At 39.8% G+C, this 63,150-nt stretch overlaps 3 protein-coding genes across 3 annotated transcripts; 2 read left to right on the top strand and 1 right to left on the bottom strand.

Moving 5' to 3' along the window:
* Positions 1-13,843: 13,843 nt before the first annotated feature.
* Positions 13,844-18,105, top strand: LOC117791452. The gene is made up of 5 exons (XM_034631214.1): positions 13,844-14,322; positions 15,229-16,708; positions 16,773-17,467; positions 17,534-17,730; positions 17,793-18,105. Exons 1-5 carry the CDS (start codon positions 14,177-14,179, stop codon positions 17,942-17,944), a joined length of 2,670 nt encoding a protein of 889 aa, XP_034487105.1. The 5' UTR covers positions 13,844-14,176; the 3' UTR covers positions 17,945-18,105.
* A 39-nt stretch (positions 18,106-18,144) lies between these two features.
* On the bottom strand, positions 18,145-19,486 carry LOC117791454 (inositol polyphosphate 1-phosphatase). The gene is made up of 2 exons (XM_034631215.1): positions 18,928-19,486; positions 18,145-18,869 (listed from the first exon to the last, which is right to left on the bottom strand). Exons 1-2 carry the CDS (start codon positions 19,409-19,411, stop codon positions 18,220-18,222), a joined length of 1,134 nt encoding a protein of 377 aa, XP_034487106.1. The 5' UTR covers positions 19,412-19,486; the 3' UTR covers positions 18,145-18,219.
* Positions 19,487-26,880: 7,394 nt separating this feature from the next.
* LOC117792355 (hepatoma-derived growth factor) lies at positions 26,881-27,339 on the top strand. The gene has a single exon (XM_034632442.1). The coding sequence runs from the start codon at positions 26,881-26,883 to the stop codon at positions 27,337-27,339; it is 459 nt and encodes a 152-aa protein (XP_034488333.1).
* Positions 27,340-63,150: the final 35,811 nt, after the last annotated feature.

Below are 63,150 nucleotides of genomic sequence, written 5' to 3'. Positions count from 1 at the left end.
CTGGCTTTTTAATGTGAATGTAAAAGAGACGGGGGCAGAAACAGAAACAGAGACAGAGACTGGAAAAGAGACAGTGAAAGGCGAGTGCGGTGAGCATTTTGTTTTAAATGCCAAGCTAACAATAGAAAAGAAGCATCCTTATCAAGGACACAAACAATTGCATGGTGGCTTGTGGTATAGTGAGTTGCACGTTGCAAACAAGAGAACCATAGTTGCCAATGTTGTTTCTATTATGTGGGCGTGTGGGCGTGGCTCTGGCAATGGCATTCTAGTGAAAACAGCTCGCAGCACAGGAAAGTACTTTGCCTCAATTGTTGTTACTTTTGTGCTGATTGTTTGGGTGTGTGTGTGAGTGTGAGTGTGAGTGTGCGTGATTGTGTGTACTGAGAGAGGTAAAGGAAGCTGCTCTTAGTACGAGTGGTTAGTTTTGTTACAGACTGCCAGACTGACTGCCAACTGACTGTGCAACCTGTGCCACATGGCCCTTGGACTGTGGCGCCTATCAGCCGCATGCACCTTTTAGCTTTGACCTTGAGTGGCGGCGCTGCTTAGACGGTCTGCTGCTGATTGCACTGCACTATGGTCCGGATGAAGATTTTTTAGGAATAAATTAATAACTCGAGAACGAATAAAGTTTTTTTGGTCTAGTCTTTTGAATTGGGCCTATGATATAAATACGCAAATGGCCTAGAAAAGTGGGCGTGGTCCCGCCGTTTTTTCGGATTCTGCGATACGTAAATTTTTTGTTTTTCAAGCTATCAGGACTAAACTTACAGGTTAGGCGTGTTACTATGCCCGTAAGGTGTTGACAAAATTTCATTCAAATCGGACAACTATATCATATGGAAATAATAGAAATTATCAGTCGAAAAGTCTTTTTTTTTATAAAAACGCTATTTTTTTCCAAAACATCTGACCAACCTGATCGTATATGAGTGATATTATGCTCCTCACATTCGGGCTAACATATATCAAGATCGGAATACTATCATTTATAATGTCATATTGTTCAAATTATTAAAATCGGTCGTGAACTGACTTTTTGTATGAAACAAGAAATTTTATTTTTGTCGATTGTAAAGATTTAACATTTATTCAATACGTAACACAAGTTTTTGTAATTTTAGCCAATGCGCCCATTAAAATAAGCCAAAAAATCATAATTTTGGTCATTTTGTCTCATGTGTTGGCGGCACACTTTAAACGAATACGCATTTTATAGCGTGAGGTTAGCTGAAATAAAGTGAAATTGTGAAAAATGCGCAAAAATGCGCAACTTGAGCTTAATAGTACAATTTTCAAATTGACCAATCTTCAAAATGCATATAGTCACATTGCTGACAAGTGCTGACAAAATTAGTTATATCTTATTAAAGATAAAATTTTATTGAAAAATTTTTTTTTCGAGGCTAGTTTTTAAATTACAGATGGCAACATATAGCATTTTGATTTTTAGCAACACAGATTTATAAACACAAAATACAAGCCACAATGAATATAATCCATGATAAATTTTGTTAAAAAAAGCTTTTAAGTACGTGCTGTAAGACAATTCAAATTAACCTTAAAAATACGCATATGCGTTTCATGTGCTCTTTGTTCAAATCAACTCTGTTCAACGGCTGATTGCTGAACAGTGTTGAGAAATGTTAAGATTTTAGTTATGCAACATTTGAGCTTGATGTGTTTTGAATACATCGCCATAAAAATATCGGTACTTTGAACATGTTTATAAAATGACTTAATTCCTAAAAAATCTTCATCCGGACCATAGTGCACTGGCCCCAACATAATACAAATAAGAATATGAAAAAAACAAGTGGGAAAGGCTAAGTTCAAGATCCCGACCATAGGACACCCGATACTTATTTGAAAGCACTTTAAAGAAATTACTGCATAATTTTAGGGGATTGTATTGAAATAATAACTTTATTCATAACTTTGGTTAGCTATTACTACCGTTTTATTTGTCCGATCTTACTGCGGTTAAGGGATATTATAGATAATATTAATAGATAACGTTAACTACCTTAAGAGCTGTGGGTGTGGTGGGCGTTGGGGGCGTGTCCAAAATTAAAAAAACAAACTTGACCTGCGTAGGGTTTATAGAAATCTGTGTGGTATCTCTATCTCTTATAGTCTTTGAGATCTAATTGCTCACCCGGACAGACAGACGGACAGACGGACATGGCTATATCGACATGGCTGTTAATGCTGATCAAGAATATGATACTTTATGGGGTCGGAGATGCCTCCTTCTTCCTGCTACATACATTCCAATGAACACAATATGCCCTTTTACTTGTTGTTTAAGTAACGGGTATAGAAACAGACACACACTCAGTAGTCAGCCAGTGAGAGACAAACAGAGTGTGCAGCTTCATTAGTGTTAATTGATTATATGCCCCAAAGAAGTAAAAAGCTACGACAAAGTTACACAGACGACATTGACAAACGAAGCGCAAAATTGTAGACAGCCTTCAGGGAGAGAAAAGGGAGATGGAAGGTGGCAGGTGGCAAGCGGTGTGGCATGTGCGCTGACAAAAACTTTGCACGAGTTGCTGATGCAGTTCAGCCACCACCACCACCAGCACCAGCACCAGCACCACCGCAATATCGCAGCTCAATCATTACTATGAAATCACGTATACGGCACGGCTTGGATTCCGTTCAAGTCAATCACCTAAGTCGGATGACTTTGGCCTTTTCATGCCGTGCAACCTTCGTTTGCTTGCGATGGAAATTGAAATGACATTGTTCCTTGGTCGGTCAAAAGGAATGTCAATTGGCATTTGCATTGTACGTACACACTCACACACACAGCTACATATCGATTTACATACACACATACATACCTACATACGAGTGTGTGTACGTTGCCCAAATAAGTTTGCTATGCTCCGTGACTTGACTCAACTTGGGAGACTTGTCCTTGTTGTTGTTTTCCGCACTGGATTTTTATGGCATCTGCGTATCGCACACAAGTACACTCGAGTGTATGAACGCCGGCACATTTTATGGCATTTTGATGCCTAATATGACTGCAATTTTGTACTTATTTTATTTACTCGTACCAAGTGAGTGCGTATGAATGTCTGATTGCGAACTGCCTGCCCTCAATAAGCTTATTTTTGCTCCATTTCCTTGTACACTTTTTTTGTTTCTTCCATTCCCCGCCATTAGCAGCAATTACGTATTTTTCACAGAATAGAATTTGATTATGCAATTTAAAGCATGAATAAATATTTAATTTTCAATTCAAGCTCACAGGCAACTTAAGTAAGTGACTTTATACACAGCAACTTTAATAAACCGCTTATTAAAGATTCCCGTGCTATTTTTATACACTCACACATCAAGCTCACACACACACAAAAACACACATTATCGACTTATGTACTTACGTTCGGCAAAATGCATATTGTATATGCTCATGTTTTTATTGAACGGACTGTTTCCTTTTTATGGTCAGTCCCACGCACTACGGCCGTAAATAACAAATTTAATAAGCCTAAAATGTTGACTGATTCAAACTGAGAATAGACAGTTCTAAATGTGGGTATATTAAATATGTAAATGCAGATAAAATTTAAAGGGGAATGGTGAATAGTACAAAAGGCATCATCAAATTTAAGCTGTTACTTTTTTAATCTTTTTATATAAAACTCTTTGTACTGACCCCCTCACTCAATGACTGATCATTACACAGTCCAAGTCATAAGACCTAGGAGGCTGAAATTTGCACACGTCTTCGAAATTCAAATATAACAGATAATAAATAAAGGACAAGACCGAAATATAACTTTTTACCATACAAGTGGTTTCGGAACCGGTATTTATTTTATTTTAATTCCACGTTTCTAAAACTAATTAATTATATATTCCTAATGTTTGTACTCCAAAGATGTGTATGTGAAAGTAAAGTAAATATTTACAAAATTTGGTTAGTCATTTGTATTTACAAGATGTTCGCTATACGGTAGTTTAAGTAGATTCAATAGGTATACGTAATGCTCTTTCAATGAATTTGATAGATAGACACACAAGAACAAAATCAAATATAAAATGTATTACTCAAGTTTCGATAAATCGCATTGACCTAGTCCGTTTCCCGTTTACCCTCTTCCATCATTCTGGCTACCCTTTTCATGGCTCAGATGAAATATTAAGACAAATATGAAATCCCATATTGAATGCTCGGTATATGGCGCACGATTTAACTTTTATTGGTGCTGCGTATATATATATATATATATATAATGTGATTTGGTCTCCGATTGTCAGCAAAGGTCATACACAACTTAGATTCCCCCTTACCCAACGCCATGTGCCTCGCCCACTTTAAAGACCTTGCAAGGTCTGAGAAAATATTGAATAGAGAGACTGAGCTGCGCTTTGTGCAAAATGCTCGACAGAAAATACATATTTGTTATTTGGCTGACAGGCAATGGCAAAAGCAAAAGAAAAGCGATGGCAACGGCAACGGCAACGAGCAAAAGAAAAATCACGAAATTCAAGCTGACAAGAAACAATACACGAACACAGAAAGCAACAACAATCACAAAAACAACAGGAGAACAACAGCAACAACAGCAACAACAACAATGAGAAATATGCGCAAACCCGCTGGGCTGATGGCTTTTGTGTGATATTCGATTTGCGGTCTATATTTCCTGTTGCCAAACAGACAAAGCAAACCAAGAAATTGAGCTGTAGCAAGTGCAGAATCTTTCTGGCAAAGCCGTGTACAACAAGGACGAAAACTTTGATGAGTACTTGTGGCAGGGCTCATAAAATGGCATCTGCAACTAAAGTGATTAAATTAATATTGGAAAACTGTGAAGTAGACATCGAACTCTCCACCAAAAGCGACACTCACTCAATGAGCATGAGCGCCCCTTAAGAAGCAACGCACGCAGCGCTTATAAAATTGCTGCTGCACACGCGCCACACAATCACTGTGTTACTGTATGTGTGTGTGTGTTTATTTGGGTGTGTGTGTGTGAATGCCTTTTAGGGGCTTGCGTGTGTGAGCGCCCGCTGCTTTTGGCCACGCATCATAACATGTCAATATACTTTAACTCCCAACGCCATTAAAGTCAAAAGCTCCACGGGGAATTTTCAAGGCAATGGCTGCTGAGGTGGTCACACCATCTAAGGACCAAGGACCAATTCTCCTTCCTACCAGTCACTACTTTAAATACCCTAAAATGTATATACAAATGGTACACGTTTGTTTGTATACATTTAATGTGTACCTATTTCAAATTACATTCTTTTTCCGCTTTTTATACTTTTTCGACAAATAAAGTAGACGGTGGGAAAAATTTATTATTATTGGATAAAAAGCATATATATTTAAAACAAGGCTGCAAATATTTTTTTTTTTAAGAAATAGGTTCGGTTCATGATCCGGTTCAGATTGCTTAAAATCGCGAACCGAATCGGCTCAGCGAGGTTTGCAGCCTTAATTTAAAACAAATAAAAGAAAGAATAGAAAGGATATATAAAATATATATATAAACAAATAAAAAAGAAAAAATGACAAAAAAAAATAATACAAAAATACAAGATACAGAGAAGGGATTAAATCAAACGTTTTTAAAGATGGGAAAGACAAATAGATATAAAGCAACAAAGACCGAGTCATAAGATTTATTTTTTTATTTATTTATTTACTAAAGATTCATTTTGATGAAATAGTCTTAGTTATGGGATAAAAAAATGACTTAGACAGATAGAAAATAAGTACAATGTATTTTACAGCTGCAGGGTATCTGAATAACACAGTTTTTAACGTGCTCTGATTTTCGGGTGAGGAGTTCATCGAAAACATACAATGGCGTCGGCAAGAGGGAAAACAATGTGAGAAAAGTGTGAAAAGAAGACGTGCAAATGTTGAAAATCGAATTTTCCAGCGCCGCTCGCATGCTGAGCTTAGAATCTTGATGGCAAATGAGAGCAGCTGGCAGACATGCCATCATTCGATGGCATATTAAAGCATTTGTTTGTATTTACATGCAGGTGGGCGACATTTGTTTATTTGTATTTGTATTTGTATTAAATCAGCGTCAAGCGCGGCGCCAAAACAAAAAAAAAAAGAAATGGACAAACGATTTAACAACAAAAGCCAAAAGCTGAGCTGGGCAGAAGCGAATGTGAAATGTGTGGATAAATCGAATCAAATAAAATAAAATAATGGCACTGGGTCGTGGCGATATTAAGTGACTGTGTGTGTGTGTGTGTGTGTGTGTGTGTGTGTGAATGTGTGAGTGTGATGTATGCTGTCAGTCAACATTTGAGTTGCCATTTGCCAATGTTGCCAGGCAAGTGCCACCTTTCAATTTGACGGTGTTGATCGCCTGCTGCAAATACGACAACGAAATTTCAATAGTCCCTACATCCCCCTTCTTGACCAAGCTAATGAACTCGATATCTGTTAGCTGAGAGTCAACTATATGTAAGAGCTTATTACCTAATGACTGTTATTTGGACCATTGACATGCAGCTCGGTCTGATTACAATATTATTACATTGTCCACAGCATATCAACACGAGAGAGGATGCCGTTAAGCTATCTAACTGTAATATTGCCAGCAATAATGATGAAAATAAATAACTGTCTGGGCCAAGGCTTGCCTGCACATGTCCTAGACCTACTCAACAGCAGCCTGCCTCGAATGCTCTGGCCTTCAGAGGCTAAAGCGCTGTTACACCTACTACAAGCGCTCCATTTGCTCGTTAAGTTCATCGCAGTGGTCGTAATGAAGCTATAATTAGATAAGCGCAGCAGTAGTCAGTCAGTCAGACAGTCTGTCAGTCAGTCAGTCAATCAGTCAGTCAGGCAGTTCTTAACCAACTAACCAGCTGCTGCCTACAACAACATCTCTGACAGCCATCTATCTATACAGTTGCAGGCAACACTCTTCGCCAGGTTGGCGACAATGATGATGATGATGATAACGGTGTGTATCTCTTAGATACACAAAACGAGCTGTCGCTGGCTTTGTATTTTTAGCTGACAACGAGCGAACAAGCGAACACTGGCAACAAAAACGTGCGACAAATGTAGCAAACGTTTGACTAACCAAATTCCATCTGACAGGCATCGGGTGCACAACCATTAGCAGCCATAGGACACAGACACAGACACAGACATGGACATGGACACCCGCGGAGCCCATGGACAATGGACTTGTATACAGTTCGACTGTCTCACTTTTTGTGTCTGCTCGGTTGTTTGACATTAAGAACACTGTCTGTGTGTCTTTTTGAGTGCCTGTTATAGCTGGAGTACAACGAGAAATGTGACAACTGAACAACACTGCGTATGAGTTATGTTAAATACGTTTGAAATCATTCAAGTACCAGAGTTTCAATGCATATTATGCAAATCGATAAGGTTAATTAGTGCAACTAATCGTAATAATTTGCCATTAGCCTAGAAGGAAAACAATGTTTAACTTGACAATTGATTGGCATTGTGTAATTCCAAAACAATCTCAAAGCTAATTTCACACAGAAAACCAATAACTCATGTGCTGACCTTAGACAAGCCATGTTATCCAAGCCATATTTTATGACCTGCTCGACTATCAATCAAACCAGTAGCTGAACTTGAAACAGTCTCATCCTGTTTTGCTTTATCCTGCTTCATTGCAAGCCATTGCAGGACAAGGTTAATTCTGTTATGGTATGGTAGTTGCAGTCGGGATCGACAGCTTTAAGTTGTTATTGCTTTTATGTTGTTAAAAGCTTTGTTAGGTTCTTCCCTTGGCTTGTTGTTGGCAATTAAAACCCGGCCAATGGAAGCTTCACTCGAGAAGGGAGACAAAGCTAAATGCTCTATACAATAAAAATCAAAATACAGACATTATTTTCTGCTCAGTTCAGCTCAGCTCAGATTGCCCATCAATCAGACAATCACTTAATTAACTACTTCAAAGGGCATTGAAAGCAACAACTTAAATAGAAGCTGCCAAACTTGACAACTTTTTCCCTTCCTTCTCTTCCATTTATGTATTTTGTTTTTTAATTGCTTGCGCTGTTTTTGTGGCATCGATTGAAAAAGTTCCTGAACAATTGAACCTCGTTGGTGCCGCACAAAAGTATTTCGGCAATCGGCTCGTTCGCACATAGCGTTTAATTAAGTGCCATTGAGGCGCCCCTTTGTATGCAACACGAAACGATAACGTTCACTAAAATCCCTCAAACTGTGGCATGTGCGTGTAAATTCATTCGAAAGTTTGTATTGAAAACATGAGCGATTTAGGTCAAATGATGCGATGCCTCAGGTTGTTTCAACCAAATTGATTCGGAATTTCAGTTTACCTGTTCGAGAAATTTTGTGTGGGAGCACAAAAGTTAGGTAATATTCAAATTGTTGCCACAGTTTCAAAATAAAGTTAACAGCACTTACACTAATGCGTGCATGTGTTTGTGTGTGAGTGTGAAGGCGTGTCTAAGTTGTGCTAAGCGGAAGTAACTCACCAAAAGCTGAGTACTTTTCTTATACAACTTTCTTTTCACAGGTGGTCTGGACCAAGAAGGTAAATTACAATTAACTATAGCTTCGATCGAACAGTGAGAGGGAGAGAGGGAGAGAGTAAAGGGGAGAAGAAGGCAGCTCTCTTAATGCACAATAAATCGAACTTGAGTACGTGACACTTAGCAGCTTAATTACAATGAAATGCGCCATGTTAAACTCTCTGATAAGCACACACATCGAAACAGTTTGGCAGACAGGTGTCTAACCACACTCCGGCCCATAAGTATATAAACGGTAAAGTAAATAAGTTCTTTCGGTTCTTAAAATAAGCAGCTTACAATAGCAGCTTGTACAGAAATTTGTACAAAATATTTTCATGTTGGATTATATTATTCAAATTCAAAGCAAACAATTAATATTTTTTATACTTTGGATTAAATATTCCGAAAGAATCTAATTATATTCACACACATTGATTTCATAAATTCTGTTTATACTGCAAAAAATTTAATCTTCTAAATTAAAAATGGAAAAACCATGATGTGTAAATATACAATGTGCCTCCCCATAGGCTGACCCCATTATATTTTCCATTACAAGTGCACATACAAAGCTATTTTGGTACGTGAAATAATAATTTTCTATATTAAAAATCACTCTCAAGGATACGCAACGTGTGCCGTACGCTATTTTTAGCTTACTTTACACAAAATAAATATTGGAGAGGCCTTAAACTGGCGACCCAGAAAAGCAGATAGCCAGACAAACTGAAGCATTGCTCGGGGGGTCATTTAAAACATAGGAACTACGAACTATTAAAATTTATGCGTGAATACTCGAAAAGGGCAGAATGAGAACAATTCCGAAAACATAAAGACAAACTGTCGCGCCAACTCACACGCAAAGAACACTAGTGCTTAGGCGAAAGGACATGTTAATGCTGTCGACGCAAGGAGTGACAAGGAATTGGGCAGGTGTCAGGAGGTGACGTCGGTATACCTGCTGACATGCCTCAGGGCACAGGAAGATCGAAGTCTGAATTTCACAAATCCTAACCACGTACTTATGGATAGCACTGAAATAGAGATGAAGATTAGGACATGCTTTGAGACATGGCAGCACACCGCAATGACTTATGAAAGCCACAAGGCAGAGAGAAAATTCATTTAAATACTTAGGTAAATGCGAACAAAACCCTAATACTTTATGTATAATATGATACAGATTTTTTAAAGCAAAGCCACTCGTAACAATTAAAAGGCTTTGGGCCACAACAAAGAAGCCAAAATGCTTACCAGAGATTTTTACCGACGCTCTTGTGGAGCAACCGAGCGAGCAACTTAATGCTTTCCACTTGTAAAACACTTAGCGGTTATTTTGTTTTTCTTGTACTCTTATTATTTATTCTTCACTTTCAGCTCACAGGGACACAAACACCAGAGTAGCAGCTGAGCGTAAACAACACACAAACTCACACACTCTCAAACTTCGGAGTGTAAACTACGCGCGTGCCAAAAATTCGGGCAGATAATTTAAAGCAATTTAGGTGCAAATTTGCTACGTTTCTTTTTTCCTCTTTTGATGGAGTAGCTGGCTAAGGAAGCGAGCGCCTATTGGCGCACACAGGTGTGCAATGAACGTGTCTCGCGACTAAGTTGGCAAATTGGCGAACAGAATGCGGATCAGGCAACAGCACAACCGACAGGAGCAAAGGACAACGCACGACTGTGGCAAACGAACGCCAGGCGCCGATGGTGACGAACTAGAAAAAGCCGAACACAAACACCAACGGCAGCAGTTGCTTTATAGCCCACTGGCACAGCGTCGTCGGCATTTGTTGAAAGTAAGTTAAAATATGAAAAAGAAGTAACAAAAATAGCAGCAGCAGCAGCACCGACGCGTCGGCAGCGACTCCGACTGCGACTGCGACTTCGACTGCGACTGCGGCGACAGCAACAAATAAATCGCTAGTAGATTATTCGTGCTGGCACTCAGTTCTCTTCTGATCCGTTCCCGTTCCCACTACCCCCGTCCCGTTGCCTTTCCGTGCTGGCACCAAGAGCAGCAGCGTCGCGTCGCTTCGCCCACTCCTTTTTTGAAGCACGCCTGTGTGTATGCTACGAAAAATTGACAGCCACAGCAAAGGGGACACATTTGTTGTTGGAGCCTCTTTTGGGTAAGTAATTTTCGCTGTTTCTATTTAATTTATGACTCGTGTTTTTCTTGTCTTTTCTTCTGTTTTTGTTGTGTTCTTTTATTTGCCTTTTATTAATTTGTTTATTTGTGCGAAGCGATGCTCATTTCCCGTTCGCCAGTCAGCTTGGTTTTTAAACGTTACTTTTTATGTGCTTCGTAATAAAAAGTCATAGACCCAAACACACATACACACACACGGATTTAGTCTTATATAGACAGCTTTATGCACTGTGGCAAGCCAAGTATTACCTATCCATCGCAACATGTGTGTGCCATGCGTACGGATTCCTGTTGCTTGAGTCCAATGTCATTATAAAATCTCTAAGCGTGCTGCGACCTCACAGTACACAGTAAAAAAGTTTAACTTTCAAAAAGAAAACAAAGCTCAGATACGGAAACCAAAAAATATATATACTAATTTATTAAGTATTTTAATTGTTTCTATTTTAAACCACGATTTATATCAAGTTCGTATTAAAACATTTAAATAATTTTAAGAATTTAAATAATAAATCAATAAAATTTAATATCAAAGCAATACCACTGTTAATATTAAGTGCGTATAAAAACATTTTAAAAATTTTAAGACTTTAAATCATTAGATTAAAAATTAAAATTATATCAAATTCTCGAGTTTGATGCATAAAAAATTAGCCATATTTTTAATAAATCATTTTTTTGGCCTAAAAATTTAAGAAAAAGTTCAAATAATTGAAAAAAGTTAAATTATTTTAATATTAAAGTAAAACTCGCTTACGATTTTTGAAATCGATCCGAAATCTAGTGAGCTTGGATCATGCCTTCTTCCAATATTTTAAACGTTTTCAGTCTTGCTTATATTACAGTTTAATTTAAAAAAATATATTTTAAAGTTTTATTCACATTCTCTGAGTGCAGTGTACGGTGGTCGTTGTCATCGTTCTCTATCTAGCCAGTTTGTCTAGTCTTGGTCTTGCCGTTCGTTGGCAATGAAATTGTTGATGCTGCCCCCTGTTGCATGCAGCAAAGTCAACTGCATTGGCTGCTTTAAGACTTTGCACTTTTGCTTTTACTTCTAATGAACTTCAGCTAAAATGTCGATGTTCATTACACAATGTCATTCTGTCATTCTCTCATTGCAGGTCCTTAATACTGTTTTGTTAGCACTTTGTGTCATTTTTACGGGATGCTGTGTGCGTTAACTAAAATTGTTATGTTGCCGCTTGTTGCTCACTTGTGGCAAGTGTTATGCCTCAAATAACCCATACGCCATGTTGAAACAAGTCGCATAAAGATAATGCAGTACGTCTTTTGATTTACTGTTTCGAGCCACTTAATAGACCACAAAAGCTGTGTAACGCCATAAAGCAAACGAAGAAAATGCCACACCAACCAGCAAATGGCCACAAATGACACGTTTGGTGTTAAATGGAGGTCGCCAATGTATCTGTGTGTGTGTGTGTGTGTGTGTGTGTGTGTGTATATACGAATGTGTGTAAGTGTCACAGTTACAGCTAAATTGTTTGTACAACATTCATGTACAGCAAACATAAATCCCATCCAGGCAACAGCGGCTACGGTAACTAAACGTGCAACACAAGCCAGCCGAAGTAAACAGTGTTGCCCCATTCCTGTCTGCCCAGCAGCATGGCAATTAAAGCCACAACGCGTACGTGTATGGGTATGAGCATTGTGTATGTGGGTGTGCGTGCGTGACGCTTGCGCCCAACTTACGTTTATGTTAGCCGAGGCCTTTATCAGCCTATGCGACTCAACAGCTCCTGCAGCTCATTAGCGAACTGTAACCAAAGTCAAATCAACTTAACAACAACAATGTGTACATTTACAGTAAATTGAATTCAGCTGCATACAAACACACATATATACACACATACCTCCTTCACACACATGTTGCTCCAAGTATACACACGCATACATACAACCATCACACTATAGACACATACATACACACATACATTTGTACATTAGGGTGTTTCTTCGTTGTATGGACAAACAAAAATTTTTTAATTTCTTTGGTCTTCCAAAAAGTTTATTTTTGATAAAGGAAAACTGAAAATTTTACACAAGGTAGCTGGATTTCTAGATTTCTGGAAAATTCGACCTGTACTCAACTTCGGGGTTGAAGTTAACACTTTGAAAAACTTTGTTGTTTTCTCAGCTATCCCAGCCAAATTTATCAATCGGTCATAGGATTAATCGGAAACTTGAAATTTATTTTAATATTGAATGTACATTTTTTGGTGGGCGACAAATTAAACATTTAGAAATCGAAAAATATTAGGGACACCCTAATGCTATGGAGCTGAAATAATCAGCTGTTCAACCAAACAAACAGATGAACTTACTTATGTACATGTGCATTTGTATGTACGCTTGCCACCGCGACAATTTGTCTCGACTTGAAAGCATACGGAGATGCAGCTTAATTGCACGGAATCGTCGCCCGTTGCACGCTGCAAGACAATAAAGCCAATAAGGAAAAAGCTAATTTACTAATTTATCTTGGCTTCCACGTGTTCGCTTAACATAGAGCAGGCGAGACAAAATACGACCAAAGAGAGAAAATATAGTTAAGCTTTCTTCATGTGCACCGTTACAATTAAATAGCATACAAATGGGTGCATTTAATATGAAATATTTATTGTATTTTTTACAGTTCTATTTAACATGCATAGGACAAGTAGCAAGATATCCAGCAACTAAATTTTTTATTTGTCAAAAACCAATCTAAAAAAAAGCCAACATAATAAACAAATAGTCGATTTGTTAACATTGCATTTTATTTTTGTCTGGATTCGAAACACGAAAGCGCCACCTATGGTTTGGTTTCAAAATTAAGTTGGGACATCAAAAAAACGAACAAAACGAACGAGCACGTTGGCAAATAGTTCATTCGAACTAATTCTTAACGATTTTATCAACGTCGGTTCCGGATAAAAAATGGCTGGGAGTAAAGTTCTAATTTGAATTTATATTTTGTTCATTTCTCAATTATTTTGGAATTAATTTTTTATTCAAAATTTAATAAAGTAAATGTGAATTATTTTATAAAGGTTTGTCGCCCCTTGGGGACAAAAAAAATTATTCGAAAATTTGAACAATAATTTTGCAAAAATGTAAATAGAGCCAGATCTGAAATTTTTACTGGGTGGCAACCTTCGCATTTATTTAGCAGCGAGTCGAAGTTGAGTTGAATTTATCGACACTTTGCGAACGCGCTTCAAGCTTTTCAGACGTATTTAAAAAAGTGCTACATTCAAAATGAGCATCTTCGTTTAAGAAAATTAAAGCATTACAGGAAATTAATTCACGCATATTGTTGTTGTGGAAGTTTCATAAATATTAATTATTGCACTGTTGTTTCTCGTCAGCCGCTTTGCAGAAAAACAACCGTTAGGTCGGCCATATTAGTTTGCGTTTGCTCTTTGCGCTGCGTGTTCTGTGTATTGAAAATAAACTTTACTCGGAAAAAATCAAACTTGTGGTTTATCTATGAATTCGGAAACTAGTGAAATGGCGTGTGTAGTTTGTGGCAATGCATCTGCCTTGATGTGCCAGCGCTGTGGAGAATCTTACTGCAATGATGTCTGTCAACGGAAGGATTGGCAGCGTCACAAATATTTTTGCATTATAATGCCGTAAGTACTTAATTTGCATATCTATCTATGTACACTCATCAATCCATATACACAAATTCATTCATTGTGCAAAAGTCTAAGAATGTGATTAGTTAAAGGCAAGAGACGCGCAATTGGTGCCGTTATTTTTACGTGCGCCGCTTTTAAATGCATATACGTACACACATGTGTAGGTATGTACGTATGTATGTATTTTTCTGCCATCTTGTCTATGCACAAAAATTCATATTTGTAATTATAATTGAGTAAATTAAAAAGTAATGAAGTATAAACAAATTATCATTAAATTTTGGGAAATGGCCTGTGCTTGCATCTCGAAAAAATAATCAAATAGAGGTCGATTTATCAGAATGAAGCCATAAAAAATTAGTTTGGAGACTCAACTAGTTTATTTTTAATTGAATTTTAAGTTTCCATATAAAATGAACTTTTTCACTGTTGCTTTTGCAACTTGTCCTTATAATAGACCGTTAACCAGCACTGATTTTGTCCCAATGTGTTCAATTTGTATTCATATAATGCGACGTCTTCGTTGACAGCTGGTTTGCTAAATAATCATTTTAAACTGTTCTGTCATTATATAATTCTACAAGGTATCGCGAGCAATAGAAGTGTAACATTGAGGGGAAATACGATAATAAGTATTTGTATGCGTGAGAGCGAGATAAAATGTTTCATATCCTGCTAGTCGGCTTACATGCTGAATTTATAAGCGCTCTCTAAGATTTCGCAACCCTGTATCAAGATGTGTTTAATAATTTCATTGTAAATACATCTTGATCTGCATTATCTACTTTCGAGGTGGTGGGAAATGTTATTAGTATTTTAAAGAACAAATTACATATGTACATATAAATTTCTCAATAGCAATACTAGACTAACTTTATCTCAACAAACTCTTCTTAGGCCATTGGTTAGCTCGAAGCCCTTGAAGCCGGCAGCAACTGCCAAGCATGATTCTGGTGGAATTGTAACACCAAGACCGCTGGAAACCGAAAGTTCTAAATGCAGCTTGGAAGACTTGTCGGGCGACGTGGAGGGCGGCAACAACAATTGTTCAACTAAAGAATTGCCCGTGGCACAAAAGCAAGCTATCAAATTGAGTACTGAATGGCGCAATCATGTCAATCCGCCCGAAAATGGATTCTTCGACTGTCGGGTCACATATGTAGATAAGGATGATTCCTTTTGGGTCGTTGAAGAGTCCAATTCCGAGCGTCTGGAGCGTCTTGCCGATAACATGGCTCGCAGCATGCAGAACAAGAAGCCATGTTACTTTCAGGAGATCGCTATTGGCGACTTGGTGTGCGTCGTCTTTGATCAGAAAATGTATCGTGCCGAGGTGATGTCCATGAAAACCAATGCGGAGTGCGAAGTGCGTCTCATTGACTACGGCGCAGTTGCTTCATTCGAGGCAAAGAACGTTTATTTGGCCGTGCCGCGCATGGCTGAGATCAAGGCGTATGCGTTCAGGGTGAAAACGTCTTCCAAGGAGGAAATGGAAATCAACAAAGTTCTATCATTGCGTCTTTCGGGTAGCAAGACTGCCGACGGTATTTATCAGGTTCAGCTGAATGTCAACAAAACAATACCACTCGACTTGCCGATACAAGTGCTGTCCAGCAATCCGGATATAATCCTGGTCAAGACCTTTAAGCACAACGTTTCGCTTAAGGAGCCGCAAGTGGCTCTCTTGCAAGTTAAAGGGCCGAGCAATCTCAACGAAGAACTAAACTCTACTCTGTCTAATAAGACCGATATGAAACTGATCGAACCCATTCCGGAACAGCTGCGCACCTTCTTTATAGCCGCCCTCACAGAAAAGGGCTATCGTCGTGCCTTTTTGATAGACTTTATCGAGCAACCATCGAAGTTTTTGGTTTATGAAATGGATGAGGGCCGCATTTCGATAGCTGATGAGGTCCGTCGCATTCCCGAAGAGCTCCTCGATCATCCACAACGCGTATTTGCAGTCACGCTCACGAATGACACCACTAGCTCCCTACAGCAGCTACTATCTAAATGTGGTCGTGAATTGTCCATTAAGTTTCAAGAAGAGAATACCAAAAGGCTCCGCACGGCTCAAGCGACATTGTTGGCCCAGAACCAGCAAGTGTGCGCCGTTCGCGCTGACACTTTTATGGGGCGGGTCGCTGACCTGGGCTTAAAGTTATGGCAAGAACCAATCGAGAACGGTTCCTTGGTCTACATCACGCATATTGTCAATTATAACACGATCTGTATCAGCTCTGTGCAGAGCAAGCTATATCCGAGTGTATTCAAAAGTCTGGTTTCAAAATGCCAGCCGTTTGACCCGTCTAGCGAGATACCAATTGGAACCATTGTCCTGGTTGTCTGTCCCAATGGAAAGTGTTATCGCGCCAAGGCAAGTAACATATTTACACAAATCTTATTTAATTAGGTCCTTATATACTTAATACTTCTCACAGGTGGTCGCCGACATGGAAAGCTCGCGATACGGCGTACGCAACATCGATACCGGCACTGCGCATCGAGTGCCACCATCTTATTTGCACAAATCCTGTGCTTTTCTCGAAAACTTGCCGGTCAGCCAATGCCGCGTTAATATTAGTACCATATGTAGCGTTTCGACGAAAGTATTGCCTTCTAATATCTCAGCTCGGATATTGCAGGAGCTATATGACGCGGAGTCCGAATTGGAGGTTAAGTTCACTGACTCCGACTGTAGCTCTCTTGATTTACTAGGTATCAAAGCCGAGAACTCTTCGCTCGTATTTCGTATGCTAGACATTATTTTTGATGATAAACCTGCTGAGGAACTACCCAAAGGACCTCAGCATGTACCAGAAGAAATCAAGGCGACACAGCCTGGAACTTTGAGTATTAGTGGATTACCACCGTCTCCACCTAAAACACCGATTGTCGAGGAGAAAAGCAAGAAGCAAATTAATCGACATTATTTCGATGACATTAAACGTGAGCTGCTTCCGCTCGGCAATAATGTGCAAATTTTGACCCTGAATGCCATTGGTCTGCACAAAACTGGTTACATTACTGCTTGCTTCTTTTCCAGCGAGAAGGTCGCTGAGAATTTTCAGAATTTGCTAACTAGCGTGGCCGAAATTGGCAACGACGATCAGATATTGCCGGGATATCTGCCCGAGTAAGAAAGGAATGCGAGTCTCTTGAGAATTAATTAAGCTAATTAATTGAACTATCTGTTTCACAGTGTTGGTGAAATGTGTTTGACGCTCTTTTCCGAGGACAATACCTGGTACCGGGGTGTTTGCCTTAAGGTGAGAGGTCAGGATGTCGAAATTTTGTACTGCGATTTTGGAAATTCCGAGGTGGTTCCCTTAAAGAACATAAAGCCCATTCCGACCGAACTGCTTAAGTCAGTTTATGCCACAAAGTGTTTCATAGATGGTAAGTCCTTAGATATGCTCATTTTGATTTATCTAATTTGAAATTTTATTATATAAATTCAGGCTTCGACAAGTCCAAGAACTTTCTGAATCTGGAGGAATATCTGAAAGCTGAAAATAATATCGCTTGCACTGTACTGGAAGGATCAGAACCCAACACTCGTCTGGTTAAAATTCCAAAATTGGACAAAATATTGTCCAAAGAATTAAAATAGAAATCTCTTCACTATAAAAATAATTCGATTACTGACGACATGGAAAGCGTCCATATTTTTTGTTTTAAATATTCAATGTACACCAACGTGTATTTCATTATTGATTCGGAGTAACGAAACTCTTAATAAATTTGACTTTTTCGTTTATGATTTTCCTTCAATTAATGTGAATAGCGTTCTTCAAGTGGGATAGTTATTGATTCAAATGAGTTGGTGAGATCTTTTTTATTTGATACAAACATCAATAAGGTACAACAGCAATAACATAACAACATTTAGTCCGCCTTCAGCTTGGGGAGAAGTTCCTTTAACGTTTCAAAATCTCGCACGGCTATTAAGCCATTCGCATTGCGTTTCCAGTCGGAGTCCGACACCATTTGATTTGCGTCGGGTGCGAGATACTTTATTGGCACAGCACGCTGCTCTGCGACGCTAGTAGCGTAATCAAGGACATCGCCACCTAAAGCACGTAGAATTGCTTGCGGTGCGCAGGTGTCCCATCTGAATGTTGATCCTTTGCTTAGCATGTAAACGTTCGCGTCGTTGGAGATAACCTTAAGCGCTTTGTGACCAGCGCCCGCGGAGAAGGCCAACTCGTATTTAAGATCGAGGAAGCGTTGCAGTATTTTTGAATCCTCCGAGCTAGAGAAAATGCCAATTTGGCCACGCCTTTGGTCCTCGCGTGGCCCAAAGTTGCAGTTGTGAGCCTGCACTGTAGGCAAGCAGATACCCCAATACAACGAAGAACTGTAAACAAGCTCCTCCAGCTTGTTGCCAAAAGGCTGTGCGACTACACCCATAACTGGTATTCCGGAGTCACGTTCGTAGACACCAATTAGCACTGTAACACAGTCTAAGCCCGTGGACGTAATGCCAGGAAAGTTTGTGAATATAGTGTCTCCAGAAATGTACTCAGCAGTGGCATCTAAAATATATATGTATATGGTTTATTACAATACATATATTTTTCTCAAATCACATACCAATGGGATCAATCCAAATGCCTAAATTACTATAGTCAATATCAGCTGGTAATTCGGGGATGTCGCCTAGTTTGTCGTTGTGGTAGACGACCTTCTGATGCACCCCAGCAGCGAGCGCGTTGGCAGCTGCTTTGTGGTCACCGAGTACAGCGCCCAGACAGGCTGAAGTTTCATCTTCAGTGTCTCCCACAACAATGGTTACTTTGTCACCCAGCTTGTTGGTGAAATTCGGCGATTCTTCACCTTGAATGGCATCACGCATGGCTGGAAACAGCTCGCCCACCTCATGCTTGATAGTTTCCTGTATAAGCACATCTGCCAGCGTCTTGAAATCATGCTCAAAACGTTCATTTGCCTCAGCTCCAGTTTTCTCCTGAACCAGGAGCGCCAGAAGTTCTTCGTTGGAGCGACACAGTCGTGCGATGTTTGCCGCCTTCTCTGCACAGTTGATAAGAGCACGGACCAAATTTATGTTCTCGCCCATTCTGAGTGTCTTAATGCAAACTTTTTTTTACATTTTTTTTTTAAATTTCGCTTGTAAGGTTTCACTTATTCCATACTGTTCGATAGAAAAATATTGATAAGTAATTATTATCGTTTACCACCACACTTATAGAAATATCGATATGCCTAACGATATTTATGGTGCTGCCAACTCTGCCAAAAGATTTGTGTGCTTTACGCGAAAATTCAAATTTTGAATCTCTTAACCTAAATATACAAATGAAAATTAGTCTTGTTTTATCATTAATTTTTATATTTCTCATTATAAAAAATACACTTCATTTCTTAATAAAATGCGTTGTTATGTGTTAAGATTCGTCGTGAACCAAATCATTGTAGATGTTATTAACCGATGAGCATGGCACGTAATTTACATAAAAGATTAAATTCTTAAACAGTTTGCAACGGGTAAGTGATCCGATGTGGGTTGAAATTCTATTATTTAATTTTTTTAAGCAAAAAAGTTGTAATAAAAATGAATTAAAAATTTTAAGGTTCCATCTTTAAGTTAAGAGAAAATGTCAATACAGAAATAGCGTAAGAGAAAAACATATTTAATAAATGTAAACAAATTATGTATATATGTATGTACGTATTATGTAGCAAGAATAATTCAACTTTCATTTATTAAATATTTTAAGGACTTTTTCGCACTTTTCGTAAATAAAATTAAATGCATTTTACAGCTTTCACATCTTAATTGAACCAGTTTTAATTGACAATTAAAAATTACGCACTCACCGCCCATGTATGTATGTAGAAAAATCATGAATTATTTCCGAATGAGGCATCAAGTATATTGATGCTGCTGGTACTGATGCTTCTGGTCAAGGGCGCAGGCAGCTTTAAGCAAAGGGAGGGTCAAAATCTTTTTTTTTTTTTAAGTAAGTATATCAGTCTTAAAGAACTACTTCTGAAAACAGCCATTGAAAAATTTCTTGGTGTATTTTTCGAAAACCTATATAAGTTAAGATTTTTTGTGCGCAATTAAATTCATTTTCAAATTGAATAACTAGAAAGGCATAAAATGTCAACAAAATTAAAGCTCTGAGATATTTGTATCTTTTATATACTTCCATTTATATTCAGGATTAAAAATGAACACCTTTAATTCAATGAAAGATAAAAAGTAATAATTTTTATTTTGCTATTCAATGTGATGTGATAGGTGGAACTAGGAGTTTAAAAGTTTTTAGCTTAGAGTTTAGGGGGGTTGGGGGCTATGGTGTCTCCCCTGCCTACGCTCTTTCTTCTGGATGCTGCATAATTTGCACCCGATCTTATCGACGAGCATTGCTAATGATTCGCATTAATGATGCTGAATACTCCGCTCGATCTCGCTCTCTCTCTCTCTCTTTCTTTCTGCCATTGGAGCAGGTCCTGCAACATCTTATGAAATGAGACCATCAATCAGCTTGAACCGCATCCACTCTCCAGTTGCATCCCAAGAGCTTGAGAGACGCATTTGCATATAAATTGCTGCTAATGTCGCGCTATCAAAGTGACTGCATCAATGTGGCAACGATAACGACGACGACGACGGACGCATTCCTGTAATACCATGCCCTGCACAGAATTGTCTGCCCTACGGGGCCAGCGTTCATCCAAGTTATTCGTGTATTGCTTGGCTTATGCTAATTTTCCCAGGCAATACACATCACAGCCCAGACTCAGTCCGAGCAATTGATGTTTGGATAACGTTGACTTGATGACTTTGCATAATTTACGCCACGCTGCAGAAGCACCACTAACATGTTGGTTTCGTTTGGGTTAATTTTTCACTCAAACGCACGCGTTGCTTATAATGTGTTAATATTCATGCGGGAAGTAGCAGGCAGTAACAAGAACAGCGACAGCGACAACGATAACGACAACACACAAACCGTTTCTCGTTTTTCTTTTAGCCAATTTCGACTCTTGACGTTTCAATTCCATTGCCTGATCTTTTGGCAAACGATTTTTCAACCACTTGGCCTAAAGCATTTGTCATATCCATGGGCTCTCTTTCGGTAAGTTCTTCGAGTAAGTCGAACCAAAACAAATGTATCCACAACAAACAAAAATTTTGCTTACAACCTTGTTTGTAATATCTCAAATTAGTTTGAGATAAAACCAAAGTTTCTAAGGCTAAAAATTAATTTCGATCTTTAATAAAACTCTTCCTAAGTATATACATTTTATTCATTTCATTTATTACCAAATAATAAATTTATGCGAATTAATAAAAATAATACGATCGATCATTATGACTTTTCCTTGTCGTTACCTTGACAAGTTTGTCGCCTAAGTCTTTTGTTGTACTTTGGGCAAGATAGAAAATAAAATACATATATTCATTTTCGCTGCGGATACACATGTTCTGTGTTGTTTCAATTTGCATTGTTGTTCGCTTGTTTGTTTACCCTTTGCACGTCTAACAGCCTTTTAATTAATCGCTTGAGTTAAACAAATTCTTAATGAGTCTTTAATTAATCGGCAAAGCAAAATGTAAGCCAGTCGTCGCTTCTCTTCCCTTAATGTTTAAATGTTTAAGTGTATAAATATTTAAATTTGTTGTGACTTGATTTCTGTTATGGCCACAATGTTGTTGCTCTTTCTGTTGTGGCCGTTGTTGGCTACTTGCGACGGACGGCTCCTCCCCTGAGGTGTTTTAAACGAGTTTCAACGCTTCTACAAATTTGTTTGCTTTTATCATTTTGATGTTTGTTTGGTTTTGCCTTGCTGTTAACTTGATTATTAAGATGCCACAACAAAGCTAACAATGTTGATAACTGTTTTAAATTATGAGCTTCAGTCGATTACCTAGCGGGGCATCAATCTCGTTCTATTGACCAAGGGGGTGAGTCCAAGACCAAAAAGTTTCTTCAAGTTGATTAGCAAGTAGATTGAGGCCATCAAAGGTATTGGCGACGGGGCGTATGCGCAATAGAAAAACAGCGCGATTAACCAGCCACTAGTTGCAGTCAACTCTAAAATGTCTACCCATTCAACAGAGAACTTGTATCTACTAGTTTCGGATTGGTGCAATTGCCAACAGACGACAGTCGATAGAGAATGTTGCAGCACCCACTCGCCAAAGTTGCTTCCAATTGCAATTGCTTCTGCAACAGCCATGATCCATTTTGCAGCAACCAATGCTGAAATATTTGGAATGTATAATGCATAATTTGTATTTTATTTTACAAACTTATTTGAGTAAAGTATATTCATGTTTAGTTTAGCTTTAAGCCGTTAATATAACTATATTTTCTTAAATAATAATGATATATTAACGTGTAAAAATTAACGAGTTTTCATGATGATTGGTTCAATACATCAGAGATACACTTTAATGGGCATTCTTTTTACCGTAATTGACAGCTGTAGAATTGAAATTAGTTTTCTCTGTCTGCAGCTAGTGGGCATTGAAATCGTCGAGCGGAAACACAAACATATAGTAAAACAAATCTGTTGCCTGGGCGATTGCATATAAATTTTATGCATTTTACGAATAGTTTGCCATTTTGCCACTTTAACATTATTGTTATGATGATAAGCGAGCGATCGTGGCAGCAACCATGTCGAACGTGCTGTGCTTACTCTGGATGTGGCTGCCTGCAGAGCGAGAGCAAGTCCAGGTTTCACCTCTGGCCAGTTGGACACTGTGAATGGCACTGGAACTGAGGCTGGGACTGGGGTCTGTGTGTCTGCCAATGCAGAGTCATGTTTAATGGTCCATGGAAGAGTTCCCGCCAGAACGCATCCTGCCTCCTTCTTTTCTTTTCTTTTCTTGTTATTTTTTACTTTATTTTTTGGTCATTGACGTTGTTGTTCTGTTTGCTGATCTCGACGCGATCAGCTCAGATTCGTGTGGTTGTTGGGTTGTTTGGCTTTCGTTCGCATTTAAAACCATTTCATTTTCTGGAGGCCAGAGTGTGAATATAATTTAATGTGTGTGAGAGTGTGTGTGTTTGTTTGTGTGTGCCATTTTCAATATTGCTGGGTACAACCTGTGCCCCTCGTGCCACTCGCTGATATTATTTATTATGCTTGATTGGTTTTCAAGTGATCATAAAGTAAGTGATCGTCGTTTTGGGTCGCGGACCTGGCCCCATCCAGTCTGTGCCAATTGTGGCGCTGTCTGTGGATTCTGTCTTTGGCCTGGCTTGGCCTGGCGTGGCGTTAATATGTAGATTTTCGAGTTGGAGGCGTTAGCTGAAGATTTATGCGATGGCCAATGAATTGTGGCAGCTTTTCAAGGGTCGTCGTATCTGACCCGATGTGTCTTGCTTTCCCATAGAGAGCTTGGGATAGCTTCATTTGCCGCAGTCACCTTGCATTCCAATGGCCATACTCGTATCCTGGTCAACTCCCACACGCAGTGCTCATCTCAACAATTTGGCATTAACATTTAATTGACATTGATGATTGCGGCACTGGACAAGTCTGAGAACGGTTGCTGTCTGCGTAGCGTGCTCGGAATAGGAATGGGAATGCCAATGCCAATGCCAAGAAATTATTAAAAAATCATATCGGGCCAGTTGAGCTGACAGTTGAGCTGCGTATTTCAACTGTACTCCCGACTCCGAGTCCGACTGCGACTCCAACTCCTACTCCTACCAGCTGAAGCTGAAGTCGTCGTAAGTAGTTGCCAGCCAACTGACATGAAGAAGACATACAAATAAATTTGTGGCACTTGTAGACAGCAAGCAGACAGCGCAAGTGGAGACCCAGAAACGTGAGGCGGGAAAAAAGGTAGACGAGGGGGTAGCAGCCACTGAAAGATGGACAGGTATTGCGTTTCTAGCGCCAATCTCTCAAAGTTTCTCAAAGTAAATGCTCAAAATCAACGCCAAGTGTTTGGCGCTACTTTCAACTCACACATACACACGTTTGCATCTACTAGTATGTGTGCGTGTGTGTGTATCTCTTTCTTCTCTTGGCTTGTTTATTAGCCGGACTGTGTTTTGTTTTCGCTGCTTTAAATGAACGTTATTAAGAGATGCTTATCTCTGAGTGATTTATTCATTAAAAAGGCATTTATTAGCCAGAAACAAGCCATTGCCAATGACTCTATGTTTGTGTGTGTGCGTGTGTGCGTGATAGCCACACTCACTTGCACATTCGCACACTGACACCTCCTCATGCCCCGACACACATTCGGTTTTGACCGCTGCGGCTCGTTTACTGTCCGGCTTCTGGCCACGTCGTCTGGTCGCCTCATTTGCGCGGCATTAAAATGCAAAAGCGTGTTTATTCCTGGAAAAGCTGCAGATACACGTACACCACTCTTTCCTTGCCCTTCTCCCCGCTCTTTAGCACAATTGCGTGCGCGGGAGTGTGTGTGGGGTTGCCAGCTGTGGGTTGCATGCCTCTTGTTTTATTGACTTGCATATTTCCACAATTTGATGTCTGTGTGCGTTTTTAATCACTTAATTAGAGACTTTTTTAATTGTCTTGGCCAGAAGTTATTGCAAATTATGCAAAAGGTGTGCAGTGTGCGCTTTTGTGCCACCCCAGGAAATTGTGACTTGCGGGGCCAAGTTCGTGTCTTAAGTCTTTTGTTTAAAGTGCTGCCTCAAAGTGCGTGAGGTGACCAGTTTCCAAGTGAGAGATCGGTCTGAGCTGATCTCCAGGTGTTATGGTATGCCATAACTTACCACACACCTCAATTTGTTCCCTTCCCCTTCCCATCCCCCTCGCAGAACGTGCATTGATTGGAACTGCGATTGTCACATATTTCGAAATGGAAATGAAAATGGACTTGAATTCTTAGATGCATTGAAAGTTAACAGTTAAGACAAACATTGATGATTTTGATGTTGGCCATTCCCAGGCAATAGGGCTAATAAAATGTCACAAAGTAAGGCGCAAAATCAAGGCACGAGGCCATCGCATAAATACTAGTTAGTTTTCCCCTCACTCTGGGCAAACAGATTTGCAATCGAGTCCAAAGTAAAGGAGACGTGGAGAGTCGATTGTCAGAGTCATCGCAGTCGTCTGTTAATCACCTCCTCGCCTGGTTGGCCATGTATCATGAGGCCAAGTCGGCCCTGAGCATGGCTGGCCACGTTAGACTGTGGTCTGCTGTTGGTGGTGGTAGTGGTGGTGGCTTCTTCGTTTTGGTGTCATAAGGAAGCGTCTAAATGATTCATAATTTATGCCTAACTCTTTGCCTGTCGCTGGCCATGGCCATTCCCATTGCCATACCCGTTCCCAGAGTCATTCAGTTGGCCATTCAATGCTTTCGTTACTTAATTTTTTCAACTTAACGTGCTGGCTTGTGCCTGCTGATCATACTTTTACCTTCTCGCTCCTTTTCTCTCCCCTTCACGCACTTGTAATGCGTTTTGGCTGGCAAAGTGCGTGGCCGTCATCGTCGTCGTTGTCGTCGTTTGTCTGGTACGTTGATAGTTGAAAAAATTACTTACAAATTACATGCGTAGCTTATGCCCCCGTGCCGCCTTTGGCTTGTTTGCTTAATGTGCTTTGTGGCGGGTTACGAGCCCATGTTCTGTGTCCACTGTCCACAGTGTAGTGTCCATGTGGTCAGGCAGCTATCGTCGCTGCTGCTCCCTGCCCTTGCTCCTCGTGCTGCTGGTATTAGTATTATGTCTCGTGGCCGGATCGTAAATTGCTTTTCCTAATTGAATTCTGAGCACTGTCAAGTCCAGTGACAGTCAAGTGGGTGTGGGCCACTATTAACCAACCAAGTATGGGTTTTTAATACTCTGGCTTTATCTATCTACATATGATAATACTTATTTCCTGATTTCACATAGAGGTTGATCCTTAACATTGTCATCTATCATGGTTTAAAAAAGTCTAAATTCTCACCCTAACACTAATTTATACTGCAAAAAAAAGAAGGTGCAACCAAAGACATTTTGCGTATAAAATATAGTTGTAATTATGCATGTTAAATAATGCAATTTTACAATTACAATAATTATAATTGAGTTAACAAGGTTAGCCAGTGTGATAGAGAGAAAGGGAGTGTGAGAAGGGAACGAAAAGGTAGGGGGAGTGTGAATTTAGTTTGCGGAATTTCGCATGGTTTAAAATGCAGCACGAAACATGGCCATAAAGTGTAGCTGCGTTTAGTTTAACCAAGTCGACAATTTAAAAAGCCAATTTGCGCATAATACGGCGAACGTGAGCAAAAATCTTAAACAGAATTACACACACACACACATGTATACATTCAAAGCACTAACACAGAGACAATCAAAAGAATGTTAGCAAATGGGCACTAATGCAAATATCGCCACTTTGGGCTGATCAGCTTATTAAGAAAACATTAGCACAGCTTGACCCAATTTCTGTTGGCATGCTAATTTGAGTTTGCGCACGTTGCTCAACACTGTCGCATGCTTGCACACGATCTGGCAACACCGGCAAAAGCGTAGCCAGCGAATTTATACAAAGCTTATGTACATATCGAAACAATTAAATTTAATTTACAAAAAAATGGGTCGCAAAGGCAAGAAGTATGTGAAACAGTTCAATGTGGGCGACTTTGTGTTCGCCAAGGTGCGTGGTTTTCGCGCCTGGCCAGCACGCATCCTACGGAAGGAAGTGAGGAAAATGTATCATGTTTACTTCTACGGCACCTGCAACATTGCCAAAGTTGGAATACCCCAGCTCTTTGAGTACGAGAAGAATAAAGTGCGCTTAGGCGATGTGCAGAAAAGAGCAAACAGTTCATTTAGGAGCGCCATGGATCATGTACAGAAGTCCGTGAGCAATCCTGGCCAAGACCAAGGCTACTTTCAGGCCAAGGCCGAATTGACTAGTGAAGATCAGGAGCTGGAAAGCGATACAAAATCGTCTACTGATTCATCAACATCATCGTCACTTGAACTGGATGGTAAAAAACTTACAAAGTTCAATTTGCCTTTTATACACATAACCGGGGATTCGGATTAAGACCAAGTGGTATTATCATTAAGCTAGCAAAGTTCCTTTCTAATAAAGTTTTGTATTTGTTTTCAGTAGCATTCGTTTATTCTCTGATTTCCAAATGTGGCAAGATTCCATTTGCAATTTTGTGGCACTCACGCGTCACGCGGCAATTAAGGATTTTGGCTGTGTTTATCGCGTGGGCGTGTCTTTGGGCGTAATGGCGACTGCGTGACGCTGACTATTTGTTGCACAGTTAATCGAAAACGAGCTCGATACACTTTGCGGCACGTTTCGATTGCCTCACAAATGGCAACGCATTAAAAGCTGCGGCATCAGCAAATCGAAAGACACCCTAACAATCCTGTGGAACGGGCATAGTTTAGCTTAATGGTATCGTAAACTGTAATGCCCATGAAACTGGTGTATCCAAAGACCGAACTAAACATCGAAATGTGCTGCTTTCCCACCCTACTTTAAAGGATGCTTCACTTTAATCGAACAACAGCAGTGCACTGGGATCCCGACTGGGATTGACAACGGGAGCTGATCTGGCAAGCTGCGATTAACATTAACAAATTATCGGAACCACAGCAAATTAATCGCCGCAGTTGCTGTGGCATCTGCGGTGGAAACCTCATTCTTACACATATTTACAGTGGCTCACAGCTTATTTCAGCCAGCGCTTGGTAAAATTTTTAATCAGTTATAACAACTAAACTAAAAAGCTTATTAGCCTCTTAGCCTTATGCATTACCTTGTAAAATACACTTTCATTTATTTATAAAATAATTATTTTTAATTGAAATCTAAATAATCAAACAAAAATTATATCACAGCCTTTTTCAATCAAAAATTAAGTTAACATGCACTTAAAATAATATTTAGTATTTGGTACTTTAATCCTTCTCGCTTTTCATTTCGGATCACCTCTGGTGTAGTTTTGATAACTCTGTGAGTTTAGTTGTCAAAGCTGACTAAAGCTTTTTGCTTAGGTGCTGTTGGAAATAATCTGTGAGCCACTGTATGCATTTAGGTTAACAAGGCCAATATTAGTGTTGTTGTTGCTGATGCTGCAGTTGACCACAAATCAGATTCACTAGGCCTGCAACAAGATGTGCGTTGATCACGAGATACTCTGTGCAAGTTTTGAGCACTCCAACAGATTGCAGCAGCTGCATGCTACATGTTGCAGCATCCTCCTCGACAGCTGTCTGTGTAAATGTTGTCCTGTGTCGTTGCGGTTTGATTCCTGGACAGATTTTTAAGGACTCCAGTCAATTCATCATGCATAATTCGTATACTTTTATTCTTTCCTTTTGGGGTCTACCCACCATCCCCCTTGGCCTAAGTCTAGTGCAGTAAAAGTCAAATTAATGTTACGGCATGTCCAACAACTTTTGATGGCATTTGACAATGTGGACTTGGAAATTCCTGCAGGTGACGTAGTGCCCCTGTAATTTGCTTGGCCGCACGTACACTGGACATGATGGAGCATTGTCAGCTTGTGCCTGCCCAGCATAAACAAAAACAAAGCGCGCCGAGGGACCTGCAACTGTAGCAAACCGTACACAAACTGTAATGGCCAGGAGTACACCAGTGACAGGGGGCAGGGAGTCGGGGGCACCAGCCAAAAGGTGTCAATGTGTGGGCATGTCGGACACGTGTGTGTATGTTTGCGACCCTGCGGCCATAAATTCACATAGTTTATTTGCTGCAACCACGAAAGACGAACAGCAGACAGACACACTTCTCTTTGCTCGATTCGCCGGAAATTTGTTAAGGAAATCAAATTAAAATTTGGTAATTTATCAGTCACACTAAAATCGTGCCAACTGCCAACGATTGCGAGCCACTTGGGGGCGCTAATTGGCAACAAATACATTGGGGCAAACTAGTGGTATGTACAGTTAGTCAAGTAATTGTTTTGACAAAACAAAAAGAATAATTATTTATTTGTTTGTTATTTTATTATGATTTCTTAAGGTTTTTAGAACGTGTTATTTTGTGAAGTTTTTATTTTGCCAACAAAATGGCTTGACTAACTGTATATAGTTAATGGTGTTAACAAGTGTCTTTATCGAATCGAAACAAAGGCATTCTAATTAAAATTCCCAAGTGTCAAAAGATATATTTATTTTTTGGCAATATACATAATTGCACCAATCAAATTCTTGCAAAACCACAACTTAAATTTGAACAAAATCAGAAGAGCGGAAATGTAAAAGGGAGCGAAAATAACATTGGGAATTGCAATGAATTCAGTTGTAATCGATGACTGTCTAACAAAATCTACACTACACTACAAATATTTAAGACTGTTCATTCCAATTCAAAACAGACTCAAAGCATTTAAAGGTGATCATAGAGTTGAGCAATATCAGTTTAGAAATCAAATAAGCTGAATTTAAAAAACCAATGCAAACAAAGGTTCTTAGAAATATCACTGTCACTGTTGAAAAATTGTAAAATCACTTCTATTGAAAATTATCGATATTTTCGTATCGATTGGCATAATGAAAAGCTTTGTGGTCGGGTAATTCGCAAAACAAAAATGTATGTTAACAGTGTAAATAATTAGTAAGGGTAAATAAATCGCACGTATTTGATAAACAGATTCAGATTTGATTTTGATTAAATTTAAGCTTATTTGAATCACATGCGGCCAAAATATGTAAATAGTGGGTCCAATGGAATCAGGCCACAAAATGTAATCATATCTGAATCCGTTTATGGAATATTCAAAGTATTTTATTATTTCTAAATTTAATAAAATCTTAATTTTGTAGCACACTATAATGCATGGTAATGGTCGCACGTTGCAATAATGGATAATGAATTTGATAGATCGATCAACCACTTCTGCCTGTGATTATCATTGGACGCCCATTGTCAGAGATTCATTGTGGCACATGTTATTATTAGTTCATCATAAAGTGGTTAACTGGTGAGTGAAGCAACCCCTAGTTGAACCCTCGTCTACTCATTTGTTACACTTTATAACTGTCATGTAACGAGTCATGTACATATCCATTTGTACTATACAAGTAAGTGTGTATGCAATCAGTTCCAAGTGAGGCAACTTTGCCAACATAATGCATAATTAAGACATAAATTTAAGAGGTTTACGAGTGTGCTGTATGGGTCAGCAGGTGAAAACGGCACGATTCAGTGTCATCTCTATTCATAATTGGATGTTTAACATTTGGAAATACATGGATGACCAAACACTTGGCCCCAAGTATGTCAGAGAAGAGACAACAACGACTCGATATGCAAAGCGTCACCAAATTTTATTTGCACTCGTGCGCACAGTGGGTGGCATTATCAATGGCACACTATCCACGTCTCGGTAACCGTCTCCGTCCCAGTCTTTTGGATACTTCACTGGCTGTAAACATTAATAGATTTGTGCCAAGCGGGGCACGATTCGATGGGCTAATTAAGGAACGCCAGAAATGGCAAATTAGCATAAAACTTTGCAACATTAAAATTATACATACTTTATTATGCTCATATACTGACATATGTGGTGCTCTTTTTTATTGTTACTTTGTGACAAAATTGATTAATGAAGTCATTCATTTGTTTCGATTACTTTTGGAGAATTTTTATGACACGCTTAAATTATGACAAATTATTTTTGTTGTTTTCCTCTTATTTATGTTTATGCACTCGACTTTTCGGTATAGCTTGCACAATTTGCTTGTCTTTTTATTTACCTTTGGACTGGTAGTGAAAGTGGTTTATAGAGTCATTAAATTTTAACCATAAAATATTTTTGGGGCCGGCAGATTATGAGGAGAGTTATTGTTCGACATCGAGGCGTTGGCGGCATATAATTCTTTTGGGATTGGAAATTGACTTTATTATGAAATTAGAAATACACATCAAATTAACCTGATTACCAAACAAAACTCGTAAGAGGTAATTTTAATAGAGGATTTGTATTTAACTGGTCCAGTGATCACCTTGAAATTATAATCTTTGCCAAATTTGGGATTTTCAAATATCGTCTCTTGATTAGTTATTTTTCTTGTAATTATTTTTAACGTTGAGGGAATTAAGTTACAAATTCCCATAAAATTCTTCTATACTTTTGGAGCGCAATGAATGAATTTTTTAATCGGATTTAGAAGACATGTTGCATGTTGAAGATGTTGCAAATCGCTAGATGATTACTCAGTAGCTAGAAATAAATATTTGTTTTTTTTTTTTTTAAATTTTTTTTTTCATAGCAGCTATAAAACGCGATGAAAAATATAATAACTATCATAAAATGGGCCGTTAAATGCAGGCCAAATTGCGGCCCTAGGCAATCAAAAGTTGTCTTAGAAAGCAGACATTTGTGAATGTTAACGACATTCTTAACAAATTTATTTCGGCACGCATTCAGCATTGTCAAGTCTGAGTTTGAGTTAAAGTTAAACCTATGATATCTGTGTATAGCTCAATCCAACGTAAGCCGCACCGCCGTAAATCGTTTAGAAATGTGAAAATTTGGAAGGTGCCCGTCAGGGTCGTCTCTTTTAATTAATTGATAGCCCCATATAAATTTGTGAAAGCCGTCGCCTTAGTGTCCACAATGAGCGGCTGTTATGTGTTTATAACTCTATTTACAATTTTGGGTATTCCGTCTGGCATTGTCTCCGGACTCTGGCCAGATTTCTCGAGGTGCGGTGTCAATTCTTATTGTGTTTGTGCACGGTATGTCTCTCTCTCGCTTGTTAATGGCCGTTTTTAAAATGCCATAAAATTGCTTTATAAGTTCATGTTATTAATATGCACACCAATATTGGACATGATTATAATATATTGAGTATCTAGCGCACACAAAAGCCCACAACTGACCAACAGTCTCAGTCGAGGCAATCTTCGATTTTGGTAAACACCAACCACGCGAACCCCGCGGCGCACATTAACAAAATTCTAAACAATAGTATAAGCAAGTTCAAGCCATGATCAATGGCAAGAGGGAAGGTGCAACAAACATTTCAATTTGTATAATGAAACCGAGTTGCGTCTTTCCGCGTGTCTTCTTGATCTTCTCCACGTTATTGTTGCTGTTGTTGTTGGGTATCAAATTGCAGACATTTGTCAACGGCGCACACTCTGCGAGTATTCCATAAATTAAGGGCTCTTTGGATAGCTTAACCATGTACACATGTCTAAGCAACAAGTCCTGCTGATAAAACTTGTTATCAAAGCACTTCATTGACTCATAACTAATTGCGTGCATTTCCCAAAGGACAGTTGAATGATAAGCTCATTTCAACGATATCAGTGGCCACATTTAACAAATACTTTCTTATTTATGACTACAAATTGTTTGGGTTCATTAAAGAACTGTGATAATGGTAAGTTTGATTTTTGGTCACACCATCTGTCATGTTTCACATTAACGTTTAAAAGAATTAAAGTTTTTTTTTTTTGTCGAATTTCACATCAAATAAGGCATCCTAAAATCTCAAAGAGTGAGAGATGTGCTTGATTGATATATTTGTATATACAGGGTCAATCTGAGCACTCCATAGGCAAATACCTGCCTTAAGGATGGTAGAAGATTATGTGGTCACATTGCTTTTGACTAGTAATGTAAATCCAAAATTTAGATCGAGTTTTATATCGAACTAGAAAATCGCTAATAATTAGTATCGAGTTTTCGATATATCGAAAAACAGTTGATCAAGTTGTAATAAATATCGAGTTTTAAAAAAATTTTTTTTTATTTTAAAACGCAATTGTAATCATAAAATACACGCGAACTTTTATTAGAAATCCTATTTTTCTTGCATCGTTTTCATACCCAATTAAAACTTTGACAGTTTAGTAGTTTACTACGTACTTTCATCAAAAATTTAACGACTAAACTTAATTCTGCAAATTAACTACGATAAACAAGCCCCAGTAAGCTATCGATATTTCATGTACATCGATTAAATCAACTCGATAAATTGTCAAAAAAATCATCGAGTTAAAGTACTCGATAATCGCTTTCGCGAAAATCGAGTTGTCGATATTTCGATATATTTTTACATGACTACTTTTGACGAATATATTTCATCTAAAGACCATAAGCCTGATCAATATGTTGCCGTCGACATTACTTAAGCCAATGATATGGACAAGCTATAAATTTTCTTTTTCATTTACAGATAAAAGTCCAAATGCTAAAATTCCTAGGTGTTTTTTAGATAAGCATACCTTAATGGTTGCCAACCAGGAGCAATTGGGTGGAAACTTTAGCTTGGCACTCACCTCGTGACATGGAATTTTTGTTGTGCATGTGGAGGATCAGTTGGAACAATGTATTTAATAAACGAAGATTCTGCTCAAACTGATGCGGATGTCTGATGGCTGATGTATTCATGGCAATATTTAGGCGTTCCTTTGGCAGTTCACCTTAAACTTAAAGGCCAACACGTCGCTCCTCAACGTTCGATCGTTGCAAGATCAAAATTTATGGCCGTACTGCATCAATTAGGGCGGCAGACCGACGACTGCTACCCAAAGACAATGGGTTTTTGGCGTTTTTTGCTTCTTGCTTTTGGCTTTTTGCTGACCTGTGATCGGTGTTTAGCTTTGACGTTGCTACAACGATTTAAAATGATGTCGCGCATAATTCACTGATCGAGTACGAGATCGTTCACGTTTTGCCAGACTTTGCGTCGTGCTGGGGTCTCTCTCGCTCTCTCGATCTCTCTCTCTCTTTCTCTCTTTCTCTCAGCCCTGTCTTGATCTCTGTTCATTCGTTTACAGTTAAGTTCTTTTGTTCAGATCTCATAACTGATCGCTGATCGGCCGCTTACTGCTCACAGCTCGCACTTGGTTTACGCTCCATACAAGGAAGCAAGAGTACAATGGAATGATTTCTCGTCCTCGTCCTCGTCCTGCATTCGCTGCTCACACAAATGATATCTGTCTGGGTCTGTGTCTGAGTCCGGGAATCGATCCACTGACCGATCTCGTTCGCATGCTTAAGTGACATTTTGCGGGACGTGGGTCTGTGATGGATTAGCATCATTTTGCTGTGAGGATAATGTGTCGTCTGCAATGATTTTCGTTGACATGTTTTTCGCTTTTCGCTCTGTCGGGCTGCCGCTCGGCTCTGGCTGGTTCACTTCTCGGAAATAATTATGCTTCTTTTGCACAAAAGTAACAGCATTTTTGTACAAATTGCATAAAAATTTAAATTGGCCAGCGAACTTTTGGGCTTTTTTATGCTGCGGCAAACGCAGAAAATTGCTTAATAATGAAATGCCAATGGATTAAGCGCAATTTGTGCGGCATGCGGCTGACAGTGGGCAACGAACAGTGGGCTCCACTCACTGAATTCCTCTTGAAATCTGTCTTTATTTTTTTGCAACTCAAACAATTGCCCAGTTGAACGGATTGGATTTAGTTTACACCTACCCGGACAACACTAGGACTGTCTCTTTCTACTCGCACTCTCTGTCCTTTTCTCGTTTCGCACGCTCGCCTTGCAGCGTTTTCATTAAATTCGCTTAATAGCGCAATATAATTTAAACAAGTAGTAACATAAAATAAAACTCACAGCCCCGCATTGAAAGGCATAAAATGAAGCAAATGATGCCAGACCAGAGACCAGGGACCAGAGCTGGGCAGACTCAGCCTCAGTCTCAGTCCGGTTCCAAGTTATGGCGCATGGGCGAGTCTCCTTTCCCGGCGCAGCCTGGCCAAGACTTGGAGCCCCCAAGTGCAATAAGTTCGCTTAACGAGGGTTTAATTTATGATTTGTTATGTTTCCGGTTCGTGTTCTTCTGGCCGATGCTAAAAATTATTGGCAATAAAGCTAAGGTGTGGATTATAGTTGGCTGGTAGCTTACGAGCAAGCCAAGTTAACCAGCCAGCCAGTCGACCAGTCAAGAGCCACTGGGATTTCAGTTGGAGGTGGATAGAGTGTAAGGGATTTCAACGATTAACGATATCAGGGCAAAATGAATTTACAAGTAGATCAATAAAAATAAAATAGAGCTCATGTAGATCAGACATTTAGCACAAATAAATCTCACAGATAATTGGTTAATTTTTGCTGTGGTTTAATAATGTTCCTTATTAGGAACAAGAGCTTTGTAGCATTGCATTGCAATTTAAATCATTAATTAATAAACAAAGGTTTTATCGTATGCTGATCTTGTTGTAGAATCCTTCAGTGAAGACAGAAAGAGCTCATAGATATTGAAGAGTTTTGTCTTAGCCACTAATAAGGCTTAATCCCTTCACGCTTACTGTGCATTTTGCAGCAAGCAAACCAAGTAAAGCCAATAAAGGAGCCAAGCAAAAAGGAAAGGAGGAAGGGATGGTAAGGGGATAGGGAAAGGGAAAGGGAACGAGTAACGACGTACGTCGCATTGCGTTGAAAATCGATTTGTTTGGGTTGCGCCTGCGCAAACAACGCGGCCCATGGATAAGAACGGATAAGAGAATAAGCAAAGACACCAAAGGGACAGGCAAAGGGGCAGAGAGGGGGCAAGAAGGCGAAATGGTTCAAGCCAACGCCAACGAGTATCTGGTGGAACATAAATTACGCGACTAACAAGCAGCGCAGCCAACCAATGCCAACTTGGCCGAGAGCTAAAAAAGATACAAAGCCTCGACTTGCACTTGGATGGGCACTTGGAACTTGGGAACAGGCTGCGATCTGTGGACACTGAGCAGAGAGCCTGGCCAAAGTGAGTTGCACAAAATTATAAATGAAAGCGGGTGTTGGACGCCGTTCACAGCACAGGATCTCAGTTGAGTTGAGTTGAGCATCGCAGCAGCAACCACATTCACATCCACATCCACATTCACATCCATATCCACATCCACGTCCACGATTAGGTGTAGCAATTTGGACGGGCTGCCTGTGATTGAGACTGAGGCAGTGCTCGAAACGAAGTTAAAAATCAAATTAGCGAATGTGTTGAAAATTAAAAACAAATTCACGGATAAATTGCATCTGCCAGATACGCAATTATTATGAGGGTAGACAGGCAGAGGGAAAGATACAGAGACAGCCCGAGAGTCAGAGAGTCAGAGCTAGAGAGGAGGGAATTGCGACTCTGACTTATGGACTGTCCAGCAGTTTCTTTTAGCTGCTTTTTGCTGAGAGGTTTGCTGGGGCTGCTGTTCTGGTTCTTGACTTTGCAGTGTGTGTGTGTGTGTGTGTGCCCTCGAGGTGTTGCAATTTGACGTTTTTTACGCGCGTTTTTATTCCATGAAATCCACATAAGCTTCAAAAGGTTGCAACAACAGCAGCAACAGCAGTCGCAACAGTCGCAGCAGCCGCACGCAGTGCAAATACTTGGCCCTAAATGGTTTTTGGCGAAAAACATGTCGAATTAACACGCTCAAGTTGGCTGTAAATGTGGATGTGCAAGTGGAATGTCTGTTTGGGGCAGCTGCGAGAGGATCAGCGAATGGATGTGGATCAACAGCAGCCGCAGCATCAACCTTATGGGGCATGCAACACCTAAGCGTTGTGTGTGTGTGTGTGTGTATTTAAATGTTTGGCAAATTAGCTGAAATTTCTTTTTGGCCACAACACAATTTGCATTTTGTGTGTATTTGTGTTTTTGTTTGTGAATGGGCAAAACATATAATTAGTGTTAAGTTTTTGTGGCAACCATGAGTCCCTACCGAACCGAATGGAGCCTCAGCTGGCGCCGTCTGTGGCTGGCAAATAAATCGCGCTGCTGTTGAACTTTCAGTGCCTCCGGTGGAGTGGAGGATGGTCTCTATGGCAATGCCAGAGCGAATGGCACTGCCAAGTCCGAGTTGAAGTCAAAGTCGAAGTCCGAGTCGCAGTCGCAGTCGCAGTCAGTCACGCCCCTTGGTGTCCTGTATATTGCTGGCAACTGGCAGCTAGCAACTTCTCAAGGCAAACCCACAACCGCAGAGTCGGAGTCAGAGATCGAGTCGAGGCCGTCTCTCTCTCCTTCCATTTTTTTGGAATACAGCGCCGTGAAAAGGGCGCAAATTTTATGAGCGCATCGTTTAACAAATGAATTTACAACCGTGCAACGCCCAAATGTCTGGCGTTCAAATTCAAATTCCTTTTTTGCAAGTTGCTACGAAGAAGATATGGCCCAAAACGAAACTTGGCATTGCCTGACTGAGAGTTACGTGGCACACGGAGGCGTATGCGCTATATTCGAGCATGAAATATGTCTGGCATTTGGCCAAATGATTTAAAACAAATAGCAGCCACTCATCCACATTCCCATTCTTATCCTTATCCTACTCTTTATCCGTATATACCGTACTCCACCTCTGTCTTTATCTACATCTTGCTGTGTTATTCGTTTGAGCAACTTCTGCTTTTTAGCCAGGTTTGAGCTACGTTACATTAACGCTTTCATTAGCCCAGTTTGCGCTTCGTTGGCCGCCCTTTTATTGTGCTGCATTTTAACGCTCATAAATCGAAGTCAACTGGCAATTGCCAACGCGTCTCTTCACTCGTTAAATACAGTTTAATGGTTTAATGAGATACCAGAAACTGAATTTAGGGCTCAGCCTTTCGGTGCGTGCTCGCCAACGGGGCCGATCAGTATTTTGGGTAATTGTAATTGCAACTGCCTGTCAATAAGTTTTCATGGGCTTCATCAATAAGGGAAAGCTCTGTCCAGACTTAATACGGCATTCCTTATTATTCCTTTTTGGACCTAATTTGTGAACTGCAATTACCGACACGATTCCAAATAACCGCCACATTAAACCAGCAATTTGGTAACTCGTGAGCAATATGCAAATACCTCTAGAAGCTTCATTAAAGCCAATATTTTCTTTCTGGCCAAGGTAGATTTAGCTTAATTTGTATGGAGCATCCAACTGCAGATTGATTAAATATGTATGGGTTATGAATCTAAATATTTTTATTTATTTTTATTTTTGGAGTGAAAATATTATGAAATTATTTTGAAGAGCTGGAATTAAAATTAAAATAATATTATCTAAACATTTTTATAAATATAATATTTCCTTACTTTATTTAGAACAGAAGCTACATATGTTTGTCAGACTTGGTTACAGGGTATACATAAGTCTATAAACAGTCTAATATTTATCAACAAATATAAGAATCATGGTCGGGAAAATGTTAAATTATTCGAATACAAAACAATTCTGACTACCTTTAAGATTATGAATTTGACATGAGTGGTATCTTTTTATGTAGATCACTTGACTGGAAACTGATCGAATTTTGTGCAACTGTTTTAAGCCTGATCTTGTTATTTACCTAAAAATAAATTTTCCTCTTTGTATGCTTTGAACAAGAACGAATAGTGTGTATTGTCGCAAAATTTCACACTTTCCAAGTAAACCATATTTAAATAGCTCGGGGCACATGGCGATCCTGCTGATCGTGTTCCAGCTCAGCTGCTGGAATAAAAACTTGTTAAGAGTCCTACGGCTGTTGGCTGTCGAATGGTCACTTGGAGTGGCACTTGGAAGTCTCATTGTTTGCTTAATAAATGACTGGCCATTGTCAGTGGGTATAAATGTCAAAAGGTCGCTTTTGACACCCCAGCAATGAGTGCAGCGGTCAAGCGGCGACAAGCCGACAAAACGACAACTGCAACACAATAAAACAGAAACCAACAGAAGAGAAGAGACATGAATTGTGCTCTGAATTGCCAGCTCACTTGGCCAGTTTTGCAAATGGGAACAAAGCAACCCCTCGGCGAACATACACAACGATCATTTAAGTGTCATTAAGACCAGGAGACAGAGACAGCGCTTTAAATGAAGAGAGAGAGAGTAAGAGCGAAAGAATTGGCAACATCTGGCCATTCTTAGAGATAGAGCGGGCGCAGCTTGAGGCCGTCAATCGAGTGGCTAATGGAGCCGGGTTGCCGCCCATAGCGATTGTCTCTGGGTCCCATCTCAAGGATGTGCTTTGGTTACAGCGGAGATGATAAAGTTGTTGCCACGATCGGAAGATCGAACGACCATCGAGTGGGCCAATTTGTTTGCAACTCGTTTGACGTGTTTGTCAATTAAAATCTAATTCGATGCCATATTTGAGTTAATGTCGGGACAAGCAGACGGACAACTATATCGATGTAGCAGGAGTAATATTTCCTATGTGTATGCTCATGCCTATCATTAACCACTTAGGCGCGAGTGCAATAACATTTAATCAACCAATAAATTTGATGCAATTTATCAAAAGATCCCAAAATCCAACAACAACTCCAGCCAAAGACTCAGCTTTAGTCCAGACCAAAATCTTGTTTTTCCAAATTGCCTCTAATAACCGCAATCGATCGTTATTTTTTGTGGTTATTAATACGGAGATCGAGGACTTGAGACTGCGAATGCGTGTCTGTTGGCCGTGGTAAAAATCTGGCAATGGCTTCTCAGGTAGTTCACAAGTAACTGCAAATTGCTGCCGTCGATAAAACTCAAATTGGTGGCAGCAACCGCGTTGCATCCGCGTTCCTGCCCCAACTTCGCAATCGATCGTTGAATTTGCCTAATGGCGACGGCCACTCAACACAAACGCCGATCGGTTGCTCTGGGTCTGAGACTGAGACAGAGTCTTGACTTGAACGCATCTTGATCTTCAATCTTACCTCGACTGATTGACAGTGAGGCGATCTGTGGTCCAAGGCCTACGATCCTGCTCCCGCCTCTTTCCCCCGGCTTCAGTCGCGATGTTTACGCGCGCATTTAGCATGTTGTAAAAGTCTGATGGCGTCCATTATAATCAATTGGCCGGGCTCGTAAAATTAAATGATCCCGCAGGAGAATTAAGCTCCAATTACGCGATGCAAAAGAAAAAAATATGTATGTTGATGTTCCTGTTGCCGTTGCCGTTGTTGTTGGCGTAGTTGTTGTTTTTGCCATTGGCGCTGCCAAGTCTCAAATTTGGGACGCGATCAGCAAAGTCAAAAGAAGCAGAGTAAAAAAAAAAAACAAAAAAAAAGCGCTGGTTTGACTTAATTGCAGCATTTAAGTTGTCTTATTGATCATAATAACTCCATAATGGCGGAACATGTGCGTACAATATAATAATCAGACATCCACAGAGTGAAAATTGCAAACGGGATACGCGCTCAGAGCAAGCGGAAGAGGGGAGGCTCCAACTGGTAACTGGTAGAGAAACAGAGAGATCGAGAGAGCAAAGAGAGAGAGGAAGGGCTACGCTTATAAAGTGGAACAGCTATTGGAACCCGATCTACCTCGATCATTCTCCCAGTGGCTGCTGTTGTTGTAATGAGAGTGTGAAAGCAAACAAGCAGTAAAATTAAAGAGATCGATGGTTATTTCCCCTCCCTGTGCTCCTATCTCCCTTTTGCAGAAAACTGATCAACTCGTAATGGGAAATGAGCTCAAAAACTCAACTCAATCAGCTTAATAGCCTGCCAAGTTGTTACTTGTTGTAAGCTCGATTGCTCGATGTTAATGGCCAACTGCAGATGGAGTTGCAGCTCCAGATGGAAAGCACTGTGATCTTCAAGAGGATTTGCACTTGTGTTCATTTAACGGGCAGGTGCTTTGCTTTTTGCTGTCGCTGAAACATTGTCATGAAATTGCTGTAACGAAAGTGCAGACGATTATGCGTTTAGGACAAAGTAAATAAATGCTGTATTTGCGATGCCGTTAAGTAAAATTATTATCCAAAATACTGCTCATTATTTAAGGGAATCTTTTTTAAGTAAACATTAGTGATGTAAATCCAAACATTAGATCGGGTTCTTTATCTATATAGAAAATCGCCAAAAATAAGTATCGAGTTGTTGCTATATCGGAAAATAGTAGATCAAGTTGTAAATTTCGAGATTAAAAAAAAAAATTTTAATCACAAAATACACGTTTACTTTTATAAGAAATCGTATTTTACGTGAATCGTTTTCATGTTTTATTCAAACTTTGGCAATTTTGTAGATTATTTATTAAGGTCGTTCAACAAATATTAAACGACCAAACTCAATTCTACAAATTAACTACGATGAACAATTTAATCAACTTAATAAATCGTCAAAAAAATCATCGAGTCGAAGTACTCGATAATCGCCTTCGCGAAAAAATTGATAAACTTATGCTTATAATAAAAACGTATTAAATAATTAATTAATTTAATAACATTTTTAAATATCATAAAATGAAATATCATAATTTGAATTCTTACAACTATAACCCTATAAAATGTTTACCATTGCCAGGTATATCTACACATACAATTACACCTTTGCACACTCACACCCTTCGGCGACATATTGCGAAATTATCAGACATTCCGCAGGACAATCGTATTACAATTGGATTGCACACGCTTTTTTCTCCTCCTGCTGCTGCTCCATTTTGGCAACGAAAAGAAACGAAACGAAATGAAACCAAACCAAACCAAACATAATAAATTAAGTCATTTAACATAATTTCGCTAGCGCTGCTTGCAACAGCTGCTAAACGAGGGGACACAACGCATGTGGCAGAGGCAATCCCAGAGATCGGGATAAAGAGGGAAGGTCGGGTACACACATGGCATGGTATGGCATGGAATCAACAATGGACAATGGAGCGTGTGGGTGCAATCAACAACGGAATTGGGTGCGGGGCAAGGTAATTTACAGCACTCGCGTTGCAGTTGCAGTTGCAGTTGCAGTGGCATTAAATGGCTGAAAAGTGTGTGTATGTGGATGTGTGTGTCTGAATAGCACAACTAATTTTCAAAGGAGGCCCAACAAAAGTGCAATAAACGATGTCCACTTAGGCGAACAAAGGCGCAACAAAGCGACAACTGTGGGCGTGGCACACACACGATCACTTCTTCTACACTTCAATGCCCAATAAAGTTGACTCTTATTTTAATTAATGGAAATGCAATGACTCTGCTGCTGCTGCTGCTGTTGCTGCTTTTGCTGCGGGTTCCTTCTATGCTATCCGTGCTAAGATCTTGGCAGCTGTTGGACCAGGAACCCAAGGATCTCAGACCAATGGCATTCATTGTCTGCCTCTGTCTCTGCCTCTGTCTCTCACATCGGCCTCGGCCAATGACAAATTTATAACAAATATTCACGCGTGCTTTGGCAGGCGGCCCTTTGTCAACTGCCGTTGTCGTTGACCATATTCGTATCTCAATTATTGCCTTTCAATTGCCACCGAGCAACACCTTTTCTTTATTTTTCCTTTATTTTTTCGCCTTGATTTCACACGAAATCGAAAGGACAACAAAAAAGGTGAGAACAATCTCGCAAACAGGCTCATCCTCGGGGTCTTTGGGGTCATTGTTTGGCTGTTGTTGGTTCGCTGGAAGCGACGGCAATCGATTTGCACATTTTCCTTTTGCCGAGTCAACAAAAAACAAAATTCGAGTAAAGAAAGAAAAACAGTCGCATAATGGCAAAACAATTAAAACAAATTTTCAAATTGAATGCCTCGACATTGTCCTGGGCAATGATCCTGTTTTGTTGTTTGCTTTATTGTTCTGCTGTTTGTGTTTCAGGGGTGCGATTTCTATGGAATTAAAGCGTCAAATGCGCCAGTCACAACAACCACCTAGTCACAGTCACAGAGTCAATAAAATACCCGATTCCCTCCATAGAAATAAATGCCAAATTGATTTGCACGCATTGGCCCAATGACTAAGGAATTGCTAAATAAATGCTGCTAAAACTGGCGGACAGGGCGTTAATTTCATTTGGATTTGCATGCTAACCAACTGGTTATTGTCCTCCCCCGGATACCCACTCTTCTCCTTTGTACTCCTGCTTCCTCTTGCGCGACAGCATTTCAGCGAAATCTCGCGATAAAATGCATAACAACTTCATTCACAGCGGGCGATGCCATAAAAGTGTTTTAAATCGTGTTAATAATTTTGTGCAGCGTTTGCCTGGCCAATTTCTGAATTGCGAAGAGTCCTGCTGTGACCGGCATGTTGTCCACACTCTCCTCAGTCTCCACCCGATCTCTCAGACCAGCCCAGTCCAGTCCAGACCAGGGCGTCGACCATTGCATGTACGTATATTGGCCATTTCATTCTGCGTTTTTATTTATTTATTTTCAGTTTTGTTGCAAGCGTTTATTGCACTTTTGGAAGCTTTGCCGTTTATCCCGATCCTGATCCCGCTGCCGGTACATGAGACCGATGCCCTGAAGCCATGGCGTGGCCTATTCACACCTGCAGTTTGAGTATAAATTGCGCCTGCTGAAATATATCTGCAGTCAGCTCGAGCTCCATCACGTGATCAATGCAATTAATTATAATTTGTCGTCAATAAACAGTCAAAAAATACGAAAAGAAAAAATATTGTAAAAAATTTGACTGTGCGTGATTGGCGAGAATTGAAGGTCTTTGATAATATTCGAATATCTACCTTAAGTATGGGCTTACACACAGCCTTTTTGTTCGGGCCAAAGGCCAATTTGGAGTGTGGAAATGTTGATGACCCATAATGATTGATAAAAAACAAACTCTTTAGGCAGAAAACTGCCGTCATCACGGAGACAAGCCATCGTTTAAGTTGGAAAAGAAATGCAAAACTGAGTTTCGTATGCAACTTCGATGAATATAAATACCAAAGCGATAATTTTGAAAATATCGTTTTACTTATATATTTGCTCCTCTCATAATTTGCCCAATTTCTGAGCGGAACTCCCGTTTATCGTGGCAGTTGAACTGCCATAATCGAGGAGCTCCTCTTCTCCCTGGGTCTTCATCCCGTCTGTCGTATATCTAACATAATGAAAACCTAACATTGGCGCAGGTCTAGGAATAATTTATATGCCCGTAATGTGATAATAAGCATGCGCTGATATCCTGCGGAACTTTCGCAACCTGGAGCCGAACCCAGGCCCACAAAATGTGGCACAGCCGACGAGCTGTGGTGCTGAGGTTCAAATGTTAAGACGCTTTTCGTGTTGCAACTCAATTGCTCAATTATTAGGTGCAGGCGAGAGGGGAGTTGAGAGCTGGGAGGTGGGAGGTGGTCAGAGTGTTCTACGAGTATGAAAATTATACGGCTGCGTTAGAAGAGTGAAATAAAAGTCTATTACAAATGAAATCAACAACTCATTGAGCTCATCGACATTCAAAGCTGGAGTCAAGTCTGCTCGGTTAACAGTTCCCAAGCCAGATCACAGTGAGTGTGTGTGTGTGAGGAAGTGGCTCCCTGGAAGAGTTTCAAAAAAGTGTTCCAGTCCCCAATCTCTTTGCTCTCTGGCGATAAGCAGCAATTTTCCCGAATTGAACCCCATTAAAATATGATAAATTGCGTCTATTTTACGGAGTTGATTTTAACAAGACAATTTAACAAGCGTAATTTAATATTTGACAGAGCGCAGCCCAGCATAGAGATAGCATATACAAATTGTCTCCCTCTCTCTCTGTCTCGCTGTCTAACCGCAGCAACAAAATGGAAGCGACCATGAAAATGATGTAAAGTCGAACGCAGTGTTATTGTTGTTGTTGTCGACGAAAACGTATATCACCCTGGGGAACACTTGAACGCCAACCGAAAAATTGCCTGGGTCGGACAGACGCAGAGATAGGGGAAGGGAAAGGAAAAGGGGCTGAGGCAGAGGCAGAGGCGCTGACTTTAGCCGTTAATCTCGGCCAGTGGTGATGGTGGTTGTGAACCACAATTGTTCAGTGGTATGCTAGGTATTCGGGGTGGATTTCTATCTGGGGTTGGGGCAGGTATGGATGGATATGGAACTGCGGCGCATTCATGTTAAACATTCTAAATTAAGTGGCTCGCTGGCGATAAGGTAATTGGGGTGAAATGTGAGTATCGCACCGTGGGACAGATGAGTTACCAGCTCGTTGAAGTGAAGTGACATCCAGGAGTAGGGGTTGCTGTATGCTGTATCACGGGGGTAGGGGGTTGCACTCAAATGCTAATCACATTTCTATGATGCACCATGTTGCGGTTGAAGTCTCAGGGACAGTCTGGGTCGAATTGTTAATGAAGTGATTTATGCGTTTATTGCATGAGTTACCATTATAAAGTTGATTAACTAAATTAAGCAATTATCACAAATCTTATACGAACCGCAAAGTTCAAAAATACAAATAGCTATTCACATCAACGGTCCAAACGTGATTCAACTAATTTATTTGCTGCTATTCTCCTCTCGATCTCTCAGATTGAATGATAGATAATTGCCGGCTAAAGCTGTAGTTTGGCCAACTAATTAACCTGATCCACATCCAACCAAATCCATGGCCAATTTACTGTTTTGGCCTGCCCGTGGGCCACGAACAAACTAAATGACCACAAATCAAAACTGATTTTAATTAATTAATCGAATTAAAGTAGAACGAGACAGAATATAAAAGATTGTTTCATTTGTTGAAGGACAAAGGCCAAATATTAAATATCATATTATTAGCACTCTTGTTAGCACTTTTCCGATACCTTTCGAGAAATTCCTGACCTAACTAATACTAATTATTAACTATATTACTTTGCACAAACTTATACTACTACTTATTATTATTATAAACTATTACTAATACAATTATTAACACTTATTGATGGGTTTTTTCTAAAATTTCTCCAATCTATGCAACAAATGTTATATCATTTAATAGTTTTTATAATTTTTCCATACATACTTTATCATGATTTAACATTTATAATTTGTTTTATTTAGCATAATTTCAGTTTTAACTTAACATTTTAATTTTAAAGATATTTTCATAATTCTATTATAGTTTGACTTAAGTCAACTGTTCTTAGTTGAAACTAAATAAGTAAATAAAATAGAACAAGTTATTTCTCTTGGACTATGCTTTTTTCACTGTTACAGAAACAATGGTTCTCATTAGCCTGCACAATTTGTGGATTACTTGAAAACCAAAGCCATTTGGACCTCACAGCGAGAGTCACAAGTACAGTTCTCTCAAGTGGTGCGAGAGGCACTCGTAACGTTGACAGATAAAAGTTCAGCGAACCGCAGAAACTCAGCCAATGAGCAAGCATTGTTTAATGGTCGCGATATCAAGGCAATTATTTTCAAATTGTCTCGTTAGTTTTTGAAATGCGAAGCAATTACAATTACCGGCAAGATATATATTTATACACTCTCATCCACTTGAAGTTACGCATCAACACACACACATACACACACACACACACACACACACATGGTCACAGGAAGTGCGCACTTAAGTAGACTTTGAATAGTTTATAATTAACGGCGACAACGGCGTAACGGGGTTGACTGATGAATTGACGGGATGTATGACTAAACCAGACTGAGTTCTAGATATAATAGGGGTCTAAATCAATCAGTGCAAAAGGGGCTGCAATTTCTGCAAACTCAGCACCCTTATCAGAGATCAAATCCAGTTCCGATTGGATGAATTGAATGCTGCACCATTTGGATGCAAATTACGCATTATTCAAGGAGAAACCGTATTCAATTTGGGTGGCTCAGAGATCCACATCATACCACAAAGCATCACCGCACACGACGGCTGCCGTAAGCCGCATTGCCGTTGATGGAAATGGAAAATTCTTTAAAAAGCCATTATCGTAGCTTAACAATTCGATACATTTCCAGCTGTAAACGAACTGTAAGGCTACTGTTCAACCAATAACTTGAATGGAAATCTGCATTAGAATTGGACTTTGAATTGGAATTGGAATTAGAATACGAATTCGAATTCGAATTGAAGTGGATAGATAGCTGCTGAGGAAGCACAAAGTCTATTGGCTCCATAAATTTCAGGTGTTAGAAATGGATACGAAAGGCCTTTGAGCCAAAGACTGAGGCTAAGACTGAAGCTGGCGGAACTGGCGGTCGTCATAAGCCGAGCGTTTGATTTATAGCGAAATTATAACGCATTAAGATCAAAATATACTCGTATATATATAAACGTGTATAGTGTGGTAAAGTCTCTGCGCTGCGACATGGATTCAAGTTGAGTGGAGTCGAGTTGAATTGAAAACTAGTTTTTGACATTTTAATAAATCGCTGGAACACAACGAAGCGGATCGGCGACAATGTCTTAAGCCGATAATATTATTAACTCTGTGAGTTAAATCGAACGTTTTGTATGTTTTGAAGCCGTTTATCAGACGCTTAAGTCTCCCAGCTTCCGACATTCCAGTCTCGTGTTAATTTAAATAATTCCGAAACACATTTGACTCGACGACTTGTTTTATATAATTGAAAAGCCACTTGCCATTGGGCGTATATATAGCTCCAGTTTTTCTTCCCATTCTGAAGGAGTTTCATAGCCTCGTCTGGATGGCCTGGCCTATGATTTCAGTTAATTACATAAACGCACACAGTTAATGGGTAGCTGGGTGCTTCAGTGCGTCGGTAATGATACCTTAAGGCATCGTGCAATTATTAAATGAGCACAAAACCGAGCACTTGCCATACATAAATTAATGGACCACATGACGCGCCCTATTCAGCTACTTATGTACTATATATGGCTGTAATTTCAGTCTACCCTGCGACACAATTATCTAAACTCTTGCATAAGCAAACTCGGAGGAGGTCACAGTCTTTTTTCCCAGATTCGCATGCGCTGGAAGCTGCAGATTGGGCAACGCCCCAAATTATCTAAGGAGCTGGATGGAACGATGAGCTAATCATGTGGATGCTGTGTCTCTCAGAGACTGCGCAGTATATAAACAAGAGTAAATACAATCTATATACCTATTCATATATATATATGTCTAGAGTATTTGCCATACCAAATGCTTATTGTTAGTAGTTTTTTCTTTGTTTGTGCTTAAACAACTGGAAACTGTTAGTTAATGGACAGTTACGAGTTCTGCTCGGAGAGGTGCGAGTATTACCCATTTTCCTTAATGAGTCGTTTTAAAATGAAATTCAACCCGTTGCTGATTTCATCTGCTGCCACAAAGCAGCCGCCGATGCGTCGACGCATTCCTTGTTTATGAGGCATAAAATTGTATTTTTAATTTGGCATTAAATTTAAATATCCTTCGGATTGTCGCAAGGGACACACACATGCCGTTGCGCCACTTGAGCAGAGATTGCCTTCCCTTTTTCAAGGACATGGCTGCTGGTTTTGATTGCCATGGCAAAGGACGCATAATTACATAAGAAGCAAGGACAGCATTCGCTACAGTTGTATTCTAGCTACTTGTTATTTAGATTTGGATGCGGATTGAGATTTCATTGGGAATTCGAGGAGATGCACTTGAGCGTGGACCACACAGCGAACGAGGCGATAAACTAATTGCTCGGGAGTGGCATGAGAATGAGCATGTGATGCCAGCTCGTAAACTAAGTATTCAAATGCCACTAACAGCAGAGCCAACGGCATTTTCTCATTGATTTTAATGGCACATTAAGCATACGCCTCGTTGCCATACAAATTTGCTCAGATTCAATGCGATGTCGAGCCGTCCATTTACGAGTATTTGAAACTGGCTCATTTACATACTCGCACATACATTGCCACACATTGGAAAACACATTAAAATTTCCAATAAAGAATTAATGCTCAACAATAGCCGCAAAAGAATGGCAACAACAAAATCCCATTGTTAAAACAAAAAAAAAAAAGAAAATACAGAAAAAAAACAAAATTTTATTGCAGCTAAAAGAATTAGACGAGTTTTTTGGCTTGAAACGCGTTTTAAAGTTGTCAACTTGGCGGAACAAATTTTGTTAATGATCTAAGTTATAATCTAAAAGAGTTGTAAAAAGTAATTTTATTGCTCTTTCTATTTCATATCATTCTGTGTTTGTTTTTGTGTAATTTTCGATTGATTCCGAGTTAGTTCTATGTCCCTTTTCTAATCTCTCTCTCTCTCTCTTTCCCCCTCTCTCTCTCTCTCTCTCTCTCTGTAACATGATCTCTAATACTCGCTTCCTATTGTCACAGCACACAATGCAATCCTAATGACAGCAAATTAATTCCGAAGCTCTCTCGCTAAGTTTATATATAATTATTTAGATCTATTGTTCAGTTTTGCCACATAAATCATTATAATATTGTTTATTTGTATATATAGCTTTTAGCTAAACGCTTTTTAAATCGAATTCGGGGCGTGGGCGCTGTTTTTGCCTGCCTTTGTTTGAGATATTTGTATATTTGTTTCACATAAATCATTATAATTATACAAGAATTTCAACGGTGTCTGAAGGTGTCTTGAGTTTCATTGGGGAGTGGCGGGCCAAATGGGAATACCACTCGATACATTAATATATCTTCCCATATTAAGATCATGCACCGTCATCTGATATATATATTATAACGTTAAAGTACAATGGACTTTCTTATCTTCTCTTTTACAATTTAGATTTTATTTGAAAATCATCTGAAAATGTATTGGATAAATTTTAAATAAAAAGTGAACAAAATAATATATATAAACTGTAATGTTTTCTGGAAAATTGGTCTCATGATTCTATGAAATTTTGAGAGTCCTGGCCCAAACAAGAGTTTTGATACCAATCTTGTCAGGATAGGACTAAAAATATAATCATAACTACATGCTAATAATTAAAAAAAAAAATTAAAATAAATAAAAAATTGTCTAGAACTAGGGTTTCTTGGTGAAAACAGCTTAGAATTGACTTTAGATAACGAATTTTGGTTACCATTTTTAAACTTTTAGGGCCCATACAAATCGATGCACTGCAATGTATATATTCCTACTATTTCTTCTATTCATGCCCTTAACATACTTTCTCTCCTTACTTTTTACGTCTCTCCTTTTTCTGCTCCTGGCCCACAACGCAATCGATTCGCAAATGCGCAACGACTGCTAAACAAACATTAGTCACAAAATTGCCTGCCAACAGCGAAATGAACAATATCTATATGCCATAAATATCTCTGGGGCTCTCTCTGATTCCCATTCTCCTTCTCTTTCTCATCTGCAAGCATATCCCATGTGGTACAAACCGCGTGTTGTATTCCAGTTCGGAGTCTGGGGTCCATGACGACCCGGCTGTTTACTTTCAAAACCGTTTGCCATGCGTAAATGACAAACGATTTTGCGAAATTATTATTGCCATTGTCATTGTCGCTTGGTTGGCTGATTCCGACTCTGACTCTGACTCCGACTCCGACTCCTTCCCTGACTACGAGTCTGACCCCAAAAATGTCAGACACTTTCTCGTTTTCAGTGCGAGTTGTTTTTATTGTTGTTTGTGTTGTTGTTGTTGCTGTCGCACTTTACGCTGCTCAATTTAGCAAACAGTCAGCCGTTGACGTTATCCTTCCGTTGTCGCAGCCAGCCAAAACCAATAAGCCACCAGCAGGAGCATCAGCAGCAGGAAGAGAGCAGCGACAAGAGAGCATCATCCAGTTACATTTACCGCCCATCCATGTTGCTAAATCCCATAGCAATTGCTGCTGGCAAAGTGAACTAATCCTGCCAACCATTTACTTCCAGCATCCACCATCCCCACGGCTCTCGCTCCAGGCACATCCGGCATCAACTCCATCCCCGCTTGCCACATGCCGCACGACGCCCTCGTAGCGTATTTATTTTATAACATTGCCAATCAAGATGGCTGCGCAAACATAATCGCAACGGGAACACGGAGATATTGACACAGAGACGACTGGCATAGAGCAAGGACTCAGCTCCTTTCACCACGCCCCTTGGCTGGGTATGCTTCTGCTTGTTTGCATTTCAGCAGCTTTGCCCCAAACCAGCTAAAGGATCAATAACACTTTTGGCTCAATTCCGGTACTGCCAGGACTGCCAGGACTCCCCTTCGAAGACCCGTTGTCAGCCTTTTGTTGTTGTTTATTTATTTTGCAAGCAATTTCAGCACATTCGGCACTCGTCCCTCTCCCTTTGTTTTGTGAGTGCATTATCCTTGCCCCTCTTCCTCTACAGCCCACATACATTCCACAAGACACTTACACTGTACACTGTACATTGTCCTGTTGTGTTCAGTGTTGTGTGTACATGTGTGTTGTGCTTATGTCCTTTTCAATTTGTTCAATGATTCGCAAGCAAATTGATTCCCATTCAATTTCGCGCCGTTTCGCATGCGACAATTTCGATTTTTATTGGTTTTCTTCCATGCCGATTTCGGCCATTTTGTTGTTTGTCCCGTTTCGGTTCTCTTTTTATGTGTGTGTGTTCGTGTGTGTGTGAATCCTCTGCAAAAATATAATAAAATTGTAAATTGGTTTTTGTTCATTTATAGCTAGTTGTGTATCTTTACCGATATTGTTATTGGTCAACGTTTGTGGGTTCCTACAGCAAATGGCAAATGGTAAATGGACAGTTTTGTGTGTATTTCCATTTGGAAAGGACGATAGGCGTCCTGTGTAAGCAAAATAGAGATTGGTTTACGGATTGGCTGACATGAAATAAATTAATTGAAAACTCAATTCGAGGGTCATTTACCATATGTAAATTATATTATTTTATTGAATTATTATCTGTGATTTTTCTATAGTTACAGAAAATCTAAAGTGTTTTCTACGAATTTATGGGAAAACGTTGCTGCAATTAGTATACAAAATTAACAGTGTATTAGAGCCAAGTTTACAATATAATGTCATAAGTATAGTATCAAGTTGAATGAAACTTGAATATAATCGATTTTAGCTTAAGGGCCGCTTTTTCAATGTCTAGTTGAGGGGTTTGATAACTATTCCAGAGATAGTTTGTCTTAAAATGTATAGAAAATTATGTCAATTTTGAAAATATGTCTTTGATCAAATTTACGAAGACGTTAAAAATCTGACCCTTAATATTTTAAAGCTGCCTTTGAAAATTACATTAAAAAAGCTACATCAAATTAACTTAAAGTTTCGGATAGTAAATAGATATTTTTGTATATATATGACTAGATTATTTATTATTATGTTAAATTGCAATTATAAGTATTTAATTCATTTATACTTGCAATATACCCCGTTCCCATTTCAAATAATGTTATTGGTACTATTAAAACCATACTGTTGTTAACTCTTACCAGAACAAGTTTAATTGGAGTACACAAACATAAGCTGAAGGCAATTACTGAACTACCGATGCAATTGTAACTAATCACATACTAATTTCAGCTACCAACTTTGTAGAGAGCCATAAAGTGGCCCCAGTCCAAGTAGCCACTTAGCCACTAGCAAACTAGCCACTGCCCAGTTGATCTGTATCGCAGAGTGGCTTTGGCTTTGGCCAGGACCGTCAGACGAGCAAGAATGTTTGTCACAATACATCAAATGGCTGCGGAATGACACAAAACATGAACGCGTCACTTTCCATCACTCCAAAGTGGCGAGACCGACGAAAGCTGGCGAGTGTGAGGATTGCCAGCCAAATGGTCGGCTAACAAGGCAACCTACCAACGAACCAACCAACCAACCAGCCAGACAGTGTGACGCAGCTTCAGATACACACACACACACACACACACACACACACACACAGATACAAACTGAACCTGAGATTAACTGCGCGCATGCGCAACTATTTGCGCACATTTTAAATGGGCCGCGATGTTGGGTACAAAGCGTGGATCTGGGTACAATGCACCTTTGTGGCGGGAATGGGAAAGAAACTAGGAGTGGGAAAGGCAAGGAGGGAAACTTGGTGACACTCTACAGACGCGTCGCTGGGTCTGGCTTGGCCTGGACGGTCCAGTCAGCAGTTGCTGCTTTAATCCGGCAAGCAATGCGGCAACAACAACTCAAACCATGATCATCATGATGATGATGATGATGATGATCGTGGCGATTATTTGTGGCTGCTGCGCCCTCAAAGATACAAAACATATACACAGTTTTTTGTCGCAGCAATCTCGTTTGACCAAAAACGACTAACGAGCTGGCGAGCCGACCAAGAAGCAGACTGAAGATTGAAGACGGGGGCTGGAACTGAAGTTGAAACTGAGCGACTGCCACAGTTGATGTTGCAGAGTGTTCCCAACTCTGCCTCTGCCTCGGTCTCTGCCTGAGTCTGAATCCAGTTGGTATCATTAATCCTTTGCTAAGGTACTCGTATTGGTATTTGTATTGGCAACGCCTTGTATGCGCTGCCGCTGCGCGTAAGTTGTCATGTTTTTGTCGCTTTATGGACTTCTAATCGTTCAATTCTATCAAAAAGCTTACGCACTAACAAACCCCCAAATCCAGTTGTATGTTGTATGTTGCAGGCCCAATTCAGTTTCAGTTTCAGTTTGAGGCACCAGATTAAGATATTTAGATTGGCCCACGACACAGAGGCAGACACAGATAAAAATGGAGAGAAAGAGAGAGATGTGGAAAGACGAAGTGTGCAACTTTATTTAGCACTTCGGTCCACAGCCTTTGGGTCCACACTGCTTGAGGTGACAATAAGCCGCAGTCTGAGCCAGAAATTGGGTTCAATTTTTACCTTTTTTGTGCACAAGACTCGCTTGATAGAGAAGTCCGAATCCGAGTCCGAGTCTCAGTCCTCAGTGGTCGCTTCTTTTGGCATTTGATGTGCGAATTTGTTATTTAACATGGGAAACACGCAATTGTCCTCTCCCGGCTGCCACTGACGAAGGAGTTTAGGCTTTGACCGAGGTGTGAATTGCGCATAAATTGTGCCGGTTCGGGCCATAGATACATTTGTATCTTTTTGCGCTACAGTGATTTTTGCGTAAGGTCGACAATGGCTATTGATTTGGATATCTTATCAGCTATTTGTTAAATTGTTTTGTAACTACCGTTTTGGTTACCGGATATATATAGATACACAGATAGGTCGATAGATAGATTTAAGTTGTAGTTAACACAATAGGGCAGGTGAAGGGCCATTTGCATGCGTATGAACTTTGAAAAGGCCAGGCTAAAGAATAGACAATTCAGGGGAGATATGTGGATGATGGTCCGATATTGCTGAGTTATTGTAATTAATGCCAAATTGGCCATAAAACACAACATTTGCATGTCAAACAGACCAGCGAATTTCATAAGCCACATTTTGTCATGTTTGTTGGGCGCATAAATTATTAAATTCGTTGCTTTTTGGCGGAAGTTTCCATTGTGTGCTCGACTGAAATAATTAAATATTAAATATGATTAAGTTTTTTTGTTGTCAAATCTTTTTTTTTTATTATTTTTATTATTTATATATTTTTGCGGTACGGCCCACGCAGAGCCATAAACTATGGACTTATGGAGTCCGGCAATGCTAAACGGCATTCAAATATAAATAAATGTCAAATTGTGCACGCTTCGCCATAATCATATGACTCTCCGACTCTCCGACTTTGTCTCTGTTTCTGTCTCTGGCTGGGGTTTGGTTGTCTCTCAAGACAGCGGCGTGCTTTAACAACTGCTAAATGCAAATTAAAGCTCATTAATCGCACAGATATTTCGAACAGCGGGGCATTAATGTGCTTCGCACTTGGCCAAGAATCCAACTCGTTTCGCATAGAAAGTGAGTTCAAACCCAGAATGGGAACTTGGATGGGGATTGGGACTGACAATGGTAAAAAGCAGGAGAAGGGACAGGGGGATGCCAATGCGAGTGCTCGTAAAACATGCTATGATTACTTTATTAAGCCAAATGTTTCATAAACAATCGCCATGTCGTACATAAAACTGAAAACCGAATTCGATACTCAAGCGTCTGCGCGGGCGTTTCACCGTCTTCAAGACCCAAACCCCGACTTTGTCTGAGTCTGAGTCGGAATCTCAGTCTCAGTCTCAGTCCAGATGGTGGATGAGCGGGGGGCGTAATCAAGAGCTGAGCGCTTTGCTTAGATAAGTCACTTAAGATAAATCGAGCTGAGTGTATGTGTGTGTGTGTGTGTCGTTTAGAAATTATGGGTTTCAGATATTGGAACTGAGATACTCGCACAATACAAACGTATAAAATACACTGCCTGACATATACAACAATTCTCTCTGTTTTTTTTCTCCATTTCTGTTTCTATTTTGTTTCTATCCTCTAACAGACTATTTAAAAATTCAAATTTTTATCGCTCGACGTGAAGAGAGTTTAACTAATTTTATTAAATTGAACATTTGTTAAATTTTGCTCGTATTCGAATTCAATGTGGAGATTTTCTTGTCGCGATAAACCATTTGCAATTAAGTTAACGTTTTACATAATTAATTTGGATATCGATTAATGTGAGTCCAATGTTCATGGGAACATTTGCGTTGTCGCTTCTCCAACAGCCATATATAATATGGATATAATTACGGAATAAAGAGCAAAGTGCATCTTTAATGTATATATAACAATATCATTTATGGCCAGATATAAGTATTATTTGACGCAGTTAGCTCAGAGTACTTAGAAGCACTTGAAGTGCATAATTTCAGTCTGTCAGCTCAAGGAGTACATAAATAAATATAAAATTAGAAATTTGTTAGATAATAATATATCCTATATAAATGGTTTGGAAACAAGCATTTTCGACTAATTGAAGAGAAGTGAGTTTCTATAGCTTACTTGTTAATCTAGATGCTATAAATATATATTAGCTTTTATCCATTAAACATCAATCTTAGTTTACCTTTAGTCTTAGTTCCTCTGTCAATTTTGACCACACTTATTATTGATTCATAAACGTCATCTATTGATTGACAATCTATTCGTTTGCTTATTCAATTAACACATTTTATGGGCTTAGGCCAAGTGGGTGCCTAATTATGGTTATGCCACCACGCAGAGCTTGATTTTATGTCTTTTGACCATAAAATTGTTAACAGCCTGGCAAAATATCGGTTATATGCATGTGTATTTGTAATTGAGGTGTAACATAATCATCGGGAACGTCGTCATCATTAGACGATCGTCACTTCCTTTCCTAATTTTTAAGCACTCGAAAATTCCTCAACGACAGTTGTCAGTTCATGTCACATGTGGTCGTTGTTATACCCTGTAATTTAAAGTTAGAGCTGTTGAGAAGATCTTTCATTAAGTTGACCATGATTTATGGCAATTCAGAGATATCTCATAGTTCATCACTTTCGACTGGCGTATTCTCACTTGTTTTGTTATCGAGCTAAGCCATCTACCCCACCAGAACCAGCGGCAGGAAAGGCAGCAGCGGTGGATTCGCTCCACTCATTGTCGCCATTGTGACCAACATGGTCGTGTCTAGCGACAAATTTAATGACTTACTTATCCTCATTGAGAGCTGCATGGGCCCAAACACACACATAGGCATACTCTCATGGGCGAAAGAGTCTCCGCCTTATTGCTGCCACGACAACAGCAGCCTTACCCCGCTTCCCCTGCTCCCTGTTCCCTGCTGCCATTCACAGTCTTTGCACGGTAACTTAGCATTTTTTAATGACTTAATTTACGTTCGCAATAGGTTCCACCTTCCATGTTTATTGTTTTGACTAAGTACACACAAACACACACACACACACACACACTAGGGTGAGTTGCAGACGAAGCTGGCTTTATATGATGGCTTTATAGTTGGTCGTAGAGCGTGCGACGCCCTCGAAACTCAATTCGCGCCTTATCGTCCGCTCGCATCGTCGTCATCGTCATCGTCGTCGTCGCCGTTGCCTTCTTCCTCAAATCTTGGCCGGTTTCCTCTTCAACGTGGGCTGCAAATTTGTGGCCAGCTGCTCTATAGGAATGGCCTCCATTTGTTTCACATCGATGCAGCAGGCGGTCCCCATCCACATATGAGCCCAGAGCGCAGAGCTCACGATAGCTTCGTTTATTGTTAATTTAATTGGCCAATTTCATGAAAGTGTTGGTAGTTTTGTTTTTCGGTTAAATAAGTGACACTGTGGCAATTGGAAAAATCTGTTTTAGATAAGCCAACGAAGCCTAAGGGATTGCATTGCTATAGTGGTAAAAGTTCTTTATGCCAACAAGGAACTTTCAAAATGTGTTCTAAGCTCAAGCTATTAATCGGTAATTATTTGAGTAAATTTATACTATAGTATAAATAAGAATGTATGTTAAGGTATTTCTTTTATTTAAAAAATCTAAGCAAGTAATTATTATTTAAGTTCCTGCATAGATAAAATGATTTTAATCAGGTTACACAAAACATCTTCTGTTGCTAGAAGTAATACTAATTCCTGAAATTTCGTATATATTTCTAGTTAAACTCCTTAATTTTGCAGAATTTCTTCTTTTCATAATTTGTCCAATATTGGGTTCAAATAATATCCAAATTAATTTCTTTCCTGTACAAAAACATTTTTTCCTAGAAAAGAGGGAAGAATCAAAATCCTGAATGAGTAATCCAGATCGAAAGCAATCCTTTGTCTAATGTTCTCCAGTATTGTAAATCAGGAGTGAATAATTTCCTTTTCTAGTAGGGTTTTTAGCTAACTTTCCTTGGCCAATTAGTTGAATAATGTTTCACATCCACAAATTTGAATCAACTTTGAAAGCTTTCATATATTTGTTGCTAATTAAGTCAAAGCTTCTAACATTCTGTAATAGTGTTTTTGTTTATTTTCGACCCACTGTGCGGTCTGTGATCCATTTAACGCGTTTCTCTAAATTTGAGCTTCGTGAATATCGGGAGACAATGCAGCGAGCACGAAACGAGCTTGGCGTGGGCTGGTCCGTTGGTTGGTAGCTGGCTTACGCGGCGTATGAGTTATGTGACATATGGCGAGAGTCAAACACCGTCACGGGTTGAACAAACGGCATGGAGTGCGGCACTTGCTACGCAGTCGGTGAGCTTTGAAGTGAACACAAATGTTGCTCACAAATTGACAGCTAACACGGTGCTAAATTAGATGGCACTTACTTATATGGAACTTGGGCATCACGTTGCTGCTTTTGCAAATTAAGTAGAAACAATAACAACAAATATACAAAAAAAAAAAAAAAAAATACGATAAGAAAGAGGAAGATTTACGCAAAGACTGGACCAGTTGACATTTCAAGTTCAATGTCATGTGACGAGTGGGGAATTTGTTAAACACGCTTATTAAATTCCATGCCCGTTAAAAAACAACACCAACAACAAGAAGAAGAGATTGTAGTTGTTCTTAGGATTGGATGAGCTGAATGTGCTGTTGTGGTGAATGTGGACTTGGGTCCGAAAAAGCGTGTCGCAAGTCATGTTATGCGCATGTAAACCAATCTAAATACGAATCTCTCAACTCGCTGAGAGTGTGTTCGTGTGTGTATGTGTTTGTGTGTGTGTGGTGTGTTTTATTGGGCCAGTCAAACAAACAAAATGCATTTAAAAGCTACAAAACTACATTTCAGATAAGAGGCCATGGCCCAGGGCCCATGTACTGTGGCACAACAAACATGACTTGACAACTCATCGAACATTGAACACGTTGTAATGTGATACTTAAATGCTTGATTGGCTCGTAAATATTTTCACTATGTGGCCAAGTTGCAAGTTCCAAGCTTCAAGCTGCAAGCTGCAAGTCCCGTGCCCAATGCTCATGCTCAAATCGGTGCTGTCGTTTCTGTTGTTAACAATCATTTCTACAAAGTATCGCTGGACTCTCTACCCTGCTCTGACCTGCCCTTCTCTGAGTTGGATTTCTTGCTCACCCTTTGGGCTGTGTGTTTGAGAAAAAAGCGCCAAATCTTGCACTAAAAACACACCAAATACGACTTCAAAGCTATCGCTGCGATCGATCGGCATTGGCGCGTTGACAGAACCCGAGAGCATCGGGAGAGGTCTTAGGACCAAGTTTCGTCCCTATTCCAGCGCAACCTATCTCAGAGATACAATTGTAATTGTTGTATGCAGGCCAAGACACAATCGAGCCGCAGAGCTGAGCTTGACTTCGGGCCACACAAACTTCGTCCTCGCGTCCTCATCATAATGTTAATGTAAATGCATTTTAAATGGACTTGCGTACAACATTTTTTTGTTCTCTTCGTCTCTCTGAAACTCTGAAGTCTCTGCATTGTTGTTCTTGTGGCTCTTATAGTGGTTGTTGCTGTTGTAGTTGTTGTCGCGCGTTTTGTGTGGACAGTTCGACAAGCTGTTTGCAACACGATGCGGGCCTAGCGAAAAATCATAAAAAACAACAACTCAAATAAACACACACACACACACACACCGGCGATCGATGTATGTGCATATATTGCCATATGTGATCGCATGTCTGGCGTAAAATGCGATATTTGTGGCATTGCCAACAAAACGAACAAAACGTTTTTAGTGTCTTACAAATGAAATGTGACAGTTTCGAGTTAAAAATAACAACAATAGCAGTAACAACAACAACAACAACAACAAAAACAACGATGAAGTTGAATTAACATAATTTAATCAAGACTAATTCGCGCTTTCAGTTTTCTTGTCAGTTGGCAGATTGACAGATCTGTACAAGATGATAAAAGATGTGGGCGCCCTTAAGGCCTTTTTAAGGGGTAGAGTAAAAGGAGCTCTCTCTAAGCCTTAGTTGGCATTTCCGTCTGGCTAATTGCTTAGTCTCATCTCTGCCTCTCTGCCTTTCTGCCTCTATGTCTCTTCACTTCATTAATATTCTACGTGCAATCGCAGCCTCGGAAACAGGATGCTGCCTATCAATAACAATCAAGGGCTGAAGATGAATATTGCGACTGAGACGGGGGCTGTAGTTTTGTGAATGGTTACGGGAGATACGAGTGTCAAATAAACCTTAACAATTTGAAACAAGTTCATTAAGGAATTTAGTTTGTGTTTGTCTCTTAAAGAGACTTGATTTTAATCGTTCTCTTCTTTGTTAAGAAGAGAAAGGGAAAAGTGTGAATGAAGTCAATTGCGAGGCGCAGGAAAGTCGTTTCAATGGAAGATGCAAGCATTTAAAGCAAACAGTGGCGTATCAGGTACTGAAACAAAAGGGGATCAATTAGAAATTCATTATTGAAGGTTTTTTATAGAGAAGAGATCATTTATCTAGTATTTCCCATGTAACTACCCTCTTTAGACACGCCTCTGCTCGAACCTTAGACGATTTTCACTCTTAATGTTGGTAGACTTGTCACTCGTCTTGGTCAGAACCCCTTCTAAGTCACGTACGCACGAGATTCTGTTTAAATATAGCCACATGCACGACATATTAAATAGGCACGAGACGCTGGCTCTGGCCAAGTTAAGTGAGCGCCAGCTCCGATTTGGTTAGCCTGGCGCACGAGCAGCACCAAATTGGTTTATGACTTCCTTCTAACCGGGCTGATACTCGTATGTTTTGTAGGTAGTGCAGCTCTTCTAATGGTAACCAACTGATTTAAGACCAAAGCACCCCTCTTTTCCTCTCTCTTTCTCTCTCAAATAAACCAAGGCTAACATAAATATCGACTTGTCTCTTGCAATGGGCCAACAGATTAGGAGCAGGAGTGGGAGCGGGACGGCAGCGGGAGGGGCAGGTGCGATAAGATCAATTATGTTAAGTCACTTGGCGTTAAAATTATGTTGACGCATGTTTTCAAAATGTTTAAGCATACATACATATGTCCACGTTCGAATATAAACCGATCTCTCAGTCACATCGATTTCTTAGTCCAGGCAGCAATTATGCAAATCTCTTGACAATCATTTAAAGCTTTAAACGCATTAGCTATGCCAAATGTACAGCGGAAGGGGTAGAGCGAGCAAGAGTGCTGGAAGGAGAGGGAAGATATAAAAACCCCAATAGCGCCAACGCTGTGATCGGAACGCACCTCTAACCCAATTTATAACGACTTATCGACAGTAATAAAAACAAAATACACATCGAGTTAAAATTTATACACATGTTGCGATCGATAACGCCAACGCCTCATTTGCATGCTGGTTCAAAGGCGTGGCAAAGGGGGGCAGAGTGAGGGAAGAGTGGAGAGTGGAGAGCAGAGAGGCAAGAGTGGAGAGTCGGAGCAGGTAAGCTGCAAACTTGTAGCTCTTGTATCTGAAAGATAGTCTGCGTGTTTGTGCGCGACATTTGACATTGTCAAATCGCGGCTTAATTAAGCAATCGATCTTCGAGGCAGTTGATCGGACCAAGCAACAAACTATCAACTTGGCTAACGACGCTTTTGCTAATTTGCAGCAGGGCCAAGAGACAAAGACAGCATGTGGGAAAGCTGACGCGATGACAATAACTTTCAGCTGGTACTAAACTTTGCATAATTCAGGGCCTAAACTCTTGGCTTTGTCTCAGTGATGCGAATGCCGTAAAATCAACCGTTATGGAGCCTAATGAGTCGCATTTATCTGCTCCAACGAATCTCAGCCATATCGAAAATTGTTTAAAAAGAAATTAAAAATATATATATATATATTCGCTGGGCCCGCATTTCGACTTTGACTTTAGCTTCGACTTCGAATTTAGCTTTGACTCTGAGTCAGGCATCGATTTTGGGGTCCCTCATAAATCATGCGGACTCTGTGACATTATCACGCTAATAAAATCGCATGCAAAAGCCGCCAAGTCGCCAACAGCAACAACAACAACAATAATAGCTACAGTAATATTAACAATAACAACAACAACAACAGCAACAACAATTGCGCCTCAATGACAGCAACAAATGATGCCCGACGCTTTTGTGGACATTAATGTTTGACATTAATTGAAATTAATATTAATTTCATATTTATTGTAATGTCAGTTAATGGCCAATGTGGATGCTGCGGGGGCGTCTTCCTCTCCCTCTCTATCTCTCTGTTTATGTCTTTTGATCATGCTGATGAATTAGCATATTTTCCTAGCCGTAATCCGATGCATGCTGTGCTTAACTGGTCCCAGATCCCACTCGCCAGTTGCCACTATCATATATGGCCAGCTCAGCATGACAATTCGCATGAATGTTAAAGCCAACAACTTAATTTGTAATCGTAGCGCATTAGAATTTAAGTAACGCGTAATTAATGTTGCAAGTCACCATCAAAATGAAGGTGAATTGGGGGCAGGTGGCAGGTGGCAGCCAGAGGGTGGCAAGGGCTCGAATCTGCTCGTATGCAACTCTATTTATTGGGATCTAAGTGATTTCCGATGAGATTGCAAAGAGCCAACGATTGAGGCATCAGCGCACAGCAGGTGGCAGCTTAAAGAGAATGAGACAGAGTGATAGAGACAGAGATAGAGAGAGAGAGGGAGAGGGAGACACAGTTCGATCTCCTGTTGAGTATTGCCTGGCTCATCAGGTGAGAAGAATTCAGCATCCAAATGGGTTTCACTTTCCTTACACACATATGTGCATACATATAGACACTCTGACTTGGGTATTTTGGGTGTGATATCATTAGCTCCCCTGTAGTCAGCTGGAAACCCGTTTCATTGCACGTTTCTACCTGCTCCCAGTATCGTCCCTCAACCCTTTCCCCTACTCCAATCTCAGCCCCAGTTCGGGTTAATATAAAATTTATATTATTAGCGTGGAATAAAAATTGATGCTGCCGATATTTGCGCATCATTAAAGCCATCAAATGAAGCCAATTAAAAGTAAATAAATAATACATTTTATAAAACCAATTAAATACACTGCCCCCGCCCCCTCTCTCTCACTCTCTCTCTCTGACTCTCCTTGTGTTCTCTCAGTTCTTTGTCTAAATTATGCGCACCGAAAATTATAAAGTTTTTTAAAACTTAATTAGGCACTGGCCAAAAGACAAAGCAAAATCCGGTGAACCGTATGGAATCTGTGGATTGGCAAATGAGTCTCTTCTTTTTCAGTTTTATTTGTATCTGTTCGAAGCGGTTCATTAATAAATTAACAGCACATAAAAGGGGCAGACAAAAGAACAAATTTATGGGACATCACACAGAAACTGAGAAAGAGAGTTAAAATCCAACTAAATAAAAGTTGTCAGTGCGAAGGTGCTTAACTTTGAGATACCCTGTTTTCTGATAAACAAGCTCAATAGTTTTATAGTCAAATATCTGTAATTACAGAGCGAAAGAGAGTTGTCTTGAAATATTTACGGCAAAGAGATTTAAGATAAATATACTTGACTTGTCTAAGCCAAGAGAGAGAAAAATTTAGGATACTTCACTGTTTGATGTAGATTCAATTTCCA

This window comes from Drosophila innubila (genome assembly GCF_004354385.1).
Source record: "Drosophila innubila isolate TH190305 chromosome 3R unlocalized genomic scaffold, UK_Dinn_1.0 2_E_3R, whole genome shotgun sequence".
Taxonomy (NCBI): Eukaryota; Metazoa; Arthropoda; class Insecta; order Diptera; family Drosophilidae; genus Drosophila; species Drosophila innubila.
This window is presented reverse-complemented; position numbering and strand designations above follow the sequence as displayed.

What these genes read in the sequence shown, in the direction of transcription:
- LOC117792355 (XM_034632442.1), top strand. Translation starts at nt 26,881, where the DNA reads ATGGGTCGCAAAGGCAAGAAGTATGTGAAACAGTTCAATGTGGGCGAC.
- LOC117791452 (XM_034631214.1), top strand. Translation starts at nt 14,177, where the DNA reads ATGAATTCGGAAACTAGTGAAATGGCGTGTGTAGTTTGTGGCAATGCA. An exon ending in TATTTTTGCATTATAATGCC is followed by an intron (nt 14,323 to 15,228) that starts GTAAGTACTTAA and finishes AACTCTTCTTAG; the next exon opens with GCCATTGGTTAGCTCGAAGC. An exon ending in CACAAAGTGTTTCATAGATG is followed by an intron (nt 17,731 to 17,792) that starts GTAAGTCCTTAG and finishes ATATAAATTCAG; the next exon opens with GCTTCGACAAGTCCAAGAAC.
- LOC117791454 (XM_034631215.1), bottom strand. Translation starts at nt 19,411, where the DNA reads ATGGGCGAGAACATAAATTTGGTCCGTGCTCTTATCAACTGTGCAGAG. An exon ending in CATTTGGATTGATCCCATTG is followed by an intron (nt 18,870 to 18,927) that starts GTATGTGATTTG and finishes TATATATTTTAG; the next exon opens with ATGCCACTGCTGAGTACATT.